This window comes from Tachyglossus aculeatus, chromosome 11 (assembly GCF_015852505.1).
Source record: "Tachyglossus aculeatus isolate mTacAcu1 chromosome 11, mTacAcu1.pri, whole genome shotgun sequence".
Classification (NCBI taxonomy): Eukaryota; Metazoa; Chordata; class Mammalia; order Monotremata; family Tachyglossidae; genus Tachyglossus; species Tachyglossus aculeatus.
In genome coordinates, this window is record NC_052076.1 from 40,619,831 (window position 1) to 40,691,919 (window position 72,089).

Genomic DNA, 72,089 nt, shown 5'->3' on the forward strand with positions numbered 1-72,089 from the left:
AATATGATCAAGGACAGCTATATATAAATATCCATGTATTTAACTCAGTTTTCTTCTAATACATGTATTTTAACCATGTGTTTTGGAGAGTGTTGTTTGGACATTAGGGAGTATTTCTAACAGTACATGTCTGTGTAGAAACAGCACGATACTTATTGGAAGAATTGGTTATGGGCATGTAAATGGCAGTAGTAGAGACCCGTGTGCTGTAACATGAGTTTTCCTTAGTATGTGATTTGTCACACACGTAACAATTACATTATATGAGAACTGGATATATTTACGGGGATAGTTGTATTTGTAGTTATAGTTGGAGAAGCAGCATGGCTTAGTGGATAGAGCATGGCCCTGGGAGTCAGACGGTCATGGGTTCTAATCCTGACTTCGCTACTTGTCTGCTGTGTGACCTTGGGCAAGTCACTTAACTTCTCTGTGCCTCAGTAACCTCATCAGTAAAGCAGGGATTGAGACTGTGAGACTGTGTCCAACCCAATTTCCTCGTATCCCCCCCCCCCCAGTGTTTAGAACAGTGCTTGGAACATAGTAAATGCTTAACAAATACCATTATTATTATTATTATTATTATTATGATGATGATGCATTTACACTCACTATATTGGCATATATTTGTAAGTATGCAGAAATGGCCTTTCAAAATTATTATTGTTATTATTAGTAATAATAATAATTGTGGTATTTGTTAAGTGTTTACTAAGTGCCAAGCTGTACTAAATGCTGGGGTAGATATAAGATGATCAGGTCCCACATGAGCCTCACAATCTAAACAGGAGGGAAAATATATTTTGAATCTCCATTTTTGCAGATGAGGAAACTGAGGCACAGAGAAGTTAAGTGACTTCCCCAAGGTCAAAAGCAGGTAAGTGATAGAGCCAGGATTAGAACCCAGGTCCTTCTGACTCCCAGGGCTCTGCTCTGTCTACTAGGCTACACTGCTTCTCGAATTAGCAGAGTGCAATGAACTGAAACTTAACCTGAACAAACAAGCACTTGCATGGTATAAAAGACCTGGCCCATCCCTTTATCAGTAGAATACCTTGTAAAAGAGTGAATTGAAAACTCTAGAAACTTCTGGAATGGTTTTTCCCCCCCTAGGTCCAACAGCAGTGGTACTTTGTGCTTATGTTTCTCCCTCCAGGCTCTTTCCGCAGTTTCTTTCCGCTGTTTTTCTAATCCCAGAGGGGCATTCTTTATGACAGTGTGAAGATGGCTTGCCCAAGGTTTATTTTCTTTCCCCCCATTGTCTCTGACTCATTCTGACATCCCTGGCCCTTCTGTTCTATCAGGGATTTTTCGTTCACATGATATATTCTGTTAGTTTGGAAGGCTTCCCTGTCTGTGATGGAGTGTCTGGAAAAAAAATCACTAGTTGTGACTTGCCTTTCAGAAATGTGGTATATTTAATGGCCTTTTCTAGGGAGGTTCATGGAAATCTTTTGGTCTTTCTTTCCCATTTCCCTGTACCATGGCCGTTTCAAGATAAATTCAGTGTGCTGCTTCTGCTTCAGGTTTTAGCAATGGGGAATCTTCATCTCCGGGTCCATAAATGTAAGATCCTAGACTGTTTGTTAATCACTGATGTAAAGCTTTCATTGTTTCTCCGATATTGAGTTTAGCTCAGCTTCTGCCATAAACACAGCCGTGATTAAGATTTAGACCCAGTTGGTTGCTAGAGAGGGCTTAAATTGTCACTTTGGCATAGAGTACCTATGAAAGGTAAAGAAGATGGAGACTGAAAGTTCCTTGTGGGCATGGATCGCGTTTACCAGATCTATTGTAGTTTCCCAAGTACTTGGAGAAATACTCTGCACACAGTAAGTGATCAATAAGTATCACTGACTGATTGAAAGGTGCAGAGACTAAATGCTTTATTCAAAGTCCACTGAACAATAAAAAGGACACTTCCTCTAATATGGAACTTCGTGTCTTAGAGTATACAAGTTTTTTTTAATGATATGTGTTTGTTCCAGGCACTGAATTGAGCTCTGTGGTAGATACAAATTGAAGCACACAGTTGGATTTGCTCTTTTCGAATTAGGGAAAACAGCAATGTAGCTGATTATCATACAAATACAATGAGATGATAGTTTACCTATATTTTTAATGCTACATCCGGGGATTTCGAACAGAATAGATATACCCCAATTCTCCCACGCTTTGAAAGCACAGTGTGCGTATTTTCCAACTCTATTCTCTCCAAATCCCACATTCGCTCCTTTATACTTTAAGGCCTTCTGGTGGTGCATTAACTTTTTCGGAACACTTTGACAATATTTAGGCTCAAGCAGCCATACTGACGTCATGGTCCCGTAATCGCTAATTGATGGCTGAGTAAACCAACCCTTCTGCATCATGTGCCTTCAAGGATTGCCCGTTGTTGCACTTGTAACCCACGGGGTCTGACGCTGTTTTCTCTCTCTTGGCAACCTGCTCTTCTTAAAACCGATACAGTTTCCATCCTTTCCGTGATCGCTCCACATTCTCTGCTGTTGTCTTCCAACCATCCATGTCAAATGAGATTTTTGTCTTTAAAGTATTTCAGCTCATCTTCGAGCAGCTATTTGAGGATTCTACTGTTGTCCATCCTCCTCACAGATACCACCCAGCGTTGCTTCAATGTTGATAATCTGATTGCATGCTAATCAATCAATGGTATTTATTGAGTGCTTACTGTATGCAGAGCACTGTACTAAGCATCTGGGGTAGTACAATACAACAGATTTGGTAAACACATAACCTGCCCGCATTGAGCTTGCAGTTTAGAGATGAGATTACAGTCCAGACCTCATGGTCTGTGATCCTGCCTTATCTCTTGAAGTTAAGTACTGGTTGGCTCTGCCCTAGAAGTCAAATGTGGCTTCTATCTCAGGTTTTGGTCTCCCAACCATAAATAAATGAAGGCACTATGTCCTCTGTAACTTCAGTTTCTAATTTTAGGGACCAGTTCTGTCTTTGTCTCCCAAAGAACTTACTACCCCCTTGATTTGATTATAAAATAATAATAATAATAATAATAGCATTTGTTAGGCTCTTCTTAAGCATTGTACTAAACACTGGGGTAGATACAAAATAATTAGATTAGACCCAGTCCTTGTCCCACATATGGCTCACAGTCTAAGTAGGAAGGAGGCCAGGTATTGAATCCCCATTTTGCAGATGAGGGAACTGAGGTGCAGAGAAGTTAATTGACTTGCCCAAGGTCATGCAGCAGGTAAGTGGCAGAGTCAGGATTAGAACCCAGGGCCTCTGACTCTTAGGCCCGGGCTTCTTCCACTCGACTGTAAGCCTGATGTGGACAGGGAAGGTGTCTGTTATACTGAGAAGCAGCTTGGCTCAGTGGAAAGAGCACGGGCTTTGGAGTCAGAGTCCATGGGTTCAAATCCCAGCTCCACCAATTGTCAGCTGTGTGACTTTGGGCAAGTCACTTCACTTCTCTGGGTCTCAGTTACCTCATCTGTAAAATGGGGATTAAGACTGTGAGCCCCCCGTGGGACACCCTGATTACCTTGTAACCTCCCCAGTGCTTAGAACAGTGCTTTGCACATAGTAAGCACTTAATAAATGCCATTGTTATTATTATTACTCTCCCAAGCCTTAGCACAGTGCTCTGCACATAGTAAATAGTCAATAAATACAGTTGATTGATGCTAACTCTTGCTGTTTTCTAACTTCTTATCTTTCCTTGAATCACTGAATCATGTGCTTCCCTACTAATAGAATTCAGAGATATCATTTAGTTCCCTATTGCTGTTCATGAGTTGTTGGGTTCTTTTTTTATGGTATTTGGAAGCAGCATGGCTTAGTGGATAGAGCACAGGCCTGGCAGCCAGAAGGTCATGGGTTCTTATCCCAGCTCCCCCACTTGTCTGCTGTGTGGCCTTGGGCAAGTCACTTAACTTCTCTGAGCCTCAGTTCCCTCATCTGTAAAATGAGGACTGAGACTGTGAGATCCATGCAGGACAGGAATTGTGTCCAAACCGATCTGTTTGTATCCACCCCAGTGCTTAGTACAGTGCCTGACACATGGTAAGTGCTTAACAAATACCGTTATTATTATTATTACTATGTGCCAGGCACTGTACTAGGTGCTAGGGTAGTTACAAGTTAATAATAATGATGGTATTTATTAAATGCTTACTATGTGCAAAGTACTGTTCTAAGCGCTGGGGAGGTTACAAGGTGATCAGGTTGTCCCACGGGGGGCTCACAGTCTTCATCCCCATTTTACAGGTGAGGTCACTGAGGCCCAGAGAAGTTAAATGACTTGCCCAAAGTCACACAGCTGACAGTTGGCGGAGCAGGGATTTGAACCCATGACCTCTGACTCCAAGGTCTGTGCTCTTTCCACAGAACCACTCTGCTTCTCTTAAGGCACTTCTCTTAAGGCACTAGTCATGTGGAGAAGTGTGACATGGTCACTCTAGACATGCCCTGCCCAGCCACATCAGTATAGAGTGATCCTAAAATTTGGTACACTTCTCAGGGCAGTCAAACTTTTTAAATAATTGCCAGAACTGAGGACTACTGATGATGTGTCAAAAGTTTTTGTAAGACTTACAAACACTATGTAGGGATCTGTTCTCTGCAATTTTCCTTTATTGGGAATGCAGCAAAGATTGTATCTATCATGGCCCTACTGTGGCCAAAATTATATTGTGATTCTGGAAGCACATGGTGAATTGCATTCTTCAGTCGTCTCACTAGACTGTAAGCTCGTTGTGGGCAGGGAACGTGACCGCTAATTCTGTTCTACCATCCCAAGTGCCTAATACACTGTTCTGCACACAGTAAGTGCTCAATAAATACCACTGATTGATTCATTCAGTAGTTTGTCCAGGAGGACTTGGAATAAGGTCTTGCCAATGCTAGAGAACAGTGATATTCAGTGATATTTTCATCCTGTCCTATTTCTTAAAGATGGTGTATGTAGGTCCACATCCATTCTTAAGGGATGTATGAGCACCTTTTTTGTTTGGTTTTGGTCCACATCGTTTTGTGGCTTGTTACACATGCTATGGGGCTTGTGCTCATTCCATGCCTTTGATAGGCTTTGATAAAATTCTCTTTCATCAGTGTGGTGAGGCTATGGAAACTGTAGTGAATGTACTAGTGTCACTAAGCAGCTCTTTTGTCCTGGAGTCACTGTCAACAAACTAATCCTGGTGTTTTCTTCTGATAACCGCACTCTTGAAATGATACCTACTCATTGGTAGGGATATTGCCTTAAAAACTGTTTTGATATTCATTCAGTCATTTAAGCGATTACTTTGTGCAGAGCACTGTACTAAGCACTTAATAATGATAATTACATATTTAAGTGCTTACTACATGCCCAGCATCGTTCTAAGCACTGGGATAGATAGAAGGTAATCAGGTTGGATACAGTCCTTGTCCCACATGGGGCTCACAGTCTCAATCCCCATTTTACAGATGAGGTAACTGAGGCCTAGAGAGGGTAAGTGACTTGCCCAAGGTCACACAGCAGACAAGTGGCAGAGCCAGGAATAGAATCCATGACCTCTGATTCCCAAGCCATCCTCTTGCCACTAGGCCATGCTGCTTTTCCTGTCACAAGGTTGCTTGTCTTTGTCTGGGAATTTTGACGTCCATTTGGGTAGTTTGGGTGGCACTCTCAGAACTTCAGGATAATATGAGAAAAGCAGACTCCAGGGAAGGAGATAGCCTGATATGGAGTTGACATTTGACACTGAAACAAGATTTCCTGATGAGGGAGGGCTAACAAAAATAAGCTTTGGATGCTCCTTTTTCCGGGGTAGTAGACAAAGGCTTCACGATCAGACAGTCTCTTCTCTCCAGCCTTCCAGTCTGTCTACAAGCCTTAGTGAATACCTAATAATCATTTGGTTACCTCTAAAACAGAAGTGCTAAGTCATAATCACCAATGTTTATGTCTATACCATAGGTGTCCACTTCACAGGGGTGATGGAAGGGATGATCCCCCTCAGTTTTTTGAGCTAGACTCCTAGAAATGCTCATTCCAGGTCTCTGACAAGATTTGAGTATATCCAGTTGAACCATCTCAAAATGGTGGCTTTTTGGATTATTAGTTCTTTGAAGCTTGTCCCCTCACCATCCTCATCCCCTTTGGGTCATCCCCGCTTTCACCCTCATACTCAAAATGAAAAGTCGACCCCTCTGGTCCTTACAGTGATTGACACTGATGAGAAGGAAAGATTCTATAGGGATCTTCCCAGTCTCATCACAACAGCACCAATGCCTGCGAAGCCAGTTCTCGTGGGACATTTCAAGAATGCCTGGGCAGTGATGCTGAAATGTGAAGAAAAATCACTTGACAACCTGGAATTAGTAAATTCAACAACAGCAGCTACTTCTGCTCAAGAAATGAGCCAAACATCATCTTAGAACCACCATCAGAGCTTTTGTTCCATCCCAGTAGAGTCAATTAGGGATGGGGGTCTGTGACTCAGTTTTTCCGATGATTGCATGGTTTATTCAAACCACGATATTCAGTATCACAGAAAGAAAACATTTATTAGCATATAGAAAAACAAGAAGTGCAATGGATCCTACGTCTGTTAAGCCCTCAACCCCTGAGATCTGACACTACTTAAGGCCTCAAGCCGGGGGCATTGAGAATTTCCTATCGTGAGATGATCAGTCCCGTTTGGTGTTAATGTTTTTAATGGGCCAGACTGGTAAGGGTGTCCCTAAGAGGTTCCTTGGGCCCGGGCCGTCCCTGCCTTCCCTTAGGAGGACAGTGAGCAGCAGTGACAGGCATTTCCTCCAGCCTTTTATATTGTACTTGTTGTACTTGTTGATGGTTACATTGAGCTTCTTCAGCCTAGTTATCCTACTCTATCAATTACAGTTTCTTTGTGTTCTGTTCTCAGAAGGCGCCTCTCCTGGGGCCCCTGGGGGTGTGACTTCACACGGAGCCTCTCTGCCTGTCTGGTTGGGATCACAGGAAGCTGTATGCCCGAGGACATTAAATTTAGCACGTTGTTAACTCAAGGTGCAAACTGCACAGTTCAGCTTTTCACTTAAGTGAAAGACATCTTGGATACACCCAAGATCTGCCTTATTGATTAGATCATCACCCAACAGCAGAACTGAAGGAGGTTCAAGATCTCATGTGGCCCCTAGTGTAGGACTGATCATCGCCTGATCCGTTCTTTAGCTGGCGAACTAACACGAGTGCACTGTGACAGGATCCGTGAGTCACCTGGACATTAGCCGTCCTTTTAGAGCTTCTCTGGAATAGTATCACTGGTGATGTATATACCCCCATAGGGAATGTAAGAATCTGGGCCATCCAGTGGAACTCTGATTACCCATGGCCTAACTACTGCTTTCAAGAAGCGAGGATTTCCCAGAAATCCCCCCCCCCCTTTTTTTTTTTAAAAAAAGCACCTACTCTGTTCCAGACCCTGTACTAAGCACTGGGGTAGATACAAGGTAATAGGTTGGATGTAATCCATGTCCCACGTGGGGCTCACAATCAATCCCCATTTTCCAGGTGAGGTATCTGAAGTACAGAGAAGTGACTTGTCACACAGGAGACAAGTGGTGGAGTTGGGATTCGAACCCAGGTCCTTCTGACTGCCAGATCTGTGCTCTATCCACTAGGCTTCCCGCTTAGTACAGTGCTCTGCACACAGTAAGCACTCAATAAATACGATTGATTGATTAATTGAATGCCCAGTGAGATCAGGGGAGTGGATTACCCAGGCCCCCTGGCCAGACCACCGTCATCATCACCATCATAATCGAGAATATTTATTGAGTACTTACTATATGGAGAGCACTATACTAAGAGCTTGGGAAACTACAATGCAACAGAGTTGGTAGACATGTTCCCTACCCAAACCGAGCTTACAGTTAAGGAAAACCCAAGACTACGGAGGAGAGCAGTAGATTGTCATGAAGCCCTAATAGGAAGTCCTTCCTGTTAAATGAATAGCCAGCGTGAGATCCCTTCTGTTGTACTCTCCCAAATGCTTAGTACAGTGCTCTGCACCTATGAAGCACTCAATAAATACCACTGATTGAAGTCCTTCCTGTTGAATGAATAGCCAGTGTGAGATCCCTTCTGTTGTACTCTCCCAAATGCTTAGTACAGTGCTCTGCACATGTGATGCACTCAATAAATACCACTGATTGAAGTCCTTCCTGTTAAATGAATAGCCAGTGTGAGATCCCTTCTGTTGTACTCTCCCAAATGCTTAGTACAGTGCTCTGCACCTGTGAAGCACTCAATAAATACCACTGATTGAAGTCCTTCCTGTTAAATGAATAGCCAGCGTGAGATCCCTTCTGTTGTACTCTCCCAAATGCTTAGTACAGTGCTCTGCACATGTGAAGCACTCAATAAATACCACTGACTGATTTTTAACACAGGGTAAATGACAGAAGTGGGAAAACCGACAGGATCTAGGGGATGGCAGGCTAACCTCTGTGGCTTGAAATTAATGGAATCATTTGGGAGGAAAGAAATTGAAAGTTCAAGGTGCTCCAAGGCAATTGTTCTCAATTAAAAAGGCTTGTGGTGGATTGAGCCAGACGCGCTCACACCATATGAATATGTCATTCTTGCGGAGGCCAAGAGAGGGGACAGATGACATGGTTTGCTTGGAGGGCATTTTTAACATTTGTTGTTTACCAGAGTGAAAACTACATCTAAAACCCAGGGTTGTGAGAAAAATGGTGTTGTGCCATTCTGAAGGGAGAATAAAAACAGCTTTTACTGGGCCTTTTAAAGGCAGAAATTTCCAAATTGTCACTACCGGAGGGATGATAAACTCTTAGAAATGAAAAGTCGGACCCAGGGGACAGTACAGCTGGTGTTTGGCTGATGAAGTGACTCTGATGTGGAGAGAATGAACCATTTTCAGTCCAGAAAATAAGGACCCAAGGGCTCCATTGATGTCACGATGGAGAAGGTCTGAAGAAAGGGTAACGATCTGGCAGTTTAAGATGAACCCTGCCTTCCTTACACTGCCTGCTTGTTTCCCACAAATTAAGTAAACACACCTTTTTCCATTGTGTACTGACGGAAGAGAGCACACTCCAAATCCCTCGTCAGTGGGCAGCCTGCTGGATTGAATGAGTGAACGGAACACGGAAGTGATTCATGCAGTCGCCGGCAAGGACTGGGAATGACGTAGGTCTGTCACTCGCTTTTGTGGTGAAGATGTGTCTTACCAAAGGTATTTGAAGTAGATGGAACGGGAGCCTGGTGTTAAATACTTATTCAAGAGGTGAGCAGAGAATCATGTTTACAACAAACCCAGACATGTTCCCCTAAAGCTGCTTAGGCTGGGCCTCTTGATTGTTACAGGAAAGCAAGGAGAATTGGCAGAGAGAAGGCCCACCTCCCTCTGTCTCTCCCTCTCTTCCTCTCTCTCCTTTCAACCAAATATTTTCTACAAAACAGCTGCGGCTCTGAGCAGGCCCGATACCGGGAAGCTTGTGGCATTGCCATGTCCCTCATCTGTAGTTTGCTGTCTGGAAGTGTCAGGCTGACTTTTCAGGAACAATACATTCATATGAGTCCCTTCCTTCCTCTCCCCCTCGTCCCCCTCTCCATCCCCACCATCTTACCTCCTTCCCTTCCCCACAGCACCTGTATATACGTATATATGTTTGTACATATTTATTACTCTATTTATTTATTTATTTATTTTACTTGCACATATCTATTCTATTTATTTTATTTTGTTAGTATGTTTGGTTTTGTTCTCTGTCTCCCCCTTTTAGACTGTGAGCCCACTGTTGGGTAGGGACTGTCTCTATATGTTGCCAATTTGTACTTCCCAAGCGCTTAGTACAATGCTCTGCACATAGTAAGCGCTCAATAAATACGATTGGTGATGATGATGATTCATATGGAGGGGAAAAAATAATCCAATTTAGCAAGAAGCACAAATGGCTGGCCTATTTCTGCATTGGTAAGACTGAAGTCTTGAAGCTGCAAAGTAGGACAGAACTGTGGGATCTGGCAAGCACATTCCCATCAGATAAATCCCTCTTTAGGCACTTGCCAAATATTGCCATGGAAGGCATAAAAATTAAATTCAATTTGAAATATCTTGACAAAGCTCCACGGGCCAGCACATTCCCCATTCTCAGTGCAATAAGCCAAATACACAAGCTTGACTTGTTGAATTGATTTAATTCTTGTGCCTTCTCTGTCATGTGCTTTGCATGTGGGAACATTTGCAGCAGGGTTTCACCTCCGATTCTACTTGACAGTATAACAAACCTCAAGTTCTGCTTTATCCTTTGAAAGCTCTGACTTTGTGAATTTGATTTAATTGCCTTTGGATGAGCGTGGTCTAGCTCCCAGGGAGAATTGGATGTGAGACTTTTCCCCTTTCTTTAACCTACCTGTAGTTTCCTACCAGAATCAAAGTGATTTTCACCCCTCAATCAGTGGTACCTATTGAGCTCTTACTATGTGCAGAGTACTGTACTGAGCACTTGGGAGAGTGCAATACAAAAGAATTAATGGACATATTCCCTTCCCATAACAAGCTTACACTCTAGAGGATCATCATTAGTCAATACTTTGTTTAAACATCCCCTGGACACAGTGTGTGGGAGAGTACAATACAAAAGAATTAATGGACATATTCCCTTCCCATAACAAGCTTACAGTCTAAAAAGGATCATCATTAGTCAACACTTTGTTTAAACATCCCCTGGACACAGTGCATGGGAGCTACAACAAACCCAAAAGATACAGTCTCTCTGAAAAGCAGCATGGCCTTGCGGAAAGAGTAAAGGCCTCGGAAGTCAGGAGACTCTGGTTTAAATCCCAGCTCTGCTACTGTCCTGCTGTGTGACTTTGGAAAGTCACTTCACTTCTCTGGGCCCATTACCTCATCTGTAAAATGGTGATTGAGACTACGAGCCCCACATGGAACCAGGACTGCATCCAACCTGATTTGCTTATCTCCACCCCGGGGCTTAGTACAGTGCCTGGCATATAGTGAACACTTAACCAATACCACAATTATTGTATTATGTTATTATTATTTCCTCCTCTGTAAAATGGGGGTTAAGACTGAATCTCAAGTGGGACATGGGGCTCATATTCTAATGGGGAGGAAGAATAGGAGAGCAGTCTTTAAGGTTCTACCCCCAAGCCCCCTCCCACAAATATCTCCTGTATCAGGATGGGAAATGTTCAGGCTTCCCAGGTCCAGCACTTCCATCCCTGTTCCCGCTCGGGAATGCTCCTCACTGGACAGTAAGCTCCTTCAGGTAAAGATCATGTCTACCAACTCTTCATTCATTCATTCAATCGTATTTACTGAGCGCTTACTGTGTTGTACTGAACTCTCCCAAGTGCTTAATACGGTGCTCTGCAAATAGCAAGCCAGTCAGTCCATCGAAATTTATTGAGTGCTTACTGTGCATAGAGCTCTATACTGAGTATTTGGGAGAGTTCAATACAACAATAAACAGACATATCCCCTGCCCCCCACAACTTTACAGTCTGGAGGGGGCTTACGCTCAATAAATACAATGGATTGACTGACTGCTCCATGTCAGTGCTGTGGAAAATATATATATATATATATATATATATATATATATATATATATATATATATATATATATATATATATATGCATAACATGTAGAGACAGTCCCTACCCAACAGTGGGCTCACAGTCTTAAAGGGGAAGACAGAGAACAAAACCAAACATACTAACAAAATACAATAAATAGAATAGATATGTACAAGTAAAATAGAGTAATAAATATGTACAAACATATATACATATATACATATATATATATATACCTGTATATATTTTATTTATATTTATTTATTTTATTAATTAATTTATTATAAATTATAAATTTATAAATGTATTAATTTACATTTATTTATTTTATTTTGTTAGTATGTTTGGTTTTGTTCTCTGTCTCCCCCTTTTAGATTGTGAGCCCACTGTTGGGTAGGGACTGTCTCTACATGTTGCCAACTTGTATTTTCCAAGCGCTTAGTACAGTGCTCTGCACACAGTAAGCGCTCAATAAATACGATTGATTGATTGATTGATTGATTGATTGGAAAGCTCCAGGGAAGTGCTAGTCTGATCCCAGATGGGATCTGGGGATCCTTAAGGAGAGACTCTCAGGTGGGCTCAGGGGAAATGGGGTCAGCCTTGCTGAGACCTCGAGAGTGGGCTTCCTGAGGTTCCCTCCAGCTTGGGGAAGCCATAAGTGCTTGAGTCACCCCCAGATTACAATGAAGGGACGGGTCTCAGGAGGGCTGCAGGGATTCCAGTGATGAAGCAGCCATGGACCAGACACATCCTTCCTTCCAGGACTGCTGCTTCCATGGGAAGCACTATAGCTTGGTGGTTAGAGCACAGGCTTGGGAATCAGAAAGACCCGGGCTCGAATCCCAGCTTCACCACTTCTCTGCTGTGTACCTCAAGAAGCAGCGTGGCTCAGTGGAAAAAGCCCGGGCTTGGGAGTCAGAAGTCATGGGCTCTAATCCCGACTCCACCACTTGTCAGCTGTGTGACTTCGGGCTAGTCACTTCACTTCTCTGTGCCTCAGTTCCCTCATCTGTAAAATGGGGATTCATCATCATCATCAATCATATTTATTGAGCGCTTACTATGTGCAGAGCACTGTACTAAGCGCTTGGGAAGTACAAATTGGCAACACATAGAGACAGTCCCTACCCAACGGTGGGCTCACAGTCTAAAAGGGGGAGACAGAGAACAAAACCAAACATACCAACAAAATAAAATAAATAGGATAGATATGTACAAGTAAAATAAATAAATAAATAAATAGAGTAATAAATATGTACAACCATATATACCGATTCAGACTGTGAGCCCCACGTGGGACAACCTGATCACTTTGTATCCCCCCAGCGCTTAGAACAGTGCTTTGCACATAGTAAGTGCTTAACAAATACCATTATTATTATTACCTTGGGAAAGCCACTCAACTTCTCTGTGCATCAGTTACCTCAACTGCACAATGGGGATTAAGACTGTGATCCTCATGTGGGACTTGGGCTGGGTCCAAACTGATTAGTTTGAATCTACCCCAACACAGAGTATAGTCCCTAATACACAATAAGTGCTTAACTAAAACTATAAAAAAGGGGGCAGGTTTGGAGAAGGGGACACAGTGAGCTGTGGGTTTCTGAGAACAGTTTAGCTTGGTTAAACCATAAGCGCTTAGTACAGTGCTCTGCACACAGTAAGCGCTCAATAAATATGATTGAATGAACGAACTTATATGTAAGCATAGGTAAACCAGAGGATTTTGGTAAATATTTCTGCCCAGGAATGGCAGGGGGGAAGGAAGGGGGCAGGGAATAAAGGGGAAAGCGGGGGGGAAGGAACAGACCTGCATTTCCCCCACTGGCAGCCTGGTCTGAACGTAGTCATGGAGAGGAGGTACTTGGGAGTGAAGGTTCTGGTGGGACTCAATCAGGCTGTAGTGCGGCTGGGCAGAAATCAATCAATCAGTCAAGGGTATTTATTGAAAGTTCACTTGAGAGAGTGCAATGCAACAATAAACAGGCACGTTCCCTGCCCACAACAAATTTGCAGACTCTGCTTTCTCCATCCATCTCCAACTGCATCTCCAACTCTTCCCCCTGGCCTGGAATGCCCTCCCTCCGCACATCCGCCAGGCTAGCTCTCTTCAAAGCCCTCCTGAGAGCTCACCTCCTCCAGGAGGCCTTCCCAGACTGAGCCCCATTTTTCCTCTCCTCCTCCCCATCCCCCCTGCCCTACCTCCTTCCCCTCCCCACAGCACCTGCATATATGTTTGTACAGATTTATTACTCTATTCATTTTACTTGTACATAGTTACTGTTCTATTTATTTTGTTAATGATGTGTATCTAGCTTTATTTTTATTTATTCTGGTGACTTGACACCTGTCCACATGTTTTGTTTTGTTGTCTGTCTCCCCCTTCTAGACTGTGAGCCCGTTGTTGGGTAGGGACCATCTCTATATGTTGCCGACTTGTACTTCCCAAGTGCTTAGTACGGTGCTTTGCACACAGTAAGCACTCAATAAATACGATTGAATGAATGAATGAATGAAAAAGAGAAACAGCTTGCTGGTTTGTCTGTGGTAAATACAGGGACAGTGACAGGTGTGAAAGCTCCTGTACTCTGAGACCTGGATGACTTGAACCACACAGCAGCCATTTTGTTCATCCCAGCTCAGCAACAGCAGTGTGCGGGTTAAGGAAAAGCAGCATTTTCCCTGGCTGCAAAACACAAAACTACTACTTTGTTTGGTCCCAAAAGCAGAGCAGCTGCATATCCTGGTTTGGGATTTTTTTCCACACCTCCTTTTCTTGTTCAATATCAGCTTCTTCCTTACTCATGGTCTTTCTATGCACTTGTGTGTGTGAGAGAGAAAGAAAGAAAGAAAGAAAGAAAGAAAGAAAGAAAGAAAGAAAGAAAGAAAGAAAGGAAAGAAAGAGAAAGAAAGAAAGGAAAGAAAGAGAAAGAAAGAAAATAAAGAGAAAGAAAGAAGGAAAGGAAAGAAGGAAAGAAAGAAAGGAAAGAAAGAAAGGGGAGAGAGAAAGAAAGAAGGAAAGAAAGGAAGGGGAGAAAGAAAGAAAGAAGGAAAGAAAGAAAGAAGGAAAGAAAGAGAGAGAGAGAAAGAAAGAAGGAAAGAAAGGAAGGGGAGAAAGAAAGAAAGAAAGAAAGAAAGAAAGAAAGAAAGAAAGAAAGAAAGAAAGAAAGAAAGAAAGAAAGAAAGAAAGGAAGAGAAAGAAAGAGAAAGAAAGAGAGAATGTGAACTGGGACTTGTCTCATATGAGGCACAGTTTAATGGCTACCCTATGTGTCCGAGAAACCCATTCCACAGTAATGAGATAAAATGGGTCAGAATCGCATGTCATCTTTGTACAGGACTTTTGCTCTTGCTCATTTTTGCCGGCTTTTCAACTCCAGAAAACCTAAAGAGAAGGGTTTGCAGGTCTTCACCCCTGCCTAGGGGTGCGGTCAGATTCCTTAGGAAAATATTTATTCTACCTTGTCTTTGGATAAGCAGAAAGGGCATTTTCCCTAGAGCCCCATGTTTGTTGTATTAATCTGTTTATTTTCCAGTGTTCTCCTCTGAGCTGCTTGGCAGGTATTTGTACTTATTTCTTTGGACGTTGTTTTGTTTGGTGAATCAGGAGTAAAATATGCAGGCCTTCTGCCACGGCCTGTTTGACTCTCATTTCTGTCAGGTTTGGGGCCCAGTTTCCTTCTCCCTGAGACTTTAGATTACCCAACGCCACCATCTGCTGGGCAAAGCCTCAACTGTTTGGCTCATACTTCAGAGCCAGTGGCTCCCAAAGTCTTTCTGGTTAGGCCAGCTGGCTATTTTTTTTTTTATGGCATTTATTAAGCGCTTACTATGTGCAAAGCACCATTCTAAGCGCTGGGAGGTTACAAGGTGATCAGGTTGTCCCACGGGGGGCTCACAGTCTAAATTCCCATTTTACAGATGAGGCCCAGAAAAGTGAAGTGACTTGCCCTTCCCTTCAAGGCCCTGCTGAGAGCTCACCTCCTCCAGGAGGCCTTCCCAGATTGAGCCCCTTCCTTCCTCTCCCCCTCGTCCCCCTCTCCATCCCCCCATCTTACCTCCTTCCCTTCCCCACAGCACCTGTATATATGTATATATGTTTGTACATATTTATTACTCTATTTATTTATTTTATTTGTACATATCTATTCTATTTACTTTATTTTGTTAGTATGTTTGGTTTTGTTCTCCGTCTCCCCCTTTTAGACTGTGAGCCCACTGTTGGGTAGGGACTGTCTCTATATGTTGCCAATTTGTACTTCCCAAGTGCTTAGTACAGTGCTGTGCACATAGTAAGCGCTCAATAAATACGATTGATGATGATGATGACGCCCAAAGTCACACAGCTGACAAGTGGCGTAGCCGGGATTTGAACCCATGACCTCTGACTCCAAAGCCCATGGTCTTTCCACTGAGCCATGCTGCTTCTCTTTTTCACAAGAGCTACTGCAGCTCCCTCAGTGTCAGGAGGTTAGGGCCTCCCGTAGGAGACCCAGCAGGACTGTGGAACCCACAGGTCTAAATCTGAGGGCTCACTGTTGGCAAGGAACGTGTCGACCCATTCAGGTGTGCTGGACTCTCCCAAGCGCTTAGTACAGTGCTCTGCACACAGTAAGTGCTCAAATACCATCGATGATGATGAGGGGCTGGATGGGAGTCCCGCTCCTGCTGCCTGTGCCACCCCACAGAGGAGAGACTAAAGAGGAGTGGGAGGAAGGGGACTAAATAAAATTAGACATGGAAATAAGCAAGGTCCTCCTCTAGGTAGGATTCATTCATTCATTCATTCAATCGTATTTATTGAGCGCTTACTGTGTGCGGAGCACTGTACTAAGCTCTTGGGAAGTACAAGTTGGCAACATAATAGAGATGGTCCCTACCCAACAGCGGGCTCACAGTCTAGAAGGGGGAGACAGACAACAAAACAAAACATATTAACAGAATAAAATAAATAGAATAAATATGTACAAGTAAAATAAATAAATAGAGTAGTAAATATGTACAAACATATATACAGGTGCTGTGGGGAGGGGAAGGAGGTAAGGAGGGGGATGGGGAGGGGGAGGAGGGGGAGAGGAAGGAGGGGGCTCAGTCTGGGAAGGCCTCCTGGAGGAGGTGAGCTCTCAGTAGGGCTTTGAAGGGAGGAAGGGAGCTAGCTTGGCGGATGTGCGGAGGGAGGGCATTCCAGGCCAGGGGGAGGATGTGGGCCGGGGGTCGACGGCAGGATGAGCAAGAACAAGGCCCAGTGAGCAGATTAGCAGCAGAGGAGCGGAGGGTGCGGGCTGGGCTGGAGAAGGAGAGAAGGGAAGTCAGGTAGGAGGGGGCGAGGTGATGGACAGCCTTGAAGCCGAGGGTGAGGAGTTTTTGCCTGATCAATCAATCAATCAATTGTATTTATTGAGCGCTTACTGTATGCAGAGCACTGTACTAAGCGCTTGGGAAGTACAAGTTGGCAACATATAGAGACAGTCCCTACCCAACAGTGGGCTCACAGTCTAGAAGGGGGAGACAGAGAACAAAACCAAACATATTAACAAAATAAAATAAATAGAATAGATATGTACAAGTAAAATAAATAAATAAATAGAGTAATAAATATGTACAAACATATATACATATATACAGGTGCTGTGGGGAAGGGAAGGAGGTAAGACGGGCGGATGGAGGGGGGGCAAGGGGGAGAGGAAGGAGGGGGCTCAGTCTGGGAAGGCCTCCTGGAGGAGGTGAGCTCTCAGTAGGTCCTTGAAGGGAGGAAGAGAGCGAGCTTGGTGGATGTTGGGAGGGAGGGCATTCCAGGCCAGGGGGATGACGTGGGCCGGGGGTCAATGGCGGGACAGGCGAGAACGAGGCATGGTGAGGAGATTAGCGGCAGAGGAGCGGAGGGTGCGGGCTGATGGGTTATGTTCACATTTCCTGAGTCCACATTTGGCGCAGTGCCATGAAGCCTAGTGGAAGGACTTGGGGACTGGGAGTCACAAGACCTGGGTTCTAATTCCAGCTCGTCCAATGACCTGCTGGGTGACCTTGGGCAATTCATTTTCTCTCTCAGCCTCAGTTTCTTCATCTGTCAATTGGAATAGGGTAGATTGTGAGCCCGGGGTGGGACAGACACTGTGTCCAATCTGACCATAAGCTCTCCTCTAGACTGTAAGCTCACTGTGGGCAGGGAATGTATCTTTTTATTGTTATATTGAACTCTCCCAAGTGATTAGTACAGTGCTTTGCACACAGTAAGTGCTCAATAAATACGATTGAATGAATTGCGTTTTGCCTACCCCACCAGTAAACGCTTATTAAATGTCTTAATTTATTTTTACTAAGCATATGGCAGAGTATGTGCTGCTACATCATCATCATCATCATCAATCGTATTTATTGAGCGCTTACTGTGTGCAGAGCACTGTAGTAAGCACTTGGGAAGTACAAGTTGGCAACATATAGAGACAGTCCCTACCCAACAGTGGGCTCACAGTCTAAAAGGGGGAGACAGAGAATAAAACCAAAAATACAAACAAAATAAAATAAATAGACTAGATATGTACAAGTAAAATACATAAATAAATAAATAAATAAATAAATAAATAGAGTAATAAATCTGTACAAACATATATACATATATACAGGTGCTGTGGGGAAGGGAAGGAGGTAAGATGGGGGGGATGGAGAAGGGGATGAGGGGGAGAGGAAGGAAGGCGCTCAGTCTGGGAAGGCCTCCTGAGCTGGGAATTCCTCTCCTCAGAAATGGAGGCCTTGTTTTCACTGACCTGGTAGGGGAACATGGGGCTCTGTGGTCAACGGGGTGGTCGGGGCCCCTCTAGGATAAACAATGAGTGCAGCCCAACTCGGAGCACTGCTACAAAATGGCTCTGTGCCAGGCAGACATGGGAGACATCGCATGCATCACCACGTCTGGGGCTCTCGAGGGTCATCATCATCATCAATCCTATTTATTGAGCGCTTACTATGTGCAGAGCACTGTACTAAGCGCTTGGGAAGTACAAATTGGCAACATATAGAGACAGTCCCTACCCAACAGTGGGCTCACAGTCTAAAAGGGGGAGACAGAGAACGAAACCAAACATACTAACGAAATAAAATAAATAGGATAGATATGTACAAGTAAAATGAATAAATAAATATTTATTCTTTATAATAATAAAGGTCGTCACGGGCCCCCCAAACTACATCTCTTTCAAGCTGTCTCAGCTCTGCTGCATCTGCAGAACATCAAAGAACTTGTGTTCCGGTGGGCCAGGCCCCAAATTTGGCCACTGGACTTGGACTGAGTGGAGGCAAACCTCTCATTCAGCCCAAGACAAATTCTACTTTCTGCCCTAGCCTCAATTCCCTGGTTCCACTTTACTAATAACTGGAATTTGTTAAGCACTGTACTAAGCTTTGGGAGCGATACAAGATAATCGGGTCCTTCATAGGGCTCCCAGTCTAAGTAGGAGGGAGAACAAGGTGCTGCATCCCTATTTGAGCATCTTTTAGACTGTGATCCCACTGTTGGGTAGGGACTGTCTCTATATGTTGCCAACTAGTACTTCCCAAGCGCTTAGTACAGTGCTCTGCACACAGTAAGCGCTCAATAAATACGATTGATGATGATGATGATGATTTGAGGAAGCTGAGGCCCAGAGGCCCAGAGAAGTGAAATGACTTGCCAAGGCCACGCAGCAGATAAGTGGAGAAGCTGGGATTAGAATCCAGGTCCTCTGACTCCCAAGCTTTCCACTAGGCCATACTGCTGGACATTACTTCCCAAGCGCTTAGTACAGAGCTCTGCACATAGTAAGCGCTCAATAAATACGATTGATGATGATGATGATGTCTTGGTGGGAAATCCATGCCTCTGGACCTTTTTCAGGTGTGCTTAGCCGTGGTGACCTTAGGAGCAGCCACCTCTCCCTCTGGGCTTTCCAGAGGTTGAGCTGACCCAGCTGGGAAGAGTTTTTGAGGTTTCTCCATCCTTAGCACTGTTTTTCTATTTGTAACAGATGATGGAAGATGGTCTATTTAGAGCCACTTCATATTCAGCAGGGGGCCTTTTCAATGGGCTACCCAATGGATGTTGAGACATAATCACACTCCTAAGTAAACACCCGGCAGGAGATGATTAAAATGTTTCCAAAATGCTTTTAGGAAAATTCCCACCCAATTTCAGGACAACCCTCGAATCTCACAGAAGACTAGAAAGACAACATCTGCTCACAGGGGAAATATACTTCTATGTATGCATACTAATGGCTGTACGTTCCTGGAAACCAATAGCCAGATTAAATAATCATGGGCAACTGGTCCTCTCAACACCTCCAGGGGACAAGGTTTTCCTTTGGGATCCATCCATTGGAAATGAAGCAATATATCCTACAGGAGTTGGAACATTAATGTTTATTAAATAGGATCCATGTTGCCCTTGCCAGAGCATACTCCTTATCCCCCCCATAAAATACCCTTTGCGGATCGAGAGATACGGTGACTTGTGGAGCCGGTCTGGGATATATTGTAAGCTGCATAATGGGTTTCTCGATACTTTTTTGATTAGAGCCGAGATGTACGGGTCCTTGGGAGAACAGCCCTGGGATCCCGAGGTGTAGCTCGAGCAGAATGGCTTTTGAGTAAGGCGGCTGGCCTCGCTATTTTCCTGGGATTTTTTCAGGACAAAGCTGCCACTGGGGAAGGTGAGGTGTAGGACCTTGGGCAAGTCGCTTCACTTCTCTGGGCGTCAGTTACCTCATCTGTAAAATGGGGATTGAGACTGTAAGCCCCGGGTGGACAGGGACTGTGTCCAACCCAATTTGCTTCTATCCATCCCAGCACTTAGTACAGTGCTTGGCACATAGTAGGTGCTTAATAAATACCGTAATTATTATTATTATCATTCCAGCCACTGTGACTGTCGACTTTCCTCCTGTCCCTACCCCCTCACTCTAATAGGCTCCACCAGAGGCTTTGCAGGAGTGGAATGGGGCCTCCAATTATTTCTGGGCCACCTGATGTAGGACATTTGGTCCCAATACCCGGGAAGCAATGGTTCTGCTGCTACCTCTCCCTTGCCTCCAACCACCATGGAGAAAGCTTCTCCCACAGACATACGTTATTCCTGCAAAGCCAAGGAGTCGTGCTTCAGACAGTTTAATTTTAATCCAGCCCCACCTGGGGTTCCTGACCTGGAATGTGGAATGCTGTTCAGGTAGAAAGTGTGATGGAGGCATTTCTTAACTCTAGCCCCTCCTGTTTTCACCTTTCTCTCTGAATTCCTGCTGTGGCAGGGGGTAATAATGGAAGGAAACTGTAGGAAATCTCACACTATCATCAAGAATGCAACTTCCCTTCCCCTACTCATTACCACTACCTCTCAATTTCCCTCTCCTGTTGCAGATCAGCGTGGCTCAGTGGAAAGAGCCCGGGCTTTGGAGTCAGAGGTCACGGGTTCAAATTCTGGCTCTGCTGATTGTCAGCTGTGTGACTTTGGGCAAGTCACGTAACTTTTCTGTGCCTGTTACCTCATCTGTAAAAGGGGGATTAAGACTGTGAGCCCCATGTGCGACAACCTGATCACCTTGTATCCCCCCAGCGCTTTGAACAGTGCTTTGCACATAGTAAACGCTTAACAAATTCCATCATTCCAGTGCTTAGAACAGTGCTTTGCACATAGTAAGCGCTTAACAAATACCGTCATTATTATTATTTGGAGGTAAGCTGGGATAGGGTCTCAATCAATCAATCAATCATATTTATTGAGTGATTACGGTGTGCAGAGCACTGTACTAAGCACTTGGGAAGTACAAGTTGGCAACATATAGAGACAGTCCCTACCCAACAGTGGGCTCACAGTCTAGAAGGGGGAGAAAGAGAACAAAACCAAACATATTAACAAAATAAAATAAATAGAATAGATATGTACAAGTAAAATAAATAAATAAATAGAGTAATAAATATGTACAAACATATATACAGGCGCTGTGGGGAAGGGAAGGAGGTAAGACGGGGGGATGGAGAGGGGCACGAGGGGGAGAGGAAGGAAGGGGCTCAGTCTGGGAAGGCCTCCTGGAGGAGGTGAGCTCGTGAAGAGGTCCCTCTCGTTATTGGTTGTCGGGGGTTTCCTCGGCATATCTTTTCCTTTTCTCCTTGCCATACCAGGCCAGTATGTTTTACATGGTAAAAACCGATTTTATCTTGCAATTTTATTCTTTTTTTTTGGCTGTTTTTGTCTGATGAATGACAGGGGTGCCACCTTGTGGCCCTGCAGGGGTAACTCTCAAAGGCTTCTTTCCCTCTCCATGAATCGGGGTTCCTTTGCAGAAACACTCCCGAGGAGCTGCAAGTAAGGCTGTGAATTGCTGTTATTACTACTTGTAAATATTTGCCGTTCATTATTTAAGTGAGTCTCTTTGGATCAGCCGAAGCCAAACACTGAAGTAGGATTCCCAGGAAACTTGGAGATTCCTATCTCAGACCACAGCTCAGGAGCAATTGGGGCAGATTCAGTCCATCTCTGTTTCTTGGGGTGTTGAAGACATGCCCATATTATACATGTTTTTGTTCTTTTTGGGGGCCCGTGGTTCTTTTCTGTTCTATCACCCCTACGATCATGAGTCTAGGAACAGGTGATTTCCCAGATTTATACATGGAGAGGAAATGGGGACTAGAGTGATCAATCAATCAATCAATCGTATTTATTAAGCACTTACTGTGTGCAGAGCACTGTACTAAGTGCTTGGGAAGTACAAGTCGGCAACACATGGAGACAGTCCCTACCCAACAGCGGGCTCACAGTCTAGAGTGATGTGCTTCCCAAGCGCTTAGTACAGTGCTCTCCACACCATAAGCGCTCAATAAATACGATTGAATGAATGAATAGGGATTGTCTCTGTTGCCGAATTGTACTTTCCAAGACTTTAGTGCAGTGCTCTGCACACAATAAGCACTCAATAAATGCGATTGAATGAATGAATGTCAGAAGTCTGAATGCCATGTTATAGTCAAGAGGAAAAGTCAGATTAGTCATTCTTTCTAATGCCGGATCTGCCATTTTCTAGCTGTGATCTTGAGCACAGATTACTTAACTTTTCTGTGCCTCACTTTCCTCATCTGTAAATTTGGGATGAAATACCTGTTCTCTTTCTTAGCCGGGAAGGCCCTTGTGGGGCAGAGACTGTGTCTAAACTGATTGTCTTGTATTTTCCCTGGGACTTACTATAATGCTTGGCATAGAGTAATCCCGCCTCCACCACTTGTCAGCTGTGTGACTTTGGGCAAGGTACTTAACTTCGCTGGGCCTCAGTTCCCTCATCTTTCAAATGGGGATGAAGACTGTGAGCCCTACGTATGACAACCTGATTACCTTGTATCTACCCATAGGTTCTAATCCCGGCTCCACCACTTGTCAGCTGTGTGAGTTTGGACAGTCACTTCACTTCTCTGGGCCTCAGTTGCCTCATCTGTAAAATGGGGATTAAGACTGTAAATACTGCAAATACTACAATTATTATGATGATAATGATGAAGAAGAACACTTGTCCGTTACCCATTGCACTGAGGACAGCTTCTAGAAATGATCTCTCAAACTGGTCCTTGGATGAATAATTGTTGGGTTGCCACTGAAGTAGGATTCCCGGGAAACTTGGAGATTCCCATCTCAGACTACAGCTCAGGAGCAATTGGGGCAGATTCAGTCCATGTCTGCTTCTTGGGGAGTTGAAGACATGCCCATATTATACATGTTTTTGTTCACCAAAACCTGCCAGTCTCAGCTCCGCAACATTGCCAAGATCCGCCCTTTCCTCTCCATCCAAACTGCTACCCTGCTCATTCAAGCTCTCATCCTATCCCGTCTGGACTATTGCACCACCCTTCTCTCTGATCTCCCATCCTCGTGTCTCTCTCCACTTCAATCCATACTTCATGCTGCTGCCTGGATTATCTTTGTCCAGAAACGCTCTGGGCATATTACTCCCCTCCTCAAAAATCTCCAGTGGCTACCAATCAATCTGCGCATCAGGCAGAAACTCCTCACCCTGGGCTTCAAGGCTGTCCATCCCCTCGCCCCCTCCTACCTCACCTCCCTTCTCTCCTTCTACTGCCCAGCCCGCAACCTCCGCTCCTCCACCGCTAATCTCCTCACTGTACCTCGTTCTCGCCTGTCCCGCCATCGACCCCCGGGCCTGGAATGCCCTCCTTCTGCTCCTCCGCCAAGCTAGCTCTCTTCCTCCCTTCAAGGCCCTGCTGAGAGCTCACCTCCTCCAGGAGGCCTTCCCAGACTGAGCCCCTTCCTTCCTCTCCCCCTCGTCCCCCTCTCCATCCCCCCATCTTACCTCCTTCCCTTCCCCACAGCACCTGTATTTATGTATATATGGTTGTACATATTTATTACTCTATTTATTTTACTTGTACATTTCTTTCCTATTTATTTTATTTTGTTGTTATGTTTGGTTCTGTTCTCTGTCTCCCCCTTTTAGACTGTGAGCCCACTGTTGGGTAGGGACCGTCTCTATGTGTTGCCAATTTGTACTTCCCAAGTGCTTAGTACAGTGCTCTGCACATAGTAAGCGCTCAATAAATACGATTGATTGATTGATTGATTGATTCTCTTTTGGGGCCCGTGGTTCTTTTCTCTTTTCTGTTCTCTCACTATGGGGGCTGTCGGCAAAATCTTCCGAGACTGCAGGTAACAAACTTGTGTTTTTTTAGACAAGGAGGGTGCTGGGTAATCAATCAATCAGTTAATTAATCATTGGTGTGTATTGAGCATTTACGAGTGCAAAGCACTATACTAAGCTCTTGGGAGAGTACAACAGAGTTGGTAGATCCAATCCCTGCCCATAACGATCTCTCCTGATAAGTGCTAAGCGCTTAGTCCAGCTCTCCCCACATAGTAAGTGCTCAGTAAATACCATAGATTGATCAATTGATAGCCTGCCTGCTTACCTTAAAATGAGGACTTGTTTCCTATATCAGGGATACAACAGAAATGCATTTGTGACTGTGAGCCCACTTTTAGACTGTGAGCCCACTGTTGGGTAGGGACTGTCTCTATATGTTGCCAATTTGTACTTCCCAAGCGCTTAGTACAGTGCTCTGCACATAGTAAGCGCTCAATAAATACGATTGATGATGATTTGTGACATCATCCACCACTGGGCAGATCATTAGGTTGACCCAATAAGACATTGATAATTTTCTTCACAACACACTTGCGTATCAGTATGCACTTCTGTGCTCACAAGCACTTATGTTCATATGCTGTGTATTAAACCCTCGTTTACATAGAGAAGCAGTGTGGCTTAGTGGAAAGAGCCCGGGCTTGGGTGTCAGAGTTCATGGGTTCTAATCCCCCCTCTGCCGCTTGTCAGCTGTGTGACTTTGGGCAAATAACTTAACTTCTCTGTGCCTCTGTTACCTCATCTCTAAAATGGGGATTAAGACTGTGAGCCCCACGTGGGACAACTTGATTACCTTGTATCTATCCCAGTGCTTAGAACAGTGCTTAACACATAGTAAAAGCTTAATAAATACCATAATAACTATTATTATGTCCACTTTCCTATTTTCATGTTCTCTGTAAATAAAATAATTTATTATTTTATATTTTATAATTTAAATATATTTTATTTTTTATAATTTAAAATGATAGTGTCCATCTCCTGGGCTAGAGTGGAAGCTCCTCAGAGGCTGGGATAGTGTTTACTTTAACTCTCCCAAGTTTTCAGAATGGTATTTTGCATACAACAGATGATTAATAGATGCTATTGAACTTTTAATCATCACTGTATCTGTATTCCCTGCTTAGCATCCATTCCTAGATTCTCTCCCCAGCTTCCTGGAACCCTCTTTGTCAACACTGCCAACTGATAAAAAGGAGAAGCAACATGGCCTAGTGGAAAGAGTAACAGGTCTGAGAGTCAGAGGACCTGGGTTCTAATCCTGACTTTGCCAATTGCTTTCTGTGGGACCTTGGGCAAGTCACTTAAATTCTCCATGCCTCAGTTCTCCTATTATCTCCCATAAGACTGTGAGCCAGCTGTGGGACAGGGACTGTTTCTAACCTAATTAACTTGTTCCTAACCCAGTGCTTAGAACAGCATTTGACACATAGTAAGTGCTTAGCAAATGCCATTAAAAAAAATGAGGAGATTTGGCCATTGCCAATTTAGTGTAATTAACCAAGGCAGGCAATCTGGGTAACACAGGCCTATAAGTGGTGTGGGGATATACTTTAATCCCTCTTTCTGGATTAGGTTAATCACATGCCTATACCTATACAGAGCATAATACCAAGTATTTGAATGTGTCTAAATATCTAAATGTGAGTGTGTTCACAGACCTGGATTTAAACTGTTTTGATAACTTTCTCATTGCAGTTGATTCCAATTCACTTTGAAAAAAGACCCTTGCTTTTCATGAAATCACTGTGAGTGTGTGTGTGTGTGTGTGTGTGTGTGCGCACGCACACGCGTGTGTGTGTGTGTGTACCACTTTTCTGTTGGGTAGCCTTGGGCGAACCACTTGACTTCTCTTTCCCTCAGTTTCTTCATCTGTAAAATGGGGATAAGACACCTGGTCTCTCTCTTGCTTAGAATGGGAGCCCCAAGTGAGACATGTTCTGTGTCCATTCTGGTTATCTTATACCTACCCAAATCTTGGAGTCACTATGGGTCAAAGATGACGTGACAGCATAAGACAGCAGACCCAAAGCTTAGTGCATTGTTTGGCACATAGTACCTAATACCAAGATTATCATCCTGAAAAAATCAACTACAATGGTCTGCCCTTCCCTCTTATTTTTTCACCAAAGTCCTCATAGAAAGTTCTGAATCTGGAGAATAAAACCTTTCATTTTATCTCCCTGGTAAAAGGGTGGTGAGAAAGAATGGCTATTTATTTATTCTCTTCTTTTTTTAGAGCTGGCATTTGGTTCTAAACCTAAGTTGCTCATGGCCTTTGTTTAGTGAGAGATTTTGTTCCTGGGAGACACGAAGGAAAGGTTATCGGGTTAAATGTCTGAGCATCAAGCTGGCATGAATAATTCAAATCCCGGGCAGTCTCATCCACCTGTCACCTCAGTTGTCACTTGCCAAAGTTTACTGTGTTCTCTTCTCAGGCCAGTTTCACCTACAGGTTTTTTCCTACCCCACTCCCTGTTCTGGGCTTTTTAAGGGAGGCAGTTGCTTAAGAGAGGAGGCCAGCTTCATGGATGGCGGCTCCAGTCCAGAGACGAGTTCCTTCTCAAGGAGAATTCCCAAGAGAGGCTGGGAAGAGAAGGCAGATGTCCATCTCAAATCCTGAAAGCTCATGACCAGTGGGAATGTCCAGCGGATAAACTGGGCAAATCATTAATCAATTGTATTTAATGAGTGTTTCCTTTGTACAGAGCACTGAACTAAGCACTTGGGGTAGTACAATAAAGCAGAGTTGGTAGACATGTTCCCTGCCCACAAGGAACTTGTAATCAATCAATAAAGGTATTTATTGAGCTCTATGTGCAGAGCACTACGCTAAGCTCTTGGGAGAATACAATATAACAGAATTAGTAGGCGTTTTCCCTGTCCATAACGAGCTTACAGAAATGAGAAAGTTGGCTGGTGAGGGGAGGAAGAAAAAGAAAACCAGCCAGCATATGGATCAGGTTTAGAACCCAGGTCCTTCTGATTCCCAGGCCCATGCCCTATCCATTAGGCCATGCTCCTTCTTAACTGCATTAAGAAAAGCATTAAGAAAAGGAGCTAAGTTGATTACGGGAAACGTTATGATGTCATTGCTTTCAGAGGCCTGAAAGAAAAAGGTTGAACAGTGCTCTTTATAAATTGTTATAATTTCATGTCTCTAATAAGCATCTGGAAGAGAAAGAGCTCACTGTCCTGCCTGGGAAATGACGATTGCATGTAATATGCAGTCAACCCTGCAGTGTTTACATGTATATCCATAATTTGTTTTGATGTCTGTCTTCCACTCTGGACCAGGGGCTTTTTGTGGAAAGGGATTGTGTCTGCCCAATCTGTTGGGTCGTGTGCTCTCCAGAGTGTTCAGAGTAGCTCTCTGGGTGGAGTGGGCCCTCAGTGGAGCGATCCATGATGGAACGATTGATTGACCACTGGCCAGAAACATACCACTTGATGTCTTTGTGAGCCATCCTCTGGCCTGGGTATGAGTTGTTGACCTCCAGTTTTAGCAACGGGCTGATACAAAGAAAGGATCAGGAATTCTGAATCTTATTTGCCATCTAATGCCAGGTATCTGTAAGGTATTACTATCCCATTTTGGAAACTATACCAGAAATAAGCTTAGTAGACTAAAAATAATCTGGATTTTAAGGAAAAACAAATCCTAACAGACTGATCAGGATTCGCATAGAGATGAATGCTAAGGCAAAAACTTTTAAGATGATCTGGGCATGACTAGTTGAACCTCATTTTGGCTTTAAAAATTTAGTATTCATTCTGGTTATTCATCAAAAACATGCTTGGGCATTTTTCTCTATCTTTTGATTGATGATTAATTTATCCTCCACTCGCATTGAAAATGCCTTCTCACACATGATCCTCTATGTGTTTAGTGTTTAGGACATTAGGGAAAAATAATGAGCTGGATTTGGGTGCAAATAGAAGCGAGAGGGACACTTCCTTTTGTGTAGCACACCTTTATTTTCTTTCTGAATTTAGTGGCAAGAAAATATCCCAGAACCAAGGTAATAATAGAAAGCTATTCAAATATATCAAAATAAGGAAATCCACAAGGTCAACTGAAGCAGTGTTGCCTAGTGGAAAGAGATTGGGCCCGGAAGGCAGAGGATCTGGGTTTTAATTATGCTCCCCTGGCTGCTGTGGGACCTTTGGCAAGTTACTTAACTTCCTTGTGCCTCAGTTTCTTCAGCTGTAAAATGGAAAGTCAATACCTGTTCTTCCTCCTATTTAAGCTGTGAGCCCCATGAGGAACAGAACTCTATCTGACCTGATTAACATGAATCTACCTTAGATGGCACATAGAACAGTGCTTGGCACATAGTAAGTACTTACCAAATACTATAATAAGAAGTCACTCTGCCCCTGGATAGTTAAGGGATGTTTCCCGTCAAGCCCCAATCCATCTGTAAGAGTATTCTGCTACCCTCTCTCTACCTTCACCCCTATCTCTGACTGACACATGGCCTCATTTTACACTATCTGCTTATAATAATCAGGGCTACTGCCAACTAGGGATCTCTTGGTATTGGGGGACATAGACAAGTGAAGCCCAGCTGCATCCCCAATATTTAGAATAGTGCTTTTCACATAGTAAGCGCTTAACAAATACCAACATTATTATTATTATTATTTGGCAAGCTTACATTAGCCCATGCATCCTTCAGATGGATGGAAGAGGGAGGGGGTAGTGTACTATGGGAGGCTGAGAAGGGACGGGTGATCCACTTTTTCTTAGCTGTTGGAGAGCAGATTTAGTTTTGATTTGCATCAAGAATATCTGTCGGAAGTCCCTTGGTGACAAGATGTTGGGGATGTTGAGTCTGTGGCAGTTGACAACTCGAGAGAGGAAGCTATCTACATTGAACCGGTGGATTTTGGACCCCTGGAAATGCAGGCCCCATTCTTCCCACCTATTTTTTTTAAATGGGACTTGTTAAATGCTTACTAGGTGGCAAGCACTGAACTAAGCACTGGGGTAGATACAAGCTAATCAGGTTGACACAGTCCATGTCCCATGTGGGGCTCACAGTCTTAATCCTCATTTTCCAGATGAGGGAACAGGCACAGAGAAGTTAAGTAACTTGTTCAAGTTCACACGTCTGACAAGTGGTGGAGCTGGGCCCTCGAGTCCCAGGCCCATGCTCTTTCCACTAGACCATGCTGCTTCTCAATTCCATCTTCAATATCACTCCTTTGCAGATGCAGAAAAATAATTTCTGCCTGCAAGGGACATGAACATTAATGGATTTGGTCCAATTCCCAATAAATTACTTTTGTTCTTCCAATTAATTTAGCCTTCTGCTCAGTGTGCAGCAAGTGCATAATTAACTCCCCAAAAGGCAGGAATGTTATTTATAAAAACTAGTTGAATGATCCCAACGAGATATTCCGACAGATTTCACCCTCCATCCCCTTATTATGGCTCCTCTTCTCAATTCTATTTTAATTACCTCTGAATGCCTTACTTAATGCTATTCTCTCTCTCTCTCTCTCTCTCTCTCTCTCTCTCTCTCTCTCTCTCTCTCTCTCTCTCTCTCTCTCATGCACACACGGTAAATAGGTCTCCAGGTGTGACCCTGAGAGGGGATCTTTAAATTATATGTTATAAATTATTTTTTCATATTAATGTGTGTCTCCCCTGTAGACTGTAAGTTGGGTATGGGCAGGGAGGTATCTGCTAATTCTGGCAAATTGTATTCTCTCAAGTGCTTAAGACAGTGCACTCTGCACATAGTAAGTGTTCAATAAATACAATCAATTGAGTGATTATTCCTGCCCACAAGGAACTTACAGTCTGGAGGGGAAGATGAAGACCTAGGGGATGGGGCAGGGTGGTCTCTAACACCTATGCATGCTAATCACTTCCTGTGGCCTATGGATGGGCTAAATGAGAAAGGGGACACTGAGGTAGGCTGGATTTTAAAGGAACTGCTGGGCATATGCAGGCTGCCCCATTCCCTGAAATTTAAAGGGCAGCATCCCTTGTGATAGCCACTTTGGTTAAAAAAAAAAAACCCACCATCTTCATAATGTCCCAAGCAGCAGTTATGTTGGCAAAGTCAGGAGGGGTGAGGGTGTGATTTGGGGAGCCAGTTGAGACTCTCCTAAACCACAGGTTTTGGGCTTGTGAGCCCCTACATCAATCTGGGCCTAGGCACTTGGGGTCAAGGCAAGAAGGGAGCAGGGGAGCAATAGGAGGGAAATAACAATGACCACTCTGAAGAAATGCGTAACATCTTCTGAATCTAACTGGAAAACCCTGTGTGCTCTAAACTGTTGGGCAAAGTGCTTGAACCTCAAGTTAATTTGACAACCTTTTGCCCCTAATGAAATGAAGTGCACTTCAAATCAGATTAGTACAAAAATGCCATGATTATCCTCTGTACAGCCCTCCTGCGGCTCTCCAGAGATTTGAGGGATAGAGCTTGTGTTTTTCAACTTTTTAAAACATTAAAATGACAAGAAGATTAAATCAGAGAGGCACAAGGGCCCTAATTAGAGCACCACAGGAAACCCTTCCCTTGGTGATGGAAATACAATGGGGAGTTCTACAGAAAAGAATGATCCTTGGGAACCAATCCTTAGGACAATGTATCTTGATAGGAAGGAAAGGCTGGAACAACTGCTCAGTGGGTAATTGTCTTTTAAAATGTTTCCTGGACCCACTTCTATGCTACACTTATCAAACTTATTAACATGACACATCCATTTGTAACTCCCTGATAAGAAGCTGATCAAATTTCCTGCCTGACTTGTTGGAGAAACCCAAGTTGTCCTTTCCAGTAAAGGTCCATTGCGTTTTGTTATTAGTTTGAACATCCGAAGTCCTGTTCATTTCTTCAGAAGTTAAAACGTGACAGGTAACGTAGTGTTCGGCAGTAGCTGAAGTTTAGGTGTCCCAGAATCAACAGTGGTTTTACAGATATTTTCCAGAGGATCAAATAAACTGTTCTACTGAACAAATATGTTCTATTATTTGTGGGCACCTTTTTTCCAATGGTAACAATGTGTGTGACAATACACTCCAGTCAATCAGTCAATCAATTGTATTTACTGAGTGCCTACTATCCATGATATGTCTGTCTCCTCCTTTTGACTTTAAGCTCCTTCAATCAATCAATAAATTAATCATAATTATTGAGTGCTTAGTGTGCAGAGCACAGTACTAAGCATTTGGGAGAGTACAATAGAACCCAATGCAATACAATAGAACAGATGCATTTCCTGCCCACAATGAACTTACAGTCTAGAGGGACTTGTAGACAAAGAACAAGTCTACCATTTCTATTGTACTCTCCCAAGCGTTTAGTCCAGTATTCTGCACCCAGTAAGCTCTCAGTAAATATGATTGATTGATTGGGATGATCCAGGGGCCCAAGGTGATATAGAGATTGGCTCTCCCGAATTTAGTCTAAGACCCACAGGGGTTGGTGGGATCCACAGCCACAGGTTGGAACTGACAGCAACTTTCTGAGCCCAGAACCACAAAGAGAGCCAGGTTGAGCGGGGAAACAGGAAGGATACTGTGCCATTCTGGTGTTATTTCATCAAGTGACCAGAAGATGCAATCCTGAAAACATCCTTGGAAAACTAAAACATTTTCAATCAATCAGTGATATTTATTGAGCACTTACTGCCCTCAGAGCACTTGGGGAAGTACCATACTATGGATGTGATTCTTACCCACAAAGAGCTTACAATTCTAGAGGGGAGCTTATAACACCAAAGTCACCAGATATGTACCAAAGATGAAAACATTCTTAGCATTTTTTTGTCCTAAATACTGTCTAGGAGACAGGAAGTGAGTCTCTTTTGGGAAAGTGTTTGGCACATAGTAAGTGCTTAACAAATGCCATCATTATTATCTAGAGAATTTACAGCTGTAGCATATTACTGCTCAAAACAGAGACCATTTTCCTCCTCAAACTGCCACCTCTCCCTTTCTCTCCCAAGGGTTCTGACTGGGAGGAGTTTACCTCCACAGTAGGAGAAATTTCAGATTTTCAGCATTCTATTCAAATTTGCCTATTTTTATAGTAACTGTGGAATTTAAGTGCTTAGTGTGTGCTGAGCACTGTGCTAAGAGCTGAGGTAGAGTTACGATAGTCAAATTAGACACACTTCCCCTTCCCACGTGGGGCTCACAGTCTTAAAAGGGAAGAAGAATAGGTATTTATCCCCATTTTACAGACGAAGAGACTGAGGCACTGAGAAGTTAAGTGACTTGCTCAAGCAGGCGAGTAGTGGGGCTGGGATTAGAACCCAGGACTTAACCAATCAATCATCTTTTTTGAGCGCTTACTACATGTGGAGCACTGTACTAAGCTCTTGGGAGAGTACAACAGAATTAGCAGATACGTTCCTTACCCATACCGAGTTTACAGTCTAGAGGGGGAGACAGACATTATTATGAATGCCTGGCTCATGACTCCATTTCCAATGGACTAGTGAATTGTGCATTATGCACAATGCACTAACCAACAAATCAATCATATTTATTAAGTGCTTACTGTGTGCAGAGCACTGTACTAAGCACTTGGGAGAGTACAAAATACCAGAGTTGGTAGACAAAGTCAAAGTTGGCAACTGAATAGGAAGGTGGACGGAGAATGGGATGGGGGGAAGGTAGGAGGGAGCTCAGCTGAACTAGAACTCTTGCATGACCCACACAAGAAAATTGGGATCCTTAGAGAAGACCATGCTGCTTCACATACCAGCTCTGCCACATACTGCTTGAGACAACTTGGGCAAGTTGCTTCACTTCTCTGTGCCTCAGTTTCCTCATCTGAAAAACAGCAAGCAGAACTTCCCTCTGAATGGCTTTAAGGCACTCAATCAGCTCTCCCCCTGCTACCTTACCTTGTTGATCTCTTACTACAATTTTCCTGAAATGCCCATTCAACCAATCAATCATTACCCGAGACCTAAAATACACCTCTCAAAAGGGGTACTGGTTCTACTCTGTGCTGGACTCGCTCTCCAGCGTCTAAAGGCTCTCAGAGCAGCTCTCCACAAACCAGATGTCTTCTCTGTGACCTTGGGTAAGTCATTTAAGGTCTGTGCCTCAGTTCCTCATCTAAAAAATGGGGGTTAAGACTGTGACCTCCACGTGGGACATGGACCGTGTCCAACCCGATTAGCTTGTATCTAACTTAGTAACTTAGTACAGTGCCTGCCATCTAGTAAGCACTTAACAAGGGCTATAAAGATATAAAAAAAAGCTCGCATCAGGAAGCACCGGTAGCCTGCGGCCATCTCACTGCAGCCAATGCTGTGGTGCTGTAGCACCCCTTGGAGAATATCCAGTGATTGCTCTCCTAGAAATCATCTCCCCTATGACAGTAGATGAAGCGAAAAGTCCGGGAACCATCAGGCAGGCTGAGGACATTTTTGCCCTATCTTCCAGACTGCATTACACAAATCAGTCACTCCAATGTAACTCAATGGACAGTCACTCCAGGTGATCTGGAAATTAATTCAGGCATAGAATATTGCCAACATCCTGAGCTGCCATAAAACTGTCAGCTTCACCAGAGTTTTGCTGTCAACAGAGCTGTTGGGCTGGAATCATTAATAGACCTCCTGTCGGCCTCTTTGGTTGCCTGAAGAACTCGTGGCCAAATGATCTACCAAGAGAAAATTGGCCCTGGATAAAGTGAACAAGCAGATTAATACTACAGACACAGGCTTTATGTGATTGAGAAATGAGAAGCAGCTTCGTCTGGTGGAAAGTGCATCGGGCTGGAAGTCAGAACATCTGAGATTGAATCCTGGCTATGCCAATTGCCTGCTGGGTGGCCTTGGGCAAATCACTCAAATTCTCTGTGCTTCAGTTTAAGATACTTGTTCTTCCTCTCCCTTAGAATGTGAGCCCACTGTGTGTTATCTGCTTATAGCACTTGGCACCTAGTGAGAGTTTAACATGCTATTATTTTTAAAAATTATTATTACCATAAAAATAATGGAGAGTGAAGGAATGTGAGAAAGTTACGAAAGGGTGAGATGGAGAACAGGGAGAGAAAATGATCCATTTCTGAAGTACATCAGATCTCCCAAGAATGACTGCATAGAAGGAAGGGCCTAGGTTGTAGGCCGTAGGCGGTGTAGTGGCATTCAAGTGCAGAAGCAGTTGGGATCACAAGACCTGCAGCCATTTAATTCTGTTCTTTCCTTTAGCATTATGCTGATTAAAATGTGAGAACACTGTTCAGATAAGCTTAGCCCAGCAGGGATTTGTAAAAACCTGTCCAGAATACCAAGTTTGATTTTGTGTCATGTCTCCGTTCAACTGCAGGATTAGAGTCTGCTGCTCAGCTTCTAATGGTCCTCTTTTATAGCCCTCCTCCTTTTCTATTCCAGCCTGGGTGGTCATTCAAGCGCCCTTTGCAAAGTATTAGAGATTAATTTGTTGGGAATTTCCACCAAATTATTTCATTAAAGAGGAGTAGGCTGGCTTAGTGGAAGGAGCATCGGCCTGGGAGTTAGAGAATCTGGGTTTTAATAATAATAATGATAATAATTCTGGTACATTTGTGGTACTTCACAAATATTTGTGAAGTGCTTACTACATGCCAGGAACTGTTTTAAACTCTGGGGTAGATACAAGATAATCGGGGTGGACATAGTCCCTGTTCCATATAGGGCTCACAGTCCTAATCCTCATTTGATAGATGAGGGAACTGAGGTACAGAGAAGTTAAGTGACTTGTCCCAGGTCACACAGCAGACAAGTGGAAGAGCTGGGATTAGAACCCATGATCTTCTGACCCCAAAGCCCATGCTCTGTCCAATACACCATGCTGCTTCACATACCAGCTCTGCCACATACTGCCTGAGACAACTTGGGCAAGTTGCTTCACTTCTCTGTGCCTCAGTTTCCTCATCTGAAAAACAGCAAACAGGACTTCCCTCTGAATGGCTTTAAGGCACTCAATCAGCTCTCCCGCTGCTACCTTACCTTGTTGATCTCTTACTACAATCCAATCTGCACATTTGGCTCCTCTAACACCAACCTTATTACCGTACCTCGAGTTTGTCTATCCTGTGACCGACCCCTTGCTCGCATTCTCCCTGCGGCCTCCTCCTTCTTCATAATAATAATGATGATGGCATTTGTTAAGCGCTTACCATGTGCAAAGCACTGTTCTAAGCACTGGGGAAGATACAAGGTGATCCCACATGGGGCTCACAGTATCAATCCTCATTTTACAGATGGGGTAACTGAGACAGAGAAGTGAAGTGACTTGCCCAAAGTCACACAGCTGGCAATTGGCAGAGCCGGGATTTGAACCCATGACCTCTGACTCCCAAGCCCGTGCTCCTTCCACTGAGCCACGCTGCTTCTCAGCAGCTTCATCTTCAACAGTCCACTACCCTCCCTTCCTTCAAAACCCTCTTATAAGCGCTTAGTACAGTGCTCTGCATACAGTAAGAGCTCAATAAATACGATTGATTGATTAAAATCTCATCTCTCTCAAGTGATTAATATGGTGCTCTGCATGCAGAAAGCACTCATTGATCAAATACCTGTTGGTTCTCCCTCCCTGTATGATTGTGAGCCCCATTTGGGACAGGCGCTTTATCTGACCTGATTATCTTGTATCTACCCCAGCACTTAGTTCAGTGTTCCCCAGAATAAAAGCTTAAGAAACACTACAATTATTATCATTACTAGAATTTCCATTTTGTTGGGAAGGAGGCCTAAGGGAAGGCTCAGAGTCCTTATTTGGCTCCTTGGTGCATTAAGATGAATTTGGTAATGGGCTGCAGTTTCAGCCCTAGGTTCCCGTCTGTGGTAAGCGGGAACTGGTAAATTTTAATAGTACCACCCACATGTTCAGAATTTGCTGATTATAGCTGGAACCAATTAAACTGCCAACTTTTTCAGCGATTCTGAATTTTTCTTGAGCAAGGAGGAGAGGGTGCTGAACCTTTGGAACGGTTCCAGGAATCTACTCCCACACAAAACCGCAAGATGGTGGAATGGGGGAGGAAGGAAGCAGCAGTCAGGATTTAAAAGGTAGGAATAAAAATCTTACAGTGAGAAGTGCCTGCATTTGACTATTTTATCGTAAAAAGGCTTCTCAGAGAGCTCCCGAAAAAAAGTTGCTGAAATTACTTGAAGAGGGCCCTTGAGGGAGGGAGGAAATGGGGAAAAAAGAGAGTGAGAGAGAGCCCATCACCAGCATGTCCTAGTGGGAAAAGCATAGCCCTGTGAGTCAGCGGACCTGTGTTCTAATCCTGGCTCTGCCCTTTCCCTTCTGTGTGCCCTTGGGCAAGTCACTTAACTTCTCTGTGCCTCAGTTTCCTCAACTGTCAAATGGGGATTCAATACCTGTTCTCCTTCCTGCTTAGACTGTGAGCCCCATGTGGGACAGGGACTGTGTCCAACCTGATTGACTTGTACCTACTCCAGTGCTTGACACGTAGTAAGCACATAACAAATGCCATTTAAAAAAAATACAAAACCCTGGGACAGAACTGGGCCATCCATGCCCTGAGAGCAGAATACCGTGGGATTTAGAAAATGGAGGCCATTCAGGTCAGCCTAACCTGTCATTAGAACCGTATCTCACTCCCCCCTGACTCCTTCCACAATCTCATATTACCCTGAAGAACGTTTCTTAATCCAACCCTAACTTCCCTCTCCCCACCTGACTTCTAAGCAAAAACTGAATTTCACTTACCCTCCAGATAGATTAAAAACAGCAAAAGCAGCTCAAATGCAGTGTGTAAGGGATGAGATTCGTAAGAGAAGTTCTCTGTGCCCCTAATTTCCTTGAAATTTATGGACCACGTTTCACTGGAGGGTTGTTATCATCATCACCATCAATCGTATTTATTGATACCTGGCTTCAGAAACTGTCTAGGAGTAAGAAAGCCTTTATTGAAGATTTTATTGTAGTGTGACCACCAGAAGGCACTCTGTGAACGATCTTTTGGGGGCAACATGTCATACGGCTGGTGGGTTAACTAAAATGTCTAAGGAAAATCCTTTCTTTGCCAGAGGAGAAGCCGTCCGATTTATTCTGAAAGGTGAGATGGTTTATCCAAGAGGCCCAAGCCAGGAAACAAAATCACAACCCAGTTAATTACCAACCTCCTAGACCCAGTGAGCTTCGAGATGGGGGGACAGGGTTCGTTCGTCCATTCATTCAAGCGTATTTATTGAGTGTTTACTGCGTGCAGAGCACTCTACTGAGCCCTTGGGAGAGTACAGTGTAACAATAAACAGACACATTCCCTGCCACATTCCCTGTGGTGCAGCTGTACTGGGCAAGTTGTGTGTGGAAGATGAACTGGATGACAGTCCTGTAGTTAGTCCACAGTGCTCTGAAGTGGGGCCACCTCCAGATAATTGAGTGGGCCACCCTGAAACCACATTTCAAGCAAAATAGACCTGCTGTGGGAAGCAGAAGTGGTACTGATTTGACCCTCTGATACATTTGGGCAGGACCCAGGTACTGTCGGACTACATAGCTAGCTTCTAGACCGTATCCTTTCTAAAAGCTTTGTTAAAGTTGCTGTGAGTCAAAAAGGCCCAGAAAGAAAACAGGAAAATGAATAATACTTTAGAAGTATAATAATAACGGCATTTATTAAGCACTTACTATGTGCAAAGCAGTATGACTGGCAGACTGGCCAAGAAGAGTCTGTGAGCTCACGGTGGGCAGGGACCGTGTCTGTTTCTTGATATATTGTATTCTCCCATGTGCTTAGTAAAGTGCTTTGCACACAGTAAGCGCTCAATAGATACACTTGAATCAATGAATGAATGCTGACAGAAAGGCTTGGAATTGCAGGTTGGGGTGGGGATCCTGTTTCGGGATTCTTTAGGTGAAGTTAGTGCCCAAAGGTGGAGGGAAAATAAGGGCCTCCTGGGTGAGAATACAGTGACTGGAGAGTGGAGAAGAGGCAGTGAACGTTGCGGAGGATTTACACACAGAACTGGATGAATCAGTGCAAGCTAGTGAGAGGAAAAGCTCGTCTGCGAGTGTCTTGTGCAGCACCAGAGAAATGCATGAGGCAGATTCCCCCCCAGCGGCCTTCACTTTCTGATTCTGGCCCTCAGCAGACATAGATGAGGAAACACTGTAAAATGGGGATTAAGACTGTAAGCCTTATGTGGGACAGGGACTGTGTCCAGCCGAATTATCTTGTATCTACCCTAGCGCTTAGTATTGTGGCTGTTACATAGTAAGTGCTTAATAAATATAATAAAAAGAAAAAAAACCTCAACATGTCCCAAACTGAACTTTGTATCTTCCCTCCCGGCAACTTCCCCATCTCCACTGACATCAACATCTTCCCTGTTGCTGAAGCCTGCAACCTTAGTGTTATTTTTATTATTATTGTACTGGAGAAGCAGCGTGGCTCAGTGGAAAGAGCATGGGCATTGGAGTCAGAGGTCATGGGTTTGAATTCTGGCTCTGCCACTTGTCAGCTGTGTGACTTTGGGCAAGTCACTTCACTGCTCTGTGCCTCCGTTACCTCATCTGTAAAATGAGGATTAAAACTGTGACAACCTGATCACTTTGTAACCTCCCTAGCGCTTAGAACAGTGCTTTGCACATAGTAAGCACTTAACAAATACTATTATTATTATTATTACTGATTAAGGGCTGTGCTCCAAGGCTTATACTAGGTGCTGGGGTAGATACAAAATAAATTGATACCGTTCCTGTACTTGATAAATACCTATTCTGCCTCCCCCTTATACTGAGAGCTTCATGTGGAATGGAGAATATGTCTGACTAGATTTTTCTGAATCTATTCTAACAGTAGAGTGGTTGGTACGAAGTAAGCACTTTAGAAATACTGGTTATTGTTATAATTATTTTAATCCTCGACTCCTGTCATTTTGCTTTCATAACTAATCTATTCCCAAAACCTGCTGATCTTCCCCTTCCTCTCCAATCAGCCAATACCCCAGTTAAAGTATTTATATCTTGATTGAACTATTGTTTCGGTCTCCTCACTGGCCTCTGCCTCCAGCCTTTCACCTGCTTAGTCCATACTGCAGGTCCAATTAACAGGTCCAATTTGTACTTCCCAAGCGCTTAGTACAGTGCTCTGCACATAGTAAGCGCTCAATAAATATGATTGATGATGATGATGATACTGCACACTGCTGCCCCGATCCTCTTCCTGACATGTCTTTCAGCTCACGTCTCTCCCTTCTTCTCAAAACTCTTCAAAGGTTGTCCATCTACCTGCACTCAGTAAGCGCTCAATAAATACGATTGAATGAATATAAATATTATAGACAAGTGAAAAACATAGGGGAGCTGCTGTTGAAACTATCCAGAAAATTAGGTTTTTTGCAATGTATTGCTTATTCATCTGCCTGTTACTTTAGTCTTCAACTAATGAGTTTCCTGGCTTGTGAAATAAAAGACCAACCCACTTTCCAAAAATGACATCAAACACAGTGTACCTGCAATTCATTTGAGAACAGTAATTATTAGCAAAATTTATGTTGTGTAGTGGGAGAAATGCTTTATTTAAATAAGTAGAATATATTATTCCACCAAATGCAGATGATTGATTAAGCTACATTTAAATGTTAATCAGGAACTACATTTATCTCCTTTTTAAGAACACTTCCTCAGAAAAATTAGAGATAACCACAGACCACAAAAATTTTTGGATCAGATGAGTCCTTTGCATAAATTTGCAATAGTATTGTTTAAAAATGAGTGCCTCTTAAGCAGATCAATATGTAATTGAATAACTGGTAACTGCTTAAATTATTTATTTCTGATGTGCACCAAGTGGGTAAAAAACATCAATTCACAAAAATATGCAATTCGCTCAATCCACTACCCTTTCAAGTGGGTGATTATGTAAATAGAATAGTAACCTGAGAGAAGATAATAATCTTATACTGTGACATAGATGTGGATATAAAATCCAAGGTTATTCTGAAAACCAATCTGCTATCACTGCAGGAGCATAATAATTACAATACCTTGAATTTCCCTAGCACTTTTATTTTTCTAAAGCACTTTTCCCATCAATGAGCTCATTTTGATCTCACAACATCCTTGTGAAAGGTTGGTTGTAGCCCCGTTTCGTAGATGAAGATATGGAGGCGAGAGTACATGACTTGCCCCACGTCACCCAGATGCAAGACAAGAATTCACAACTGACTCCCAAATCCATGTTCCTTCCACTAGCCAGGCTTCCTCTGTGTAACTCAGACCATTGTTATCAAGGAGAAAATGGTCATCTTTGCTTCCTCCATTTCTATTTCTCTGTTATATGTTGCCAACTTGTACTTCCCAAGCGCTTAGTACAGTGCTCTGCACACAGTAAGTGCTCAATAAATACAATTGAATGAATGAATCAATGATAAACTGCCAACTTTGCTCTATCCCTCCATCAAAATATGTAGTACCCAAGCCAGGGCCATATTCCTGTCACCAAAATACTACTAGCAAAGAGAATCGGCCTCCTTATCCCAAAAACTAAGGGGAAAAGAAACCAAAAACACAAAAAAACAAACCCTCCTTTGCCTTAAAAATGCAGGTGTGTTTCCTTGCCGAAATGATTCATTTTTCTCCTCCCTTTTCTCCTCCCTTTGCCAATGGTGGTGATGATGGTATTTATTTTACTTGTACATATCTATTCTATTTATTTTATTTTGTTAGTATGTTTGATTTTGTTCTCTGTCTCCCCCTTTTAGACTGTGAGCCCACTGTTGGGTAGGGACTGTCTCTATATGTTGCCAATTTGTACTTCCCAAGCGCTTAGCAGTGCTCTGCACATAGTAAGCGCTCAATAAATATGATTGATGATGACGAGGATGATGATGATAATAAAGAGAATGCATACTAGAGATTACAAAATACTCATCATCTTTAATAAAGTCTTCTCCTGCCTGGTGGGCTCTGGGGTTGTACGACAACTTCTACCCTGATGGAGATTTCAAATGTGAACTAGGCAGCAACAGCATGGGTGGATCAATCAATCAATCAATCAATCGTATTTATTGAGCGCTTACTGTGTGCAGAGCACTGTCCTAAGCGCTTGGGAAGTCCAAGTTGGCAACACATAGAGACAGTCCCTACCCAACAGTGGGCTCACAGTCTAAAAGGGGGACACAGAGAACAAAACCAAACAAACAAAATAAAATAAATAGAATAGATATGTACAAGTAAAATAGAGTAATAAATATGTACAAACATATATACAGGTATATATATGTGGATGATCATCTGAGCACCACCATCATTAAAACTGAGTCCCTGGAGCCCAAGTGAAGCAGCAGGTTGAAACATTATCTGAGGGTAGATACATTAAATTGGACACAGTCCCTGTCCCACAAGAGGCTCACAGTACTAATCCCCATTTTACAGATGAGGTAATTGAGGCCCAGAGAAGTTAAGTGACTGGCCCAAGGTCACACAGCAGACAGGTGGCAGAGCAGGGATTAAAACTCAGGTCCTTTTGACGCCCAGGCCTGTGCTCTATCTACTAAATCAATCAATCGTATTTATTGAGCACTTACTGTGTGCAGAGCACTGTACTAAGCGCTTGGGAAGTACAAGGTGGCAACATATAGAGACGGTCCCGACCCAACAGTGGGCTTACAGTCTAGAAGGGGGAGACAGAGAACAAAACCAAACATATTAACTAAAGCCATGCTGAACTCTCCCAAGCACTTAGTAGCGTGCTCTGCACAGGGTACCACGGAGAATCAACGTAGCCTCATGGAAAGAGCATGGGCCTGGGAATCAGAGGACCTGGGTTCTAATCCTCGCTCTGACATGTCGGCTGTGTGACCTTAGGCAAGTCACTTAACTTCTAGCTGCCTCAGTTACCTCATCTGCAAAATGGGGATTAAAGCTATGAGCCCCATGTGCGTCAGGGACTATGTCCAACCTGATGATCTTAGATCTATCCCAGTGCTTAGCACAGTGCTCAGCACATAGTAAGTGCTTATCAAGTACCATTATACTATAAATACTATAAAATACTACAGTAAATACTATAACACCTCCCCCCCTGCAAAAAAAATATGGTTGATGATGATGATGATTCCACTGGCCACCAATCAATCAATCATATTTATTGAGCGCTTACTGTGTGCAGAGCACTGTACTAAGCGCTTGGGAAGTACAAGTTGGCAACATATAGAGACAGTCAATCAATCAATCGTATTTATTGAGCGCTTACTGTATGCAGAGCACTGTACTAAGCGCTTGGGAAGTACAAGTTGGCAACACATAGGGACAGTCCCTACCCAACAGTGGGCTCACACCACCCTGGTCCCGGTACTCATCATATCCAGTTTTAATAATAATAATAATGATGGCATTTATTAAGCACTTACTATGTACAAAGCACTGTTCTAAGCGCTTGGGAGGTTACAAGGTGATCAGGTTGTCCCACGTGGGGCTCACAGTCTTAATCCCCATTTTACAGATTGAGGCCCAGAGAAGTGAAGTGACTTGTCCAAAGTCACACAGCTGACAATTGGTGGAGCCAGGATTCAAACCCGTGACCTCTGACTCCAAAGCCCGGGCTCTTTCCACTGAGCCATGCTGCTTCCCGTTTTTAGCTTCAGTTTTAGCTACTGTGTCAGACTCCTCATTGGTCTCCCTTCCTCCAGCCTCTCCCCTCTCCAGTTCACACTTCACTCCGATGTCTTCTCCAATTACTACATCCCAGTTTACACTCTTCATTCCTCCTGTGCTCACCTTCCTACGGTGCCTCCCTTTCGACTCTCCTGACACTGATCCCAGGCTACCACCCGCTCTTCTACCGATTGGAACTCCCTCCACATCTTCAAAATCCTCCTAAATCTCACCTCCTAGAGAAGTTTTCCCCAATTAATTTTTCTTCTTCTCAGATGACATCACCACAACGTTTTGGTACTGTCTACACTTTGCCACTCACATCTTCTTTGGTGAATATTAATGTACAAAATTTTATTTGAGCACTTCTATCACCTATTTATCTAGATTTCAAGCTCCTTAATAATAATAATAATTGCGGTATTGGTTAAGTGCTTACTACGTGCCAGGCACTGGAGTGGATTCAAGAAAATCAGCAAATCATGTGGGGCTCACAGAATCATGTCGTCTTCTTTTGAACACTCTCAGATGCTTAGTATAGTGCTCTGCATATGATAGGTCCTCAATACATACTATTGATTGATATCCCATCTCTATCATCAAATGAAAAGTTTAACCTGGAGTCAGGTATAAATATACAAATAATAAAACCCACCAATTTCAATCTTACTGCTAAAATAATAGAGTTCATTGTCATTACCACTAATAGGCTTGGGTTGCTGGGAAGGGGAAGAGTCAATGTTGGACCACATTTTCAAACTTTTTTTTTCCTGACTGACTTTGTACTGATGACTATTGTACTGTATTGTCATATTGTACTCTCCCAACTGCTTAGTACAGTGCTCTTCACACAGCACTCAAATACCATTTATTGATTGGGGTGCAGGGCTCCAAAAAATTAACTGGATGGCCTAATAGTGAGAACAGGAGGTGGGGAGTCAGGGAAAAAGAGTGCTAGTCTCAGCTCCACCATGTCTTTGCTCTGTGACCTTGGCTAAGAGCACTTCTTTGTGCCTCAATTTTCGTACCTGTAAAATAGCTATCCTCCCTCCCTGTTCGACAGCGAGCACGGTGTTTGGCATGTAGAAAGTACTGATAACATCAATACTGAGAAATCAATCCATCTTCCAATTGGGGTATTTGCAGAAACCATACGATACAAGTGCTTAGACTATGCTGAAGTAAACCAATAATATTTTCAAGAGGGATTTGGTTTAAAAGTTTAAGCCATGAACTGCATTATATGTTCAAAATTCATTACTCTCACGAATCAAATGATAGCACTTTGGGTTTCACTTTAAAAAAACACTGAATTATCATTTTGCAGTTTAACAAGTCCTTGGAAAAGACAACAAATGCAGAAGCAAAACTTTGGCATAAAAATATAGTATTCACACTGGAAAATATTTACCACACTACCCAATACCCACTCAATCAACTGAAGCACTTAGAGCACTTTAAATCACGATTTACTATACTTTTGAAGTTTTAAAAGCGACTGAGATAATTTCCTACTGCTTGAAAATACCTTCGGATGAGGAGCAAATGTCAGAGCAACTCAAAGAAGAATGGACTGAGCTAAACCCACTAATGACAGGAAATTCAAATTTAATCCCTTGACATCAGTATTAAAAAATCAGATTTTCTCAGCACGACAGCAGTGTCAGGCCGTAGTCTTGATCTCCAAGCAGATCTCCTTTGTAATAATGATTAACCACATTTAGTCTGGTTCGCCTTAGTTCGGAAACCCACCTGAGGCATTCAGAATGAAATAGCTCCCAATAAATTTATCTAGGATCCCATTTCACTTCTGCTACCCTAGTTCCACGGTGCATCTAGCCAAAGCAGCTTGGAGATTTGGATGGTTCCCAAATAAGAACCTTAGTTCACTCCTTTTTGGATGGAATTGTTAAAGATGACTTGTTTTTTCCCCTGGAAACATCATCTACTACTTTATTAGCACTTCCCCCAGCGGCTTGAGAGAGAGAGAAAGGGAGAGGTAAGGATGGAGAGAAAGAAAGAATGGGAGAGAGCATGTGGAAATGATGTGAGGGTGGCAAAAACATCCAGAAGCACGGGAATGCCTCACTGTGGAGTGCGTACTACATGACCATCCAAGAGCTATCTAGTAAGGTGAACCGGCCATTCTGAAAACAGCTGGATAAAGTGAGTGATGAAGATGGTGGCCACTATCTAGATGGCTACTCTGGTAGTCACCTGCTATCTCAAGGCGCGATGGTACAACATTCATTCTTTCATTCAATCATATTTATTGAGCGCTTACTGTGTGCAGAGCACTGTACTAAGCGCTTAACAACATCACCATTTACTCACTCCGAGCCCAAGTGGGATCATGACTGGCAGAGACAAGGGTGCGGGTAGCCCTGGACAAACCCCTTGGGCTACGATCGGTTCCTTTGTGCAGGGTCCCTCCCTCCTCACAGGAGATACCGCCGTCAGCATCACCATCATCGAAACAGCTGACCCCAGGAATGAGTGGGTGTATTTGAGGGCTTAAAGAATGAAAAAACCAAGAGTTAAAAAATAAGAAACTCCAGCAGGGTCATACTGAACCATTCGAACCTCTGATTTCTAAGACTGTAGCCTCTTCATTACACCTGACGTTTTTTACACACATTATCGAGGCCATTCTCTGAGGGGTACTCACATGAGGCTGTAGGAACAGAGAAGGAGAGATCGATGGAGTAGTGACAGATTTTTTTTGCTATCTAAATGAAGAAGTGCTCAGCTGGGCCCTTCCTATTCCTCTATAGAAGGGGATCACCAGGAGGTATCATCTTCGTGTAGGCATGATAATCTAGCCTGGGGAGCGTACTAGCTGCCGTTCTACATGGTTCGCCATCACCCGTCTGGAACTAGTCAGCAACCTGTCATTACGTGGAAGACCCTACAGAGAAAAACATGCCAGGCTTTGGTGAGAGAACCAAATGTTTCAGGTATAATATACGAGGAACTCTGGATTGAACATTCTGCTGATTCGTTAGAAACAAATTTAACAAATAAGTCTGATAATGATCTGTCCAAGTCATGAATCATCACATTTCATCTACCTACAGCCAGTTAACGAGGAAATGCTACTTTCTGAATCAATATTTCAGGTGTTTATTTGGTTCATGCTAAGCCAGGGTCTGTTGCTCACTTTCACATTTAAAATACTCTTTATCTTCTAAATGATACTGGGTGTGTAGCAGTTTCACCCTCACACGGCCTCTCAAGTCTCTTCCACTTTCCAGTTACTGTCATTTCCACCTACTTGAGAGTATTAAGATTCCTCTATTCTCTCAAGATTCCACCTAACTTTTTTCACAACTGCAGGGGTCTCGTCATGTCACGTTGTTTTCATAACATGGAAACTTCTCTGGTTATTTTATTACAGAATGGCCTTTCTGAAGGCTATTCATTGGATGCAGTATTTCCCACAGTACAAGAGAGGCATACTCTGAGTAGAATAAGATACCACTTCAGAATTTTATTACAGATTTATAACAGTACAAGAAACCCAAGGCTGGTGATACAGGATGTTTCCTACCATCACAGAGTGTCCCCTTAATTTATCATGACTTCACATAGGCAGGTGACACTGGATTGCCCAATATCATTTTGCCTTTACAAGTTCTTATGTATATATAAGCTCAAATTACTACACCTATGATATAGGTTCCCTTCAAGAGAAGGCCAAGAAATCAGTCTCTCGCCTACTCCTTATAAGACTACAAATGTGCTCTATGTGGAAGAATGTTTAATATTCCTTGCCCCCCAGTATTCTTTTTAGAAAAAAGTAATTAACTCGGCCCAGGTATAAGAAAAAGGTAAACAAAACAATATTTCTTGTAAACTTGACAGTATGATAAAAGTACCAATTGTTTACTATCCATGAAATTATGATTTTATAATGCCAGCTTTCTTTTTTCTTCCCCTGCATACGCTGACAGCTACACCCAGTCAATCTCAGAAATATGGGAGTAAAGTTTAAAACCCACACAAGGTTTAGCTTACTCTAAGCATTCTTGGTGAATAATGTAGCTTACCAATTGAAGCATTATACTGCCCATCTAATAAGTGAATTCACCATTATACAAGGTCACTGTTTGAATGCAGAACAGGCCCTGACACTTCTAGAGTTACACAGGTTCTGAAATTTTTTCAATACCATTCTTTTTCAAACTTTCAAAAAAATAGCAGAAGTTACTTTGTCAGTCAACTTTAGTATCCTTTCAGATCCAGGCAGTACATTCTTCGTGCAGTTTTCGATCATGGCCATCTAGCAATGTTGAATATTTTTGAAAAAAGGAGTCATAAAAATTCTTCACTGTTTCTCATCTGCTTTAAAAATATTTCAATCATACTGTTTTGAAATAGCACAAGCATCTGACATGGAGAATTAAAAGACCTCTAAACTCTAGTTTAGTTTAGTGTTTGACTTCACCAAGAAAATCTACCATTGAAAAGTTAACACATTTCTAAGGAAAATACCAACAGCAAGTTTAGCTATCAAGCTGAAAGCATTACAAAAGATTGAGGACAGAAAAAAAGAATGGCTTCACAAAAGAATACACTCGAAAATTTAATAGTTTTAGCGTTAGTTTAATGACATAACTAACTTATTTTGCCCACTGTAAGTGAAAATACCACATACAAGAAAGGAAAATAATCAACCAGTTTGAAATTTACCTATACAGTATATGCTAGGAATGCAAGCTCTATAACAATATAAAAACACCTTGCACACAGTAATTAATAGCGAAGAGCTGTTCTGTTACTTCTGGCTTGTAAAAAACATTCCAGAATTCGCTGCAAATTTTTAGTGACCTGTTAGAAAAAGGAGAAAGATTCAATGGACTTTCCTTAGAGAAGAATATGGAACAGACATGAAATGAAGACAAAAGAACAGTAAAGTCACCAAATAAAACAGATTTCCTAAACACACCATGAGGAGACACGAGGCCCTTGAATTTCGGTCTCAGCTTTCGCTTTTACCGTAGTCTTCAAGGCACCTAATACAATTGTGTGCGTGGGATCGGTGCTCAATAAATACTATTGAATAAATGAAGGAGAACAATAATTAATAGAGAAGCAGTGTGGCTCAGTGGAAAGAGCCCGGGCTTTGGAGTCAGAGGTCATGGGTTCAAATACCGGCTCTGCCACTTGTCAGCTGTATGACTTTGGGCAAGCCAATTAACTTCTCTGTGCCTCAGTTACCTCATCTGTAAAATGGGGATGAAGACTGTGAGCCCCACGTGAGACAACCTGATCACCCTGTAACCTCTCCAACGCTTAGAACTGTGGTTTGCACATAGTAAGCGCTTAATAAATGCTATCAAAAAAAAATAATAATTATGGCATTTGTTAAGTGCTACCTATGTGGTAAGAGCTGGGATAGAAAGAGGTTATGTGACTAGATCCAGTCACTGCCTCTCCTGGGTTTCACACTTTATTTGCTTCCCATTTTACAGACGTGGAAACTGAGTGCCAGAAAAGTTTCGTGACACTCTCAAGGTCACAAAAAAGGCCAGGGGCAGAACTTGGAAATGAACTTAAGTCTGCTAACTCCCAATTTCAGGTTCCTTCTAGCAGCCTGACTCCTCCATGACCTCCCAAGGCAATGAGAATCCTGAAAAGAAGGGGTGTAAGGAAAAGGCATCGGGGTCGGGTGGTTCCCAAAACTATCCCAGGTCTAATCAGTCTCTAAGCCATGTCCATTTTAGGAATTCTTGTGTAGCAAATCCCCCCACTCCAACAACAACAACAACAAAAAAGGCCACAAATCTTCGCTGTGGTCCCAGGATTAGAGAGCATCTAAATGGGGTCCTCTGTCTCAATGAATCCAAGACTCAACTGTGAACCTGTGCCAGGAGGGTAATTTGATATTTAGTCACGCTGTCTTTCAGAGAGCTGGAGAACTGTCAGGAAATTCCAGGTATGGATAGAGACACTAATGCTATTAATAATAATAATAATAATAATAATAATAATAATAATAATAATGGCATTTGTTAAGCATTTACTATGTGCAAAGCACTGTTCTAAGCGCTGGGGAAATACAAGGTGACCAGGTTGTCCCACATGGGGCTCACAGTCTTAATCCCCATTTTACAGATGAGGTAACTGAGGTTCAGAGAAGTTAAGTGACTTGCCCAAGGTCACACAGCAGACATGTGGCGGAGCCGGAATTCGAACCCATGACCTCTGACTCCAAAGCCCGTGCTCTTTCCACCGAGCCACGCTGCTTCTAAGGAGGCAATTTTAAATTGTTATCTGACCAAATTTTCAATAAAATGTCTCGCTCACAATCACTGAACTAATCACGGTAGCAAGCACACAAAAAGGGCTAGTGCAAAACTAAGTGCACATCATTGTCCCTCACAGTAGATCGTGTATGTTTCTGGTACTGGAGAAACACGGTTGTTTATTCAACTAAAATTACAAACTGTGTAAGTCATCTCAACCCAACAGCCCCCTCAAACACATCAAGGGGGGGTGTATATATGAATATTTGTGGAATTCTCATTTGAACTGCACTGTTGGTGTGGTTATGTCTGTCTTCTTTAGATTGTAAGCTCCTTGTGGATGGGGAACGCGGGCTGTGTCTGCTGAATTTTTCCAAGTACAGTGTATTGTACTCAGTGGGAATAAATACCTTCACTCCTCCTTGACTCAACTTACGTGAGTCAAAATCTAACAAGAAAATGGCACGAGCCACGAATGCCTCACCAAATCTGGGTTTTAAAAGTACACCACATAAAGGCACAACTCAAAAATCATATTCACCTATAAAGATTTTAACAGAGTGGCCTCACCTTTAGCTCTTGTGTGTAGCGGGCATCTTATTTTCACCCTCCAATTCTTCCACGCCTGCTTGTGTCATAAGGTCGGCAATATTTTTTTCCAAATCATCAATGCGACAGCTCATGTCATCAAGTAAAGAAATTAAGGAAAATCCTTGATAAAAAGTGTTCACATTAAAGGTTTTGACCTTCAGCCCACACTACAAATGTTGTTTTTCGCTTTGCATTAGTGCTGTTTGAATTTATTTTAGCAAATTACAGCGTAACTTGGGTGTGAAGCAGCAGCACGGTCCAGTGAAAAGAGCACAACACTGGGGGGTCAGGAAACCTGGGTCCTAACTCGGGCTCCACCACTCGCCCGCTGTGTTAAGCCAGTTACAGAATTTCCTCCTGCTTCAGTTTGCTCATCTGTAAAATGGGGATTTAGATGCCCATTTTCCTTTTTTCAATGGTATTTGGTTAATCACTAACAGGCACTGTATTAAGCACCGGGAAAGGATAAGCAGTATGGCCTAGTGGATAGAGCCCGGTCCTGGGAGTCAAAAGGTCATGGGTCTGGGGTGTGAATTTGGGCAAATCACTTCCCTTCTCTGTGCCTCCATTACCTCATCTGTAAAATGGGGATTGGGACTGTGAGCCCCACGTGGGACAGGGACTGTGTCCAACTGTATCCATCCCAGTGCTTAGTACAGTGCCTGGCACATAGTAAGCACTTAACAAATGCCATAATTATTACTGCAAGATAATCAGGTTGGACACAGTCCCTGTCCCACACGGGGCTCACGGTCATAATCCCCATTTTACAGAGGAGGTAACCGAGGCACAGAGAAGTGAAGTGACTTCCCCAAAGTCACACAGCAGACACTCGGTGGAACTGGGATTAGAACCCAGATCCTCCGATGCCCCAGATCCATGCTCTAGCCACTAGACCATGCTACAGCTGCTTTTATCCCTCCCTCTGTGAGCCCATGTAGGAAAAGGTCTGTGTCTGACCTGAGTGTTTTGTACATAGCCAAGCATTTAACATTTTTTTTAAAATTTTTAATCATCATCAATCGTATTTATTGAGCGCTTACTATGTGCAGAGCACTGTACTAAGCGCTTGGGAAATACAAATTGGCAACACACAGAGACAGTCCCTACCCAACAGTGGGCTCACAGTCTAAAAGACTGTGACCTTTTAATCTTTAATCTGTATTTCTTAAGCACTTACCATGTGCCAGGCACTCGCTTCGAACAGTGCTTTACACATAGTAAGCGCTTAATAAATGCCATCAAAAAAAATCAATAATTTGGTTGGACATGGTCCATGTCGCACATGGGATTCCCAGTCCTAATCCCCATTTTACAGATGAGGGAACTGAGGCCCAGAGAAGTGAAGTGACTCATCCAAGGTCACACAACGGACAAGTGGCAGAGGCAGAATTAGAACCCAGGTCCTTCAGACTCATCAGGCTCATGCTCTATCCACTAGGCAACACTGCTTGGCACGCTGAGTGGGCTGAAACACTGCTGTTATTAGCAGAAGCTGCATGTCATAGTGGACAGAGAACGGGCCCGCGACTCAGGAGGTCATGGGTTCCAATCCTGGCTCTGCCACTTGTCTGCTGTGTGACCCTGGGCAACTCACTTCACTTCTCTGGGCCTCAGTTCCCTCCTCTGTAATAAAATGGGGATTGAGACCGTGAGCCGTATGTGATTATCTTGTGTCTACCCCGGCGCTTACAACACTGCTGGACACAGAGTAAGCGCTTAACAAATACCGTCATTATTACAGAGAAGTAGCGTGGCTCAGTGGAAAGAGCCCGGGCTTGGGAATCAGAGGTCACGGGTTCTAATCCTGGCTCCTCCCCTTGTCAGCTGTGTGACTTCGGGCAAGTCACTTCACTTCCCTGGGCCTCAGTGACCTCATCTGGAAAATGGGGAAGAAGACTGTGAGCCCCACGTGGGACAACCTCATCGCCTTGTATCTCCCCCCACGCTTAGAACAGTGCTTTGCACAGAGTTAGCGCTTAACAAAAACCATCATCATTATTATTATTACTAGTATTAATCAATCGTATTTACTGAGCGCTTACTGTGTGCAGAGCACTGTACTAAGCGCTTGGGAAGCACAAGTTGGCAACATATAGAGACGGTCCCTGCCCAACAGTGGGCTCACAGTCTAGAAGGAAGTCACAGTCTAGTATTAGAGAAGCAGCGTGGCTCAATGGAAAGAGCACGGGCTTGGGAGTCGGAGGTCATGGGTTCAAATCCTGACTCTGCCAATTGTCAGCTGTGTGACTCCAGGCAAGTCACTTCACTTCTCTGCGCCTCAGTTACCTCATCTGTAAAATGGGGATCAAGACTGTGAGCCCCCCGTGGGACAACCCGATTACCCTGTATCTATTCCAGCGCTTAGAACAGTGCTCGGCACACGTTAAGTTCTTAACAAATACCACCATCATTATTAATACTATTATTACAGAGAAGTAGCGTGGCTCAATGGAAAGAGCCCGGGCTTGGGAGTCAGAGGTCACGGGTTCTAATCCCGGCTCCGCCACTTGTCGGCTGTGTGACTTTGGGCAAGCCACTTCACTTCTCTGGGCCTGTCACCTCATCTGGAAAATGGGGATGAAGACTGTGAGCCTCACGTGGGACAACCTGATCACCTTGTATCTATCCCAGCGCTTAGAACAGCACTGGGCGCATAGTAATCAATCAATCAATCGTATTTATTGAGCGCTTACTGTGTGCAGAGCACTGTACTAAGTGCTTGGGAAGTACAAGTTGGCAACATATAGAGACAGTCCCTACCCAACAGTGGGCTCACAGTCTAAAAAGGGGGAGACAGAGAACAAAATCAAAACATACTAACAAAATAAAATAAGTGGAATAGATAGGTACAAGTAAAATAAATAGAGTAATAAATATGTACAAACATATATACATATATACAGGTGCTGTGGGGAAGGGAAGGAGGTAAGATGGGGGGATGGAGAGGGGGACGAGAGGGAGAGGAAGGAAGGGGCTCAGTCTGGGAAGGCCTCCTGGAGGAGGTGAACTCTCAGTAGGGCCTTGAGGGGAGGAAGAGAGCTAGCTTGGCGGGTGGGCAGTGGGAGCGGTTAACAAATACGCTCATTATTATTATTATTGCAATTATTATTAGTGGGGCTCAACTGGAAAGCAGGGGCAAGCCTGGGAAAGAGGATATTTCTTCCAATGATCTGGTCGGACATGGTCTGGAATTTGTCCTGCATCTGCTGAAGGAGCGTCTGCACCTGGGGGAGAGAAATGGTTTTCAGGAGGAGACACTTTTCCCTCAAGTTCCCTTCCCCAGGATCGCCCGCCTGCACTCCCTCCTACTGCTGCCGCTCCCAATCAATCAATCAATCAATCGTATTTACTGAGCGCTTACTGTGTGCAGAGCACTGCACTAAGCACTTGGGAAGTCCAAGTCGGCAACACACAGAGACGGTCCCTACCCAACAGCGGGCTCACAGTCTAGAAGGGGGAGACAGACAACAAAACCAAACGTACTGACGAAAAAGCAGCGTGGCTCCCTGGAAAGAGCCCAGGCTTGGGAGTCAGAGGTCATGGGTTCAAATCCAGGCTCTGGCAATTGTCAGCTGTGTGACTTTGGGCAAGTCACAACTTCTCTGGGCCTCAGTGACCTCACCTGTAAACTGGGGATGAAAACTATGAGTTCCACATGGGACAACCTGATCACCTTGTATCCCCCCGAGTGCATAGAACCTGTATATATGTCTGTACATATGTATTACTCTATTTATTTATTTTACTTGTACATATCTATTCTATTTATTTTATTTTGTTAGTATGTTTGGTTTTGTTCTCTGTCTCCCCCTTTTAGACTGTGAGCCCACTGGTGGGTAGGGACCGTCTCTATATGTTGCCAACTTGGACTTCCCAAGCGCTTAGTACAGTGCTCTGCACACAGTAAGCGCTCAATAAATACGATTGATTGATTGATTGATGTATATATGTTTGTACTTATTTATTACTCTATTTATTTATTTTGCCTGTACATATCTATTCCATTTATTTTGTTAGTACGTTTGGTTTTGTTCTCTGTCTCCCCCTTTTAGACTGTCAGCCCACTGTTGGGTAGGGACTGTCTCTATATGTTGCCAACTTGGACTTCCCAAGCGCTTAGTACAGTGCTCTGCACACAGTAAGCGCTCAATAAATACGATTGATTGATTGATGTATATATGTTTGTACTTATTTATTACTCTATTTATTTATTTTGCCTGTACATATCTATTCCATTTATTTTATTATGTTAGTATGTTTGGTTTTGTTCTCTGTCTCCCCCTTTTAGACTGTGAGCCCACTGTTGGGAAGGGACTGTCTCTATATGTTGCCAACTTGTACTTCCCAAGCGCTTAGTACAGTGCTCTGCACACAGTAAGCGCTCAATAAATACAATTGATTGATTGATGTATATATGTTTGTACTTATTTATTACTCTATTTATTTATTTTACTTGTACATATCTATTCTATTTATTTTATTTTGCTAGTATGTTTGGTTTTGTTGTCTGTCTCCCCCTTTTAGACTGTGAGCCCACTGTTGGGTAGGGACTGTCTCTATAGGTTGCCAACTTGGACTTCCCAAGCGCTTGGTACAGCGCTCTGCACACAGTAAGCGCTCAATAAATACGATTGATTGATTGATTGATAGAACAGTGCTTGGCACACAGTAAGCGCTTAATAAATGCTGTCATTATTATTATTAACAGTGCTTGGCACATAGTAAGCGCTGAACAAACACCACCATTACTAATATTATTGTGCAACAGGAGCATGAAAACCGAAAGTCCTCCCTCTACCGCAACGTGGCTCAGTGGCAAGAGCCCAGGCTTGGGAGTCAGAGGTCATGGGTTCGAATCCCAGCTCCGCCACTTGTCAGCTGTGTGACTTTGGGCAAGTCACTTCACTTCTCTGAGCCTCAGTCACCTCACCTGTCAAATGGGGATGAAGACTGTGAGCCCCCCGTGGGACAACCTGATCACCTTGTAACTTCCCCAGTGCTTCGAACAGTGCTTGGCACATAGTAAGCGCTTAATAAATGCCATCATCATTATTACCGACTGGCCACCTGTCTGCTATGTGACCTTGGGCAAGTCACTTCACTTCTCAGCCTCAGTCACCTCATCTGTAAAATGGGGATTAAGACTGTGAGCCCACCGTGGGACAACCTGATCACCTTGTATCCCCCCCCCAAGCGCTTCGAACAGTGCTTGGCACCTAGTAAACGCTTACCAAATACTATCATTATTATTATTATTCGCTGGGCCTCAGTGACCTCCTCTGTAAAATGGGGATGAAGACTGTGAGCCCCACGTGGGACAACCTGATCACCTTGTATCCCCCCAGCGCTTAGAACAGTGCTTGGCACATAGTAAGCGCTTAACAAATAACCATCATTTTTATGAAGAAGCAGCGTGGCTCAGTGGAAACAGCCTGGGCTTTGGAGTCAGAGGTCATAGGTTCAAATCCCCGCTCCGCCAACTGTCAGCTGTGTGACTTTGGGCAAGTCACTTCGCTTCTCTGGGCCTCAGTTACCTCATCTGGAAAAGGGGGATGAAGACTGTGAGCCCCCTGTGGGACAACCTGATCGCCTTTGTAACCTCCCCAGCGCTTAGAACAGAGCTCTGCACATAGCAAGCACTTAACAAATGCCACCATTATGATTACTATGATTATGATTATTGTTGGGGAAGCAGCGTGGCTCAGTGGAAAGCGCCTGGGCTTTGGAGTCGGAGGTCACGGGTTCAAATCCCGGCTCCACCAATTGTCAGCTGGGTGACTTTGGGCAAGTCACTTTGCTTCTCTGGGCCTCAGTGACCTCATCTGTAAAATGGGGATGAAGACTGTGATCCCCCTGTGGGACAACCTGATCGCCTTGTAACCTCCCCAGTGCTTAGAACAGTGCTCTGCACATAGTAAGCGCTTAACAAATGCCATCATTATTATTATTATTATAGTAAGCGCTTAACAAATGCCACCATTATGATTATTGTTGGGGAAGCAGTGTGGCTCAGTGGAAAGAGCAGGGGCTTTGGAGTCAGAGGTCAGGGGTTCAAATCCCGGCTCCGATGACTTTGGGCAAGTCACTTCGCTTCTCTGGGCCTCAGTGACCTCATCTGTAAAATGGGAATGAAGACTGGGAGCCCCCCATGGGACAACCTGATCGCCTTTGTAACCTCCCCAGCGCTTAGAACAGTGCGCTGCACATAGTAAGCGCTTAACAAATGCCATCATTATTATATTATTATTATAGTAAGCGCTTAACAAATGCATTATTATTATTATTATTATTATTATTATTTTATTATAGTAAGCGCTAAACAAATGCCACCATTATGATTATTGTTGGGGAAGCAGTGTGGCTCAGTGGAAAGAGCAGGGGCTTTGGAGTCAGAGGTTCAAATCCCGGCTCCGATGACTTTGGGCAAGTCACTTTGCTTCTCTGGGCCTCAGTTCCCTCATCTGTAAAATGGGGATGAATAACAATAATAATAGCATTTGTTGAGCGCTTCCTATGTGCAAAGCACTGTTCTAAGCGCTGGGGGGATACAATGGGATCAAGTTGTCCCTCGTGGGGCTCACAGTCTTCATCCCCATTTTCCAGATGAGGTCACTGAGGCTCAGAGAAGTGAAGTGACTTGCCCAAGGTCACACAGCATACATGTGCTCTGCCAACTGCCAGCTGTGTGACTTTGGGCAAGTCACTTCGCTTCTCTGGGCCTCAGTTCCCTCATCTGTAAAATGGGGATGAAGACTGTGAGCCCCCCGTGGGACAGCCTGATCACCTTGTAACCCCCCAGCGCTTAGAACAGTTCTTTGCGCATAGCAAGCGCTTAATAAATGCCATTATTATTATTACTATTATGTGGCGGAGTCGGGATTCGAACCCATGACCTCTGACTCCAAAGCCCGGGCTCTTTCTAGTGAGCCCCCTGTGGGACAACCTGATCGCCTTGTAACCTCCCCAGCGCTTAGAACAGTGCTCTGCACATGGTAAGCGCTTAATAAATGCCCTGATTGTTATTATTATTATTATTATTGTTATTATTATTATTATTATTAAAGGCCTGAACGTGGGAGGGCCTGACAGGCCTCCCCTCAGAGGGCCCCCCGCCCCTCCCCGCCAGGCCTCGAGCGGCTCCATAGCGCCCCCTCACCACGGCGGTGAGGTCCTGCACCGTCTTGGGGTCGGTCTCGGCCATGGTCCCTCGCTCGGCTCCGCGTCTGTGCGTCCCGAGCCGTCGCTAAGGCGCTTCCGCTCGGCCGCTCTCCAAATCTCGCGAGAAGAGAAGAGGGCGCGGCCTCCCCTGACGCATCCTGGGAAATGTAGTTTGCTGCGGCGGCGGCGCAGGCGCAGAAACAGCCGAGGGCCTCTCGGCGGCCCTGCTCAGTGTAATAATATTAACAGTAATAATGGTATTTGTGAAGCGCTTACTACGTGCAAAGCACTGTTCATTCAGTCGTACTTATTGAGCGCTTACTGTGCAGGGGGATACAATAATAATAACAATACTAATGGTATATGTGAAGCGCTTACTACGTGCAGAGCACTGTTCATTCAATCGTATTGAGCGCTTACTGTGCGCAGAGCACTGTAGTAAGCGCTTGGGGGATATAATAATAATAATAATAATGGCATTGGTGAAGCACTTACTACGTGCAAAGCACTGTTCATTCAGTCGTATTTATTGAGCGCTTACTGTGCAGGGGGATACAATAATAACAATACTAATGGTATATGTGAAGCGCTTACTACGTGCAAAGCACTGTTCATTCAATCGTATTGAGCGCTTACTGTGCGCAGAGCACTGTACTAAGCGCATGGGGGATACAACAATAATAATAATAATGGTATTTGTGAAGCGCTTACTACGTGCAAAGCACTGTTCATTCAGTCGTATTTATTGAGCGCTTACTGTGCAGGGGGATACAATAATAACAATACTAATGGTATATGTGAAGCGCTTACTACATGCAAAGCACTGTTCATTTAATCGTATTGAGCGCTTACTGTGCGCAGAGCACTGTACTAAGCGCTTGGGGGATACAATAATAATAATAATGGTATTGGTGAAGCGCTTACTACGTGCAAAGCACTGTCTCTATATGTTGCCAATTTGTACTTCCCAAGCACTTAGTACAGTGCTCTGCACATAGTAAGCGCTCAATAAATACGATTGATGATGATGATGTTCATTCATTCAATGGTATTTATTGAGCGCTTACTGTGCAGGGGGATACAATAATAACAATACTAATGGTATATGTGAAGCGCTTACTACGTGCAAAGCACTGTTCATTCAATCGTATTGAGCGCTTACTGTGCGCAGAGCACTGTACTAAGCGCTTGGGGGATACAATAATAATAATAATGGTATTGGTGAAGCGCTTACTACGTGCAAAGCACTGTTCTAAGCGCTGGGGGCATACAATAATAATAATAATGGTATTTGTGAAGCGCTTACTACGTGCAAAGCACTGTTCATTCATTCAATCGTATTTATTGAGCGCTTACTGCGTGCAGAGCACTGTACTAAGCGCTTGGGGATGCAATAATAATAACAATAATAATGGTATTTGTGAAGCGCTTACTACGTGCAAAGCACTGTACTAAGTGCTTGGGGGATACAATAATAATAATAATGGTATTTGTGAAGCGCTTACTACGTGCAAAGCACTGTTCGTTCATTCAATCGTATTTATTGAGCGCTTACTGCGTGCAGAGCACTGTACTAAGCGCTTGGGGGATACAGTGATAACAATAATGGGGAAACACAATAATAATAACAATAATAATGGTATTGGTGAAGCGCTTACTACGTGCAAAGCACTGTTCATTCATTCAGTCGTATTTATTGAGCGCTTACTGCATGCAGAGCACTGTAGTAAGCCCTTGGGGGATACAGTGATAATAATAATGGGGAGACACAATAATAATAACAATAATAATGGTATTGGTGAAGCGCTTACTACGTGCAAAGCATTGTTCATTCATTCATTCCATCGTATTTATTGAGCGCTTACTGTGTGCAGAGCACTGTACTAAGCGCTTGGGGGATACAGTGATAATAATAATGGGGAGACACAATAATAATAACAATAATAATGGTATTGGTGAAGCGCTTACTACGTGCAAAGCATTGTTCATTCATTCATTCCATTGTATTTATTGAGCGCTTACTGTGTGCAGAGCACTGTACTAAGCGCTTGGGGGATACAGTGATAATAATAATGGGGAGACATAATAATAACAATAATGGTACTTGTGAAGCGCTTACTATGTGCAAAGCATTGTTCTAAGCGCTTGGGGGACACAATAATAATAATGATAATAATAATAATGCTATTTGTGAAGCGCTTACTACGTGCAAAGCACTGTTCATTCATTAAGTCGTATTTATTGAGCGCTTACAGTGTGCAGAGCACTGTACTAAGCGCTTGGGGGATACAGTAATAATAATAATGGGGAGACACAATAATAATAACAATAATAATGGTATTGGTGAAGCGCTTACTACGTGAAAAGCACTGTTCTAAGCGCTGGGAGGATACAATAATAATAACAATGATAATGGTATTTGTCAAGCGGTTACTACGTGCAAAGCACTGTTCATTCATTCAATCGTATTGAGTGCTTACTGCGTGCAGAGCACTGTACTAAGCGCTTGAGGGAGATACAATAATAACAACAATAATAATGGTTTTTGTGAAGCGCTTACTACGTGCAAAGCACTGTTCATTCATTCAGTCGTATTTGTTGAGCGCTTACTGTGTGCAGAGCACTGTACGAAGCGCTTGAGGGATACAATAACAATAATAATGGTATTGGTGAAGCGCTTACTACGTCCAAAGCATTGTTCATTCATTCAATCGTATTTATTGAGCGCTTACTGTGTGCACAGCGCTGTACTAAGCGCTTGAGGGAGATACAACAATAATAATAATAATGCTGTTTGTGAAGCGCTTACTACGTGCAAAGCACTGTTCATTCATTCAGTCGTATTTATTAAGCGCTTACTGTGTGCAGAGCACTGTACTAAGCGCTTGAGGGAGATACAATAATAATAATAATAATAATGGTATTTGCGAAGCGCTTACTACCTGCAAAGCACTGTTCATTCATTCAGTCGTATTTATTAAGCGCTTACTGTGTGCAGAGCACTGTACTAAGCGCTTGAGGGAGATACAATAATAATAATAATAATAATGGTATTTGTGAAGCGCTTACTACCTGCAAAGCACTGTTCATTCATTCAGTCGTATTTATTGAGCACTTACTGTGTGCAGAGCACTGTACTAAGCGCTTGGAGGATACAATAATAGTAACAATAATGGTATTTGTCAAGCGCTTACTACGTGCAAAGCACTGTTCATTCATTCAGTCGTATTTATTAAGCGCTTACTGCGTGCAGAGCACTGTACTAAGCGCTTGGAGGATACAATAATAGTAACAATAATAATGGTATTTGTCAAGCGCTTACTACGTGCAAAGCATTTTTCTAAGCGCTGGGGGATACAATAATAATAATAATAATGGTATTTGTGAAGCGCTTACTACGTGCAAAGCACTGTTCGTTCATTCAGTCGTATTTATTGAGCGCTTATTGTGTGCAGAGCACTGCACTAAGCGCTTGGAGGACAATAATAATAATAATAATAATGGTATTTGTGAAGCGCTTACTACGTGCAAAGCACTGTTCATTCAATCGTATTTATTGAGCGCTTACTCCGTGCAGAGCACTGCACTAAGCACTTGGGGATACAATAATAATAACAATAATAATGGTATTTGTGAAGCGCTTACTACGTGCAAAGCACTGTTCATTCATTCAGTCATATTTATTAAGCGCTTACTGTGTGCAGAGCACTGTACTAAGTGCTGGGGGGATACAATAATATTAATAATAATAATAATGGTATTTGTGAAGCGCTTACTACGTTCAAAGCACTGTTCATTCATTCAGTCGTATTTATTGAGCGCTTGCTGTGTGCAGAGCACTGGACTAAGCGCTTGGGGGATGCAATAATAGTAACAATAATATTGGTATTTGTGAAGCGCTTACTACGTGCAAAGCATTGTTCTAAGCGCTGGGGGATACAATAATAATAATAATAATAATAATGGTATTTGTGAAGCGCTCACTACGTGCAAAGCACTGTTCTAAGCGCTGGGGGATACAATGATAATAATAATAATAATGGTATTTGTGAAGCGCTTACTACGTGCAAAGCACTGTTCATTCAATCGTATTTATTGAGCGCTTACTATGTGCAGAGCACTGTACTAAGCGCTTGGGGATACAATAATAAGAACAATAATAATGGTATTTGTGAAGCCCTTACTACGTGCAAAGCACTGTTCATTCATTCAATCGTATTTATTGAGCGCTTACTGTGTGCAGAGCACTGTACTAAGCGCTTGGGAAGTCCAAGTTGGTAACATATAGAGACAGTCCCTACCCAGCAGTGGGCTCACAGTCTAGAAGACTCTTCTAAGTGCTGGGGGGATACAATAATAATAACAATAATAATAATAATCAGAAGCAGCGTGGCTCAGTGGAAAGAGCCCGGGTTTTGGAGTCAGCGGTCATGGGTTCTAATCCCGCTGCTTCTCATATTCTCATGATGATGATGATGGCATTTATTAAGTGCTTACTATGTGCAAAGAACTGTTCTGAGCACTGGGGGGATACAATAATAATAATAATAATGAGAAGCAGCGTGGCTCAGTGGAAAGAGCCCGGGCTTTGGAGTCAGAGGTCATGGGTTCTAATTCCGCTGCTTCTCATATTCTCATGATGATGATGATGATGGCATTGTATTAAGCGCTTACTATGTGCAAAGCACTGTTCTAAGTGCTGGGGGATACAACAACAATAATAATAATAATAATGAGAAGCAGCGTGGCTCAGTGGAAAGAGCCCGGGCTTTGGAGTCAGAGGTCATGGGTTCTAATCCCGATGCTTCTCATATTCTCATGATGATGATGATGGCATTTATTAAGCGCTTACTATGTGCAAAGAACTGTTCTAAGCGCTGGGGGGATACAATAATAATAATAATAATAATAATAATAATAATAATAATAATAATAATAATAATAATAATAATAATGAGAAGCAGCGTGGCTCAGTGGAAAGAGCCCGGGCTTTGGAGTCAGAGGTCATGGGTTCTAATCCCGCTGCTTCTCATATTCTCATGATGATGATGATGGCATTTATTAAGCGCTTACTATGTGCAAAGAATTGTTCTAAGCGCTGGGGGGATACAATAATAATAATAATAATAATAATAATAATAATAATAATAATAATAATAATAATGAGAAGCAGCGTGGCTCAGTGGAAAGAGCCCGGGCTTTGGAGTCAGAGGTCATGGGTTCTAATCCCGCTGCTTCTCATATTCTCATGATGATGATGATGGCATTTATTAAGCGCTTACTATGTGCAAAGAACTGTTCTAAGCGCTGGGGGAATATAATAATAATAATAATAATAATAATAATAATAATAATAATAATAATAATAATAATAATAATAATAATGAGAAGCAGCGTGGCTCAGTGGAAAGAGCCCGGGCTTTGGAGTCAGAGGTCATGGGTTCTAATCCCGCTGCTTCTCATATTCTCATGATGATGATGATGGCATTTATTAAGTGCTTACTATGTGCAAAGAACTGTTCTAAGCGCTGGGGGGATATAATAATAATAATAATAATAATAATAATAATAATAATAATAATAATAATGAGAAGCAGCGTGGCTCAGTGGAAAGAGCCCGGGCTTTGGAGTCAGAGGTCATGGGTTCTAATCCCGCTGCTTCTCATATTCTCATGATGATGATGATGGCATTTATTAAGTGCTTACTATGTGCAAAGAACTGTTCTGAGCACTGGGGGGATACAATAATAATAATGATAATAATGATAATGAGAAGCAGTGTGGCTCAGTGGAAAGAGCCCAGGCTTTGGAGTCAGAGGTCATGGGTTCTAATTCCACTGCTTCTCATATTCTCATGATGATGATGATGGCATTTATTAAGCGCTTACTATGTGCAAAGCACAGTTCTGAGCGCTGGGGGGATACAATAATAATAATGAGAAGCAGCATGGCTCAGTGGAAAGAGCCCAGGCTTTGGAGTCAGAGGTCATGGGTTCTAATCCTGCTGCTTCTCATATTCTCATGAGGACGATGATGATGGCATTTATTAAGCCTTACTATGTGCAAAGCACTGTTCTAAGCACTGGGGGGATACAATAATAATAACAGTAATAATAATGAGAAGCTGCATGGCTCAGTGGAAAGAGGCCGGGCTTTGGAGTCAGAGGTCATGGGTTCTAATTCCACTGCTTCTCATATTCTCATGATGATGATGGCATTTATTAAGCGCTTACTATGTGCAAAGCACTGTTCTAAGCGCTGGGGGGATACAATAATAATAATAACAACAATAATAATGAGAAGCTGCCTGGCTCAGTGGAAAGAGCCCGGGCTTTGGAGTCAGAGGTCATGGGTTCTAATCCCGCTGCTTCTCATATTCTCATGATGATGATGATGGCATTTATTAAGCATTTACTATGTGCAAAAGCACTGTTCTAAGCACTGGGGAGGTTACAAGGTGATCAGGTTGTCCCACGTGGGGCTCACAGTCTTAATCCCCATTTCACAGATGAGGTCACTGAGGCCCAGAGAAGTGAAGTGACTTGTCCAAAGTCACTCAGCTGACAATTGGAGGAGTCAGGATTTGAACCCATGACCTCTGACTCCAAAGCCCGGGCTCTTTCCCCTGAGCCATGCTGCTTCTTCCCGTGGTCTAAGCACAGGTGTCCCAAACCCCCCAGGGTGACTTCGGGACCAAATGGCCCAAGCAGGAAAAGACAGCTGGGGCTTAGACAAGAGCGGGAGGTATCAAGAGCGGGAGGAGTCATTCAGTCAGTCGTGGAAGAGAAGCAGGGTGGCTCAGTGGAAAGAGCCCGGGCTTTGGAGTCAGAGGTCATGGGTTCTAATCCAGACCCCGCCACTTGTCAGCTGTGTGACTTTGGGAAAGTCACTTCACTTCTCTGGGCCTCAGTTACCTCATCTGGAAAATGGGGATGAAGACTGTGAACCCCCGGTGGGACAGCTGAATCACCTTGTAACCTCCCCAGCTCTTAGAACAGTGCTTTGCACATAGTAAACGTTAAATAAATGCCATTATTATTATTATTTATTGAGCGCTTACTGTGTGCAGAGCACTGTACTAAGTGCTTCGGAAGTACAAATCGGCAACATATAGAGACAGCCCCTACCCAACAACGGGCTCACAGTCTAGTCTCCAGACTAGTCTAGTCTAGTCTAGTCGCTGCTTGAGAAGCAGCGTGGCTCGGTGGAAAGAGCCCGGGCTTTGGAGTCAGAGGTCGTGGGTTCAAATCCCGGCTCCGCCATTTGTCAGCTGTGTGACTTTGGGCAAGTTACTTGACTTCTCTGTGCCTCAGTTCTCTCATCTGTAAAATGGGGATTAAGTCTGTGAGCCCCACGTGGGACAACCTAATCACTTTGTATCCTCCCCAGCACTTAGAACAGCGCTTTGCACATAGTAAGCGCTTAATAAATGCCATCATTAGTCTCACAGTCTACTATATGCTTTACTCACACATAGACTGTGAGCCCACTGTTGGGTAGGGACCGTCTCTATATGTTGCCAGCTTGGACTTCCCAAACGCTTAGTACAGTGCTCTGCACACAGTAAGCGCTCAATAAATACAATTGATTGATTGATTGCTAGTAAGCACTTGATAAATGCCGTCATTATTATTATTATTATAGAAAAATAGTGCTCTGCACACAGTAAGCGCTCAGTAAGTATAATAATTCAATAAGTATAATAAGTATAATTCTATTTATCTATTCTGGTGGTATTGACACCTGTCTACTTGTTTTGTTTTGTTGTCTTGTCTCCCCCTTCTAGACTGTGAGCCCGTTGTTGGGTAGGGATCGTCTCTATATGTTGCCAACTTGTATTTCCCAAGCGCTTAGTACAGTGCTCTGCCCACAGTAAGTGCTCAATAAATACTATTGAATGAATGAATGAATGAATGAATAAGTATGATTGAATGAATTTATTGAGCACTTACAGTGTGCAGAGCACTGTACTAAGCCCTTGGGAGAGCATGGCATAACAATAAACAGACACATTCCCCACCCACAACGAGCTTACAGTCCAGAGGGGGAGATAGACATTAATATGAACAATTCTGGCCCTTCTTAGTCTCAGATTTTGAGGCTTTGGGTGGTGTTTTTGGTTGTTTTTCTCATGGCATTTGTTTACATTTTACTAAGTGCTGGAGTAGATGCACGCTAATCAGGTTGCACGTAGTCCAGTGCCCCACATGGGGCTCACAGTCTTAATCTCCATTTTCCAGATGAGGGCATTAATAATAATAATTATTATTATATTTGTTAAGTGCTTACTGTGTTGCCAGGCACCGTATTAAGTGCTGGGGTGAATACAAGCAAATCGGTTGGACACGGTCCCTGTCTCACATGGGCCTCACATTCTCAATCTTCATTTCTAGACTGTTAGCCCACTGTTGGGTAGGGACTGTCTCAATATGTTGCCAACTTGTACTTCCCAAGCGCTTAGTACAGTGCTCTGCACGCAGTACGCGGTCAATAAATAAATACGATTGATTTTACAGATGAGGGAACTGAGGCACAGAGAAGTGAAGTGAATTGCCCAAAGTCACACAGCAGATAAGTGGCGGAGCCGGAATTAGAATCCGTGACCTTCTGATTCCCAGGCCCGTGCTCTATCAACTATGCCGTGCTGCTTCTCCATAAGTGAAATGACTTGCCCAAGGTCACACAGCAGACTAGTAACGTCATCCCCCGGGCCCGGAATGCCCTCCCTCCGCCCATCCGCCAAGCTCGCTCTCTTCCTCCCTTCAAGGCCCTACTGAGAGCTCACCTCCTCCAGGAGGCCTTCCCAGACTGAGCCCCTTCCTTCGTCTCCCCCTCGTCCCCCTCTCCATCCCCCCATCTTACCTCCTTCCCTTCCCCACAGCACCTGTATATCTGTATATATGTTTGTACATATTTATTACTCTATTTATTTTACTTGTACATATCTATTCTATTTATTTTATTTTGTTAGTATGTTTGGTTTTGTTCTCTGTCTCCCCCTTTTAGACTGTGAGCCCACTGTTGGGTAGGGACTGTCTCTATATGTTGCCAACTTGTACTTCCCAAGCGCTTAATCCAGTGCTCTGCACACAGTAAGCGCTCAATAAATACGATTGATTGATTAACCAAGTTGGGGTTAGAACCCAGGTCTTTCTGACTCCCAAGGCCGTGCTATTTCCACTAGGCCATGCTGGGGTTGCAATACAATTCCTGTAATCCTACTCTCACAGTCTACCTCAGCCACCACAGAAGCAACCTCTGGCCCTCCCAATCAATCAATCAATCAATCAATTGTACTTATTGAGCGCTTACTGTGTGTAGAGCACTGGACTAAGCGCTTGGGAAGTACAAGTTGGCAACATCTAGAGATGGTCCCTACCCAACAACGGGCTCACAGTCTAGAAGGGGGCTCACTGTCTAGAAGGAGGTTCAGTTGGGGTGAGATGGTTCAGGGGTCCCTAATAATTATAATTAAGGTATTAATTAAGGTATTAATAAGATATTCATTATTCATTAATTGTTATGATTATTCAACTGGGGTGGGATGGGTCAGGAGTCCCTAATAATAAGGGATTTATTATTATTATTATTCAACTGGGGTGGGATGAGCCCGGGGTCCCTAATAATAGTAAGGCATTTATTATATTATTATTCAACTGAGGTGGAATGGGTCAAGGGTTCCCAATAATAATAATTATGGTATTTGTTATTACTATTATTCAACTGGGGTGGGATGGGTCAGGAGTCCCTAATAATAATAATAATACCATGGCTTACTTCCATGGATGTTTCCAGAAGCTTGGGAGATTTTTTTGTTTGGATGGGAGTGGTGGTCAGGGAACCTGCCCATTTTTTTTTAGCAGGAAAGTAGAAAAGCTCTCCACAGCTTACCAAGTGACTCTGAGGAACATCTTCAGTGATGCCTTACAAATGGGTGAGGACACAGTGGGGTCTGCTGCTTTCGAGGACACAGATTCAATTCTGCGGCCACAGATCGCACCCATTCTCCTTGCCAGTTCATTCATTCAATCATATTTATTTATTTATTTATTTATTGAGCACTTACTGTGTACAGAGCACTGTACTAAGCTCTTGGGAGAGTACAATCATCATCATCATCATCAATCGTATTTATTGAGCGCTTACTATGTGCAGAGCACTGTACTAAGCACTTGGGAAGTACAAATTGGCAACATATAGAGACAGTCCCTACCCAACAGTGGGCTCACAGTCTAAAAGGGGGAGACAGACAACAAAACCAAACATACTAACAAAATAAAATAAATAGAATACAAGTGAGCACACACATTCCCTTCCCACAATGAGCTTACAGGCTACGGGGCCGGGGAGACGGCATCAATACAAATAAATAAATTACAAATATGCACGTAAGTGCTGTGTGGCTGGGAGGGGGAAAGAACCAAGCCAGTTGCCTCACAATCAATCAATCAATCAATCAATCGTATTTATTGAGCGCTTACTGTGTGCAGAGCACTGTACTAAGCGCTTGGGAAGTACAATGTGTGCAGTGTCCTGGAAAGTTAAGATGATGCAGTGGTAAGGCTCAACAGTACTGTGAAAACAACCGCGGGCCTTGGGCATAACTTTCCTCTCTTAACCACTGGGATCTGTGAGCCCACTGTTGGGTAGGGACTGTCTCTATATGTTGCCAATTTGTACTTCCCAAGCGCTTAGTACAGTGCTCTGCACATAGTAAGCGCTCAATAAATACGATTGATGATGATGATGATCTGAGAAATGAGAGGGGACAGAAAAGGTGCATTGCTTTTTCTCTCAAAAAGGCATTCACACTTGCGGATGTAGTCTCATCGGCGGCATTATCTTGGAACCAGAAGACAGTTCTACATCCAATCAATCAATCAATCAATCAATCATATTTATTGAGCGCTTACTGTGTGCAGAGCACTGTACTAAGCGCTTGGGAAGTACAAGTAGGCAACATATAGAGACAGTCCCTACCCAACAGTGGGCTCACAGTCTAGAAGGGGGAGACGGAGAACAAAACCAAACATATTAACAAAATAAAATAAATACAATAGATATGTACAAGTAAAATAAATAAATAAATAAATAGAGTGGTAAATATGTACAAACATATACAGGTATATAAATTTTATATACACAATATATAATAAATATATATTTATACATATATAAATATATATATTTTATATACATATAAACAGAACTCAGGCCTAGCTCCACCACTTGTCTGCTGTGTGACGCTGGGCAAGTCACTTCAGTTACCTCACCTGTAAAATGGGGTTTAAGACTGTGAGCCCCATGTGGGGCATGGACTGTGTCCAACCTGATTAGCCTGTATCTACCTCCAAGCTTAGTACAGTGCCTCTGGCACAGAGTAAGTACTTAACTCTACCACCCCCTCCAGATTCTTGTAGCCGTCATCTACCGCCCTCCGGGCCCCACTTCCAACTTCTTTAACGACTTTGACCCCTTCCTCACATTCCTTCTCTCCTTCTCCATGCCCACTCTGATCCTCGGAGACTTCAATATCCACATGGATATCCCTAACGACTCCTCTGCCTCCCGCCTTCTATCTCTACTTGACGCTGCCAACCTCTTCCTCCACCCCACCTCACCCACTCACCAACTTGGTCATACCCTCGACCTCATCATCTCCTACCGCTGCACTGTGTCCACCCTCACCAACTCTGTGATCCCTCTCTCTGATCATAATCTTCTCACCTGCCTCCTCACTCACACACCTTTCCCCCGTAAATCCGTATTACTCCCTCACAGAGATCTCCGCTCTCTGGACCCCACCCATCTTTCGGAGCGCCTCACACCCCACCTCGCCGCCCTCTCCTCTCTACCCAGTCTTGATGATCAGATTACTGCTCTCAACTCTACCCTTTCTACTCAGCTAGACTCGCTCGCTCCCCTTTCCCTTCGCCGCTCTCGCACCACTAACCCACAGCCCTGGATCACTGCCACTGTCCGCCTCCTTCGCTCTTATGCTCGAGCTGCCGAACGCTGCTGGCGAAAGTCTAAACACCATGCCAACCTCGTTCACTTCAAGTTTATCCTTTCCTGCCTTAACTCAGCCCTCTCTTCTGCCAGACAAAACTATTTCTCCTCCCTTATTGACACCCATGCCCATCACCCCCGCCAGCTCTTCCGTACATTCAACTCCCTTCTCAGGCCCCCGGTTCCTCCCCCTCCTCCTTCCCTCACCCCCAACGATCTGGCCTCCTACTTCATTAACAAAATTAAATCCATCAGGTCCGACCTCCCCAAAGTCTCTTCCCCCCTTTCTCCATCCCCCCGGCTCTCAACACTCTCTGCTACTCTCCCATCCTTCCCAGCGGTATCCTCAGAGGAACTCTCCTCCCTCCTCTCAAGTGCTACTCCGGCCACCTGTGCTTCTGACCCCATTCCCTCTCATCTTATGAAATCTCTCGCTCCATCCCTTCTCCCCTCCTTAACTTCCATCTTCAACCGCTCACTCTCCACTGGTTCCTTCCCCTCTGCCTTCAAACATGCCCATGTCTCTCCCATCCTAAAAAAACCCTCTCTTGACCCCACCTCACCTTCTAGTTATCGTCCCATATCCCTCCTACCATTCCTTTCCAAACTCCTTGAACGAGTTGTCTACACGCGCTGCCTAGAATTCCTCAACAACAACTCTCTCCTCGACCCCCTCCAGTCTGGCTTCCGTCCCCTTCATTCCACGGAAACTGCGCTCTCAAAGGTCACCAATGACCTCCTGCTTGCCAAATCCAACGGCTCATACTCTGTCCTAATCCTCCTCGACCTCTCAGCTGCCTTTGACACTGTGGACCACCCCCTTCTCCTCCACACGTTATCTGACCTTGGCTTCACAGACTCCGTCCTCTCCTGGTTCTCCTCTTATCTCTCCGGTCGTTCTTTCTCAGTCTCTTTTGCAGGCTCCTCCTCCCCCTCCCATCCTCTTACGGTGGGGGTTCCCCAAGGTTCAGTGCTTGGTCCCCTTCTGTTCTCAATATACACTCACTCCCTTGGTGACCTCATTCGCTCCCACGGCTTCAACTATCATCTCTACGCTGATGACACCCAGATCTACATCTCTGCCCCTGCTCTCTCCCCCTCCCTCCAGGCTCGCATCTCCTCCTGCCTTCAGGACATCTCCATCTGGATGTCCGCCCGCCACCTAAAGCTCAACATGTCGAAGACTGAGCTCCTTGTCTTCCCTCCCAAACCTTGTCCTCTCCCTGACTTTCCCATCTCTGTTGACGGCACTACCATCCTTCCCGTCTCACAAGCCCGCAACCTTGGTGTCATCCTCGACTCTGCTCTCTCATTCACCCCTCACATCCAAGCCGTCACCAAAACCTGCCGGTCTCAGCTCCGCAACATTACCAAGATCCACCCTTTCCTCTCCATCCAAACCGCTACCCTGCTAATTCAAGCTCTCATCCTATCCCGTCTGGACTACTGCACTAGCCTTCTCTCTGATCTCCCATCCTCGTGTCTCTCTCCACTTCAATCCATACTTCATGCTGCTGCCCGGATTATCTTTGTCCAGAAACGCTCTGGACATATTACTCCCCTCCTCAAAAACCTCCAATGGCTACCGATCAATCTGCGCATCAGGCAGAAACTCCTCACCCTGGGCTTCAAGGCTCTCCATCACCTCGCCCCCTCCTACCTCACCGCCCTTCTCTCCTTCTACTGCCCAGCCCGCACCCTCCGCTCCTCCACCACTAATCTCCTCACTGTACCTCGCTCTCGCCTGTCCCGCCATCGACCCCCGGCCCACGTCATCCCCCGGGCCTGGAATGCCCTCCCTCTGCCCATCCGCCAAGCTAGCTCTCTTCCTCCCTTCAAGGCCCTGCTGAGAGCTCACCTCCTCCAGGAGGCCTTCCCAGACTGAGCCCCTTCTTTCCTCTCCCCCTCGTCCCCCTCTCCATCCCCCCGTCTTACCTCCTTCCCTTCCCCACAGCACCTGTATATATGTATATATGGTTGTACATATTTATTACTCTATTTATTTATTTATTTATTTATTTATTTTACTTGTACATTTCTATCCTACTTATTTTATTTTGTTGGTATGTTTGGTTCTGTTCTCTGTCTCCCCCTTTTAGACTGTGAGCCCACTGTTGGGTAGGGACTGTCTCTATGTGATGCCAATTTGTACTTCCCAAGCGCTTAGTACAGTGCTCTGCACATAGTAAGCGCTCAATAAATACAATTGATTGATTGATTGATTAACAAATCCCATAAAAAGCAGTATCATCTATAAAATCACCTATAAAATCCATAAAATCCAGTATCATGATCAGTATCTATTAAGCTTCTGTTTCTGGGTGGTACAGGGTACCTGAAGAGTTAATCTGGGAAAGATTGATGTGGAATTGTACTTCATTGCAAAACTGGAAAACTGCAAAATTGTTATTGCAAAACTTGGTATTTCCAGAATCAGAGAAAACTTGGTTTGGCAAAGCAGAGGCGGAAGGTGTATGAGGATGACTCAGAGGTGGGAATTGCTTGTGAAAAAGAGTGTAGGTAACGAGGTGAGACGAACCAGGGAAAAACTGTGACCAGAAAACCATGGTCAGAATGAGTTTCAAGGTGGGAAGGATGGGTGGCAGTTCAAGTAGCAGGGAGGTCAAAGATTAGAAAACAGGAGATCATTTGGATGTGGCTAGAAGGAGATCTCTGAAGATCCCTCTGGACTGGAAGCTTGTTGTGGGCAAGGAACTTGTCTACCAACTTCATTGTACTGTACTCTCCCAAGTACTCTGCACCCAGTAAGCACCCAGTAAATACCACTGATTGATTAGGATAATTCCAATATTATAAAGTACAAAAAGGATGAAATCATCTGTATTATAGAATGTCAAGGAGAGAAATGAAGAGATGTCGCTCACTCTTTCAAGTGCCTGATCCTTGGTGATTCTTTTGTCTTTTCAGAATGAAATTCACATTTTAGTCACCCTGTGTGAACCTTATCTCTTCATTATTATTATTAATTGTACTTATTGAGTGCCGTATGAACCTTATCTCTTCATTATTGAGCCCACTGTTGGGGAGGGACTGTCTCTGTATGTTGCCAACTTGTACTTCCCAAGCGCTTAGTACAGTGCTCTGCACAAAGTAAGTGCTCAATAAATACGATTGATTGATTGATTGGTTATTATTATTAATTGTATTTATTGAGCGCTGACTTCATACGAAGCAAGTTCATCACCAGTCTAGCAGTTCAGTCATTTTTACTGCT

General features: G+C 43.6%; 1 protein-coding gene across 1 annotated transcript; it reads right to left on the reverse strand.

The window, feature by feature from the left end:
* Positions 1 to 46,315: 46,315 nt before the first annotated feature.
* On the reverse strand, positions 46,316 to 56,958 carry HSBP1 (heat shock factor binding protein 1). The gene is made up of 4 exons (XM_038754820.1): positions 56,844 to 56,958; positions 52,845 to 52,911; positions 49,664 to 49,784; positions 46,316 to 47,675 (listed from the first exon to the last, which is right to left on the reverse strand). Exons 1-3 carry the CDS (start codon positions 56,886 to 56,888, stop codon positions 49,666 to 49,668), a joined length of 231 nt encoding a protein of 76 aa, XP_038610748.1. The 5' UTR covers positions 56,889 to 56,958; the 3' UTR covers positions 46,316 to 47,675; positions 49,664 to 49,665.
* Positions 56,959 to 72,089: the final 15,131 nt, after the last annotated feature.

Coding starts and splice junctions, on each gene's coding strand:
- HSBP1 (XM_038754820.1), bottom strand. CDS start 56,888: ATGGCCGAGACCGACCCCAAGACGGTGCAGGACCTCACCGCCGTG. Junction 52,912..56,843: donor TGCAGGACCTCACCGCCGTG/GTGAGGGGGCGC, acceptor TCTCTCCCCCAG/GTGCAGACGCTCCTTCAGCA. Junction 49,785..52,844: donor CGACCAGATCATTGGAAGAA/ATATCCTCTTTC, acceptor TAATTTCTTTAC/TTGATGACATGAGCTGTCGC.